This window comes from Rattus norvegicus, chromosome 1 (assembly GCF_021556685.1).
Source record: "Rattus norvegicus strain SHRSP/BbbUtx chromosome 1, alternate assembly SHRSP_T2T, whole genome shotgun sequence".
Taxonomy (NCBI): domain Eukaryota; kingdom Metazoa; phylum Chordata; class Mammalia; order Rodentia; family Muridae; genus Rattus; species Rattus norvegicus.
The window spans coordinates 125706532-125778620 of record NC_141534.1 but is presented as its reverse complement, the minus strand read 5'-3'; the positions used below and the strand labels follow the sequence as shown (position 1 = coordinate 125778620).

The following is a 72089-nucleotide window of genomic DNA, read 5'->3' as shown; positions in this document are numbered from 1 at the left end:
ATGGGTGTTCCCCTCCCAACCCTCCCCCCCATTGCCGCGCTCCCCCCATAGACTAGTTCACTGGGGGTTCAGTCTTAGCAGGACCCAGGGCTTCCCCTTCCACTGGTGCTCTTACTAGGATATTCCTTGCTACCTATGGGGTCAGAGTCCAGGGTCAGTCCATGTATAGTCTTTAGGTAGTGGCTTAGTCCCTGGAAGCTCTGGTTGCTTGGCATTGTTGTACTTTTGGGGTCTCGAGCCCCTTCAAGCTCTTCCAGTTCTTTCTCTGATTCTTTCAATAGGGGACCTATTCTCAGTTCAGTGGTTTGCTGCTGGCATTCGCATCTGTATTTGCTGTATTCTGGCTGTGTCTCTCAGGAGCGATCTACATCCGGCTCCTGTCGGTCTGCACTTCTTTGCTTCATCCATCTTGTCTAATTGGGTGGCTGTATATGTATGGGCCACATGTGGGGCAGGCTCTGAATGGGTGTTCCTTCAGTTTCTGTTTTAATCTTTGCCTCTCCCTTCCCTGCCAAGGGTATTCTTTTTCCTCATTTAAAGAAGGAGTGAAGAATTCACATTTTGATCATCCGTCTTGAGATTCGTTTGTTCTAGGGATCTAGGGTAATTCAAGCATTTGGGTTAATAGCCACTTATCAATGAGTGCATACCATGTATGTCTTTCTGTGATTGGGTTAGCTCACTCAGGATGATATTTTCCAGTTCCAACCATTTGCCTACGAATTTCATAAACTCGTTGTTTTTGATAGCTGAGTAATATTCCATTGTGTAGATGTACCACATTTTCTGTATCCATTCCTCTGTTGAAGGGCATCTGGGTTCTTACCATTTTCTGGCTATTATAAATAAGGCTGTGATGAACATAGTGGAGCACGTGTCTCTTTTATATGTTGAGGTATCATTTGGGTATATGCCCAAGAGGGGTATAGCTGGATCCTCAGTCAGTTCAATGTCCAATTTTCTGAGGAACCTCCAGACTGATTTCCAGAATGGTTTTACCAGTCTGCAATCCCCCCAACAATGGAGGAGTGTTCCTCTTTCTCCACATACTCGCCAGCATCTGCTGTCACCTGAGTTATTGATCTTAGCCATTCTCACTGGTGTGATGTGAAATCTCAGGGTTGTTTTGATTTGCATTTCCCTTATGACTAAAGATGTTGAACATTTCTTTAGGTGTTTCTCAGCCATTCGGCATTCCTCAGCTGTGAATTCTTTGTTTAGCTCTTAACCCCATTTTTTAATAGGGTTATTTGTTTCCCTGCGGTCTAACTTCTTGAGTTCTTTGTATATTTTGGATATAAGGCCTATATCTGTTGTAGGATTGGTAAAGATCTTTTCCCAATCTGTTGGTTGCCATTTTGTCCTAACCACAGTGTCCTTTGCCTTACAGAAGCTTTGCAGTTTTATGAGATCCCATTTGTCGATTCTTGATCTTAGAGCATAAGCCATTGGTGTTTTGTTCAGGAAATTTTTTCCAGTGCCCATGTGTTCCAGATGCTTCCCTAGTTTTTCTTCTATTAGTTTGAGTGTGTCTGGTTTGATGTGGAGGTCCTTGATCCACTTGGACTTAAGCTTTGTACAGGGTGATAAGCATGGATCGATCTGCATTCTTCTACATGTTGCCCTCCAGTTGAACCAGCACCATTTGCTGAAAATGCTATCTTTTTTCCATTGGATGGTTTTGGCTCCTTTGTCAAAAATCAAGTGACCATAGGTGTGTGGGTTCATTTCTGGGTCTTCAATTCTATTCCATTGGTCTATCTGTCTGTCTCTGTACCAATACCATGCAGTTTTTATCACTATTGCTCTGTAATACTGCTTGAGTTCAGGGATAGTGATTCCCCCTGAAGTCCTTTTATTGTTGAGGATAGCTTTAGCTATCCTGGGTTTTTTGTTATTCCAGATGAATTTGCAAATTGTTCTGTCTAACTCTTTGAAGAATTGGATTGGTATTTTGATGGGGATTGCATTGAATCTGTAGATTGCTTTTGGTAAAATGGCCATTTTTACTATATTAATCCTGCCAATCCATGAGCATGGGAGATCTTTCCATCTTCTGAGGTCTTCTTCAATTTCTTTCCTCAGTGTCTTGAAGTTCTTATTGTACAGATCTTTTACTTGCTTGGTTAAAGTCACACCGAGGTACTTTATATTATTTGGGTCTATTATGAAGGGTGTCGTTTCCCTAATTTCTTTCTCGGCTTGTTTCTCTTTTGTATAGAGGAAGGCAACTGATTTATTTGAGTTAATTTTATACCCAGCCACTTTGCTGAAGTTGTTTATCAGCTTTAGTAGTTCTCTGGTGGAACTTTTGGGATCACTTAAATATACTATCATGTCATCTGCAAATAGTGATATTTTGACCTCTTCTTTTCCGATCTGTATCCCTTTGATTTCCTTTTGTTGTCTGATTGCTCTGGCTAAAACTTCAAGAACTATATTGAATAAGTAGGGAGAGAGTGGGCAGCCTTGTCTAGTCCCTGATTTTAGTGGGATTGCTTCAAGTTTCTCTCCATTTAGTTTATTGTTAGCAACTGGTTTGCTGTATATGGCTTTTACTATGTTTAAGTATGGGCCTTGAATTCCTATTCTTTCCAGGACTTTTATCATGAAGGGGTGTTGAATTTTGTCAAATGCTTTCTCAGCATCTAATGAAATGATCATGTGGTTCTGTTCTTTCAGTTTGTTTATATAATGGATCACGTTGATGGTTTTCCGTATATTAAACCATCCCTGCATGCCTGGGATGAAGCCTACTTGATCATGGTGGATGACTGTTTTGATGTGCTCTTGAATTCGGTTTGCCAGAATTTTATTGAGTATTTTTGCATCGACAATCATAAGGGAAATTGGTCTGAAGTTCTCTTTCTTTGTTGTGGTCTTTGTGTGGTTTAGGTATAAGAGTAATTGTGGCTTCGTAGAAGGAATTCAGTAGGGCTCCATCTGTTTCAATTTTGTGGAATAATTTGGATAATATTGGTATGAGGTCTTCTATGAAGGTTTGATAGAATTCTGCACTAAACCCGTCTGGACCTGGGCTCTTTTTTGTTGGGAGACCTTTAATGACTGCTTCTATTTCCTTAGGAGTTATGGGGTTGTTTAACTGGTTTATCTGTTCCTGATTTAACTTCAATACCTGGTATCTGTCTAGGAAATTGTCCATTTCCTGAAGATTTTCAAATTTTGTTGAATATAGGTTTTTATAGTAATATCTGATGATTTTTTGAATTTCCTCTGAATCTGTAGTTATGTCTCCCTTTTCATTTCTAATTTTGTTAATTTGGATACACTCTCTGTGTCCTCTCGTTAGTATGGCTAAGCATTTATCTCTCTTGTTGATTTTCTCAAAGAACCAACTTTTGGTTCTGTTGATTCTTTCTATGGTCCTTTTTGTTTCTACTTGGTTGATTTCAGCTCTGAGTTTGATTATTTCCTGCCTTCTACTCCTCCTGGGTGTATTTGCTTCTTTTTGTTCTAGAGCTTTTAGGTGTGCTGTCAAGCTGCTGACATATGCTCTTTCCTGTTTCTTTCTGCAGGCACTCAGCGCTATGAGTTTTCCTCTTAGCACAGCTTTCATTGTGTCCCATAAGTTTGAGTATGTTGTATCTTCATTTTCATTAAATTCTAAAAAGTTTTTAATTTCTTTCTTTATTTCTTCCTTGACCAGGTTATCATTGAGTAGAGCATTGTTCAATTTCCATGTATATGTGGGCATTCTTACCTTATGGTTATTGAAGACCAGTTTTAGGCCGTGGTGGTCCGATAGCATGCATGGGATTATCTCTATCTTTCTGTACCTGTTGAGGCCCGTTTTTTGACCAATTATATGGTCAATTTTGGAGAAAGTACCATGAGGAGCTGAGAAGAAGGTATATCCTTTTGCTTTAGGATAGAATGTTCTATAAATATCCGTTAAGTCCATTTGGCTCATGACTTCTCTTAGTCTGTCTACATCTCTGTTTAATTTCTGTTTCCATGATCTGTCCATTGATGAGAGTGGGGTGTTGAAATCTCCCACTATTATTGTGTGAGGTGCAATGTGTGTTTTGAGCTTTAGTAAGGTTTCTTTTACGTATGTAGGTGCCCTTGTATTTGGGGCATAGATATTTAGGATTGAGAGTTCGTCTTGGTGGATTTTTCCTTTGATGAATATGAAGTGTCCTTCCTTATCTTTTTTGATGACTTTTAGTTGGAAATTGATTTTATTTGATATTAGAATGGCTACTCCAGCTTGCTTCTTCTGACCATTTGCTTGGAAAGTTGTTTTCCAGACTTTCACTCTGAGGTAGTGTCTGTCTTTGTCTCTGAGGTGTGTTTCCTGTAGGCAGCAGAATGCAGGGTCCTCGTTGCGTATCCAGTTTGTTAATCTATGTCTTTTTATTGGGGAGTTGAGGCCATTGATATTGAGAGATATTAAGAAATAGTGATTATTGTTTCCCTTTATATTCATATTTGGATGTGAGGTTATGTTTGTGTGCTTTCATTCTCTTTGTTTTGTTGCCAAGACAATTAGTTTCTTGCTTCGTCTAGGGTATAGCTTGCCTCCTTATGTTGGGCTTTACCATTTATTATACTTTGTAGTGCTGGATTTGTAGAAAGATATTGTGTAAATTTGGTTTTGTCATGGAATATCTTGGTTTCTTCATCAATGTTAATTGAGAGTTTTGCTGGATACAGTAACCTGGGCTGGCATTTGTGTTCTCTTAGGGTCTGTATGACATCAGTCCAGGATCTTCTGGCCTTCATAGTTTCTGGCGAGAAGTCTGGTGTGATTCTGATAGGTCTCCCTTTATATGTTACTTGACCTTTTTCCCTTACTGCTTTTAATATTCTTTCTTTATTTTGTGCGTTTGGTGTTTTGACAATTATGTGACGGGAGGTGTTTCTTTTCTGGTCCAATCTATTTGGAGTTCTGTAGGCTTCTTGTATGTCTATGGGTATCTCTTTTCTTAGGTTAGGGAAGTTTTCTTCTATGATTTTGTTGAAGATATTTACTGGTCCTTTGAGCTGGGAGTCTTCACTCTTTTCTATACCTATTATCCTTAGGTTTGATCTTCTCATTGAGTCCTGGATTTCCTGTATGTTTTGGACCAGTAGCTTTTTCCGCTTTACATTATCTTTGACAGTTGAGTCAATGATTTCTATGGAATCTTCTGCTCCTGAGATTCTCTCTTCCATCTCTTGTATTCTGTTGCTGAAGCTTGTATCTACAGCTCCTTGTCTCTTCTTTTGGTTTTCTATATCCAGGATTGTTTCCATGTGTTCTTTCTTGATTGCTTCTATTTCCATTTTTAATTCCTTCAACTGTTTGATTGTGTTTTCCTGGAATTCTTTCAGGGATTTTTGCGATTCCTCTCTGTAGGCTTCTACTTGTTTATTAATGTTTTCGTGTGTTTCCCTAAGTGTGTTCATGTCTTTCTTGAAGTCCTCCAGCATCATGATCAAATATGATTTTGAAACTAGATCTTGCTTTTCTGGTGTGTTTGGATATTCCATGTTTGTTTTGGTGGGAGAATTGGGCTCCGATGATGGCATGTAGTCTTGGTTTCTGTTGCTTGGGTTCCTGCGCTTGCCTCTCGCCATCAGATTATCTCTAGTGTTACTTTGTTCTGCTATTTCTGACAGTGGCTAGACTGTCCTATAAGCCTGTGTGTCAGGAGTGCTGTAGACCTGTTTTCCTCTCTTTCAGTCAGTTATGGGGACAGAGTGTTCTGCTTTCGGGCGTGTAGTTTTTCCTCTCTACAGGTCTTCAGCTGTTCCTGTGGGCCTGTGTCTTGAGTTCACCAGGCAGCTTTCTTGCAGCAGAAAGTTGGTCTTACCTGTGGTCCCGAGGCTCAAGTTCGCTCGTGGGGTGCTGCCCAGGGGCTCTCTGCAGCGGCAGCAACCAGGAAGACCTGTGCCGCCCCTTCCAGGAGCTTCAGTGCACCAGGGTTCCAGATGGTCTTTGGCTTTTTCCTCTGGCGTCCGAGATGTGTGTGCAGGGAGCAGTCTCTTCTGGTTTCCCAGGCTTGTCTGCCTCTCTGAAGGTTTAGCTCTCCCTCCCATGGGATTTGGGTGCAGAGAACTGTTTATCTGGTCTGTTTCTTTCAGGTTCCGGCGGTGTCTCAGGCAGGTGTCCTGCCGCTCCTGGGCCCTCCCCCACGGGAGCCCAGAGGCCTTATACAGTTTCCTCTTGGGCCAGGGATGTGGGCAGGGGTGAGCAGTGTTGGTGGTCTCTTCAGCTCTGCAGCCTCAGGAGTGCCCACCTGACCAGGCGGTTGGGTCTCTCTCTCACCGGGTCTGGGAGCAGAGAGCTGCTGTGGGCCGGGATCCGCGGGTGTGGGACTTCCGGTAAACACAGAACGTGCCTGGTCCTAGAGAAATTCTGCTTCCGTGTGTCCCAAGCTCACCAGGCAGCTTTCTTGCAGCAGAAAATTTGGTCTTACCTGTGGTCCCGAGGCTCAGGTTCGCTCGTGGGGTGCTGCCCAGGGGCTCTCTGCAGCGGCAGCAACCAGGAAGACCTGTGCCGCCCCTTCCGGGAGCTTCAGTGCACCAGGGTTCCAGATGGTCTTTGGCTTTTTCCTCTGGCGTCCGAGATGTGTGTGCAGGGAGCACTCTCTTCTGGTTTCCCAGGCTTGTCTGCCTCTCTGAAGGTTTAGCTCTCCCTCCTAATTAATCTTCTTTTATTCTGAAGGACTATCTCTGAGAGGGGGGTTAGGGATTCTTGAAGGTCAGCTAAAAAGTCTTTTTTTTACTCTTTCTATATCTAAGTCAATGGCAATTCTGAATTCTCCATAAGCCTTGTGTTGCAGGGCAACAGCAGATGCCCTTGTAGCTGCCCTTGAAGCACCTAGCTAGACTCTGCCTTAGGATAGCCCTAAGTAATTCTCAACTCTCTTGTGTCTTACTAAGTCTTTAGCATCACGATTCCAATCTGGACACTATCTGAAGCTATACACCAAGGTCATGACTGCCTTTTAGAACTTCTAAACTTATACAGGTTGTGATCCCTAAGGCACAGTCCCAAGAAGTGTTAGGAATACTAACATATGCAATGTTACATCATTTGCAGCAGAAATCAAGTCTATCCCCACACCTATCCCAATGGAACCCAGGGCAAACCTGAAATTCTTGTTTCTAAAGCACACTCAAGTGAGCATTATAGATTTCCTGTAATAGCAACTAACAAGCATCCCAAGTGGGATGGTGAGAAAACAAGAAGAGAGTCCAGAAAGTAGAGGTCCTCCGAAGAGGGGAAAAGCATTCAGTCACACAGAAAGACAATCAAAAGATTAACAGACAAACACACACACACACACACACACACACACACACAAGTGTGCACAAAAACAAAAAAACAAGTGGCCGCCACAAGATTGCCACAAAACTGGGCTGATTCAGATGGGGGCTTCCGTGAGCTCAGCAAAGACAGATGAACGGGAGCAGATTCCACATCACTCCTCCTTCCCAACCAGAATCTTCCCATTGTCAAAGTCATAAGTAACATAAAACAAAGACCTAAGACACACAGAAAAGGACCACTCTGGAAATACAGACGACCAGAAAGGCAGGTCTTTTCTCCAATCCATGAGAATCACTGAATCCTCACTGGCACCCAGACCGGAATCTCCCAGGCGTCCTTGGGGTCCCTTCTTACCTCCTGGGACATCTCCCAGGGCAGCGCAATCAGTGAGCCTCCCCCCCCCCCCCCGGCACATCTATCGCTCACATTCGCTTGTCTCCTGAGACACGATCCTCCCTCTCAGCCTGAGACAGGAGCAACTGCAAAACCAGAACTCCAGAACTTGCGAGCAAATACAGACCCAGAGTAGCAAATACAGACCCAGAGTTTATCGGGCACAAAACACAAAGACACAAAGACACAGATGCTACCTCCTGAATCGGAAACTCCTAGGATCCTTTTTCTTAAAATAAGACATTTAAATATTTTCCAACCTTATTCCAACTATAGGAATTAATTTCTGGTCCTTCAATAATAAACTAAGGACACGTTTCTGACACAAAGACAAAAAAAATTCGCTTAAAATTAACCAGGGACACGTTTCATCAATAAAACAAAAGAACTTGATTAAATTCTTTTTCTTAACTCTTAATCCTCTCTCCCTGAGTGAGCACTTGATTTCTCCTATGAAACAAGCTTCCTTAGACAATACCTCCCCCATGAAAATCGGATGACAATTATTTGGGGCCCTGTCTTACCTCCCTCTCCAGTGACACAGGAGCAATGCGGTCTGAAGAGTCCTCTGTCTCTTCGCGGATCTCCTTTACTCCGTCGTCCTGTAGTTAGCCATGCTTCGGGGGTCCCTGTTCAGGCACCACTTGACCCGTCCAGCGGGTCCAATTATTCAGAAGAGGCTTTCTACCTGTGGGTCAATGGGGGTGAAGAGAAGAAGGAGACCAAGCAAAGTTCTGTTGTCAAGGTCTCATTTATTGAGAGAAATGTACAGCATTTAAAGCTCTGAGGTGGGGTTGGGGATTTAGCTCAGTGGTAGAGCACTTGCCTAGCAAGCGCAATGCCCTGGGTTCGATCCTCAGCTCCGAAAAAAAAAAAAAGACAAAATAAAGCTCTGAGGCAGGAATAGAAGCGGGAACTGAAGCTTAGGGAGGGGGAGAATTGGGAAGTGACCAAGGATATAGGGTGAATCACTAAACTGCAAGATATGCTCCATAAGCAAAGAGGCAACTGTCTTCTGGGGACATGTTCTTTGAAAAGGTCGAACCCTTCTCAGAAATCTGCTCAGGGACATCCGGTGTTTTGCTCAGGCTGAAACATCCTGTGATTGCTCCCGGGGTCTTCCTAGGTGAGGCTTTTGTCCAACAATCTCATAATCTTACAGCAGCCACCTAGGGGTGAGCATCTGTGGCCATACAGCCCAGAGTCACGTAGCCATCTTGAGCTATGCAGTCACAAAGCGGCCAGGCCCAAATCCAATACGGCTCCCTACAGAATAGTTGTTGACTGATAATCTCTATAAATCCAGAATTATCAGTCCTTCAAAGCTTCTGCATTCCAAGAGTCTCTCAATTGATTTTGGGTCAGAAGCTGAAGACATATGCTTACATGTTGCTAACAGAGGACTGTGCTAGTGGATATTTGTCTCTACAACTTCTCAGTTCTCAGGTTTCACATGTTTATAGATAATTGGTCATTCTCAGATTTCTGACATGGTTGAAGACTGATTATAGTCTCATAGCCTATCAGGCTGTTTATCTCTGAAAATATATTTTTTATTAGATAGTTAACAGATAGTATGCAAGATAGCCAGGATATAACATAGATTTTAAGATCTTATTAAGCTGGAATGGATAACTAAATATTCTGTTTAACTGATAATATGTTGGGCTGGGTGTTAGATATATTTTATGTTTTTAATTACAAAATGCTCACTTTATATTAGATAAAAGTTTTCTTTTTATTAGACAGAAAGAATGAATTGTAGAATGATGTTACACAGGTGAAGGCAGGTACAAGATAGAAAGGGTCCTGTCATTGGACAAGAAGGAAGGATGGGCAGGAGAAAATTTTAGAGAGAGGAGGAGAGTAGAGCAAGTGAGAGAAAGCAGCAGAGAGAACATGGAGGCTGTTATTAAGATTCTTCTCTGCACATTTACAGGTTGTTATGAATATTCTTAAAGCATGTGTACAGGGCTTTGTGTGACTAGGTGGTCAGTTATATCTTATCAATTGAATCAGAGGTTATTGTGTTGTGTGTTCTTTCCCGTGGTGATTTAAGTTTAAGAGAGTTTGTGGTGGCTGGAAACTCTAGGCCACCAAGGGATCAGGATGTATGTTTCTAGCATGGTGGCAACCTGACTTGCGAACTAGATGGGTAGATAGATTGTTGTCAGGCTCAGGGAGAAGCTACCGTAATATAGGATAGAGCAAAGTGGATGAGAGGCTTTGCTGACTGAGATGAAGATTTCTACCAGATATGTTGTGGCACTGAGGTGCCAGAACAAGTTTGAGGTAAAAGACAGCATTTTTCATAGTTTTACAGCAACATTATTAATTTTAATAGCTGTAGAGTATTCCATTATGTAATTGAATCACATTATCTGTGTAAATTATTTGCTTGAAATATTTCTTAAACCAATTGATGGCTGTTTCCAGTTTCTCACTATTACAAATGAAACTGCTATGAACATAGGATCACATGTGCTCATGTAGTATGCTGGAGCATAGTTTGGATATATGCCCAGAAGCCTTATAGATTGACCTTTCGGTAGAACTATTTCAATTTTTTCAGAAACCAACAGATTAATTTCCAGAGTGGTTGTACAAGTTTTCAGTCTCAGAAGACACAGAGTTCTCCACAACCTTGACAGCATTTGATGTCACCGGAGTTTTTATCTTAGCCATAATGATTAGTGTGAGGTTTAATTGCAGAGTCATTTTGATTTGCATTTTCCTGGTGGCAAAAGATGTTGAGCATTTCTTAAGGAGATTCTCAACCATCTGAGATTCCTCTGTTGAGATTTTTTTCTTAATTTTTTTGCTTGTTTGTTGTTATTTTTATTGTCGTTTGTTTTGTATTATCTTAAATCCTTTTTTTTTTAAGTCCAGTCTTTATCCCCCTTCTGGTCCACCTTCTGAGTTTCTCAATCCATTCTTCTTCCCCCAGTTCTGAGAGGATGATCCCATACCCTACCCCACCACAGCAGACCTCCCTACTCCCTGGGGCCTGGGAGCCCAAGTCTCTCCTGTGTTTGACATGTCTTCTCCCACTGAGGTCAGACCAGGCAGTCCTCTGATGTATATGTTTTGGGGCCTCATACCAGCAAGTACATGATGTCTGGGTGGTTGGCCAATATCTGAGAGATATGAGGGGTCCAGATTAATCGAGACTGCTGGTCTTCCTATGAGGTCACCCTTCCACAACGACTTCTAGCTATTCCCTAATTCAACCACAGAGGTCCCTGATTTTTAGTCCATTGTTTGGCTATAAGTATCTGCATCTGTCTCTGTCAGATGCTTGTTGAGCCTCTCAGAGAATACATATGCTAGGCTCTGGTCTGTAAGCACACCATAGCATCAGTAATAGTTTCAGGCCTTGGAGGTCCCCCTAGGAATGGATCTCAATTTGTGCCAGTCACTGGTCCTCAGTCTCTTCTCCAATTTTGTCCCTGCAATTAATATAGACAGGAACAACTATGGCTCAGAGTTTTTGTCTGTGGGATGATAACTCCATCCCTCCACTTGATGCCCAGACTTCTACTAGAGATGGATTCTTAAAGTTACCTCTCTCCACTGTTGGGCATTTTTTCTAATATTGCTCCATTTGAGTCCTGAGTGTCTCTCCCCTTCCAAATCCCTGGTATATTTTAAAGGGTCCCACCACCACTACCTTCTACCTCCTAAGGTTGCCTGTTTCCATTCAATATGCTAGCCTTCAGGGTCTTCCTCCTATTCTCCCCCTTCCCAATACATGATCATGTTCCCCTTTGCCCCTCCCTGTCCATTTTCTCATCCATTTCTCTTCCTCCATCTGCCCTTGTGGTTGCTTTCTTCTCTGTCCCAAGTAGAATTGAAGCACCCTCAATTGGGATCTTCATCCTGTTAACTTGAGTTCTGTAGATTGTATCCTGGGTCAAAGGAATACAAATTGGAAAGGAAGAAGCCAAAGATATCATTATGATATGATAGTAAACAAAAAGAATACCAAAATTTCTACCAGCGAACTTCTACATTTGATAAACAGCATCAGCAAAGTGGTCAAATATAAAATTAACTCAAACAAATCAGTAGCCTTCGTTTATAACAATGATAAATGAGCTGAGAAAGAAAGTAGAGAAACAACATTCTTCACAATAAGTTCTTTTATTGTTCATATTTGTTTTTGCCTATTCTGGGATTTTGTTTTTCCACATCAAGGCAAGGATTGTTCTTTCAAAGTGTGTAAAAATTACATTGGTATTTTGATGCAGGTTGCAATGAATCTGTGGTTTGCTGTTGGTAAGATAGTTTCATTATGTGAATTCTACCTAGCCATGAGGATGGGAGATCTTTCCATCTTCTTTAAGAGGGTGTTTTATGGGCTTCTCCTCAATGCTGGTATTTATAATTCTGTGCAAGTTCTGCATAAGAAACAAATGACATCGTGAGTTCATTTGTGCAACAATAATGTCATGTCCAGAAGAAGTTATTACAAGGGATCCTCATAGCCACCAATTCTTACACCATCTATATTCTTTTTCTCATATATTTTTGTATTCCATCTTATGTAAGTTGATATAGTTGTCCACATATTTAAATGTGAGTACAGTTAGTGAAACTTCAGTGAACAAAGAAACCATCCATGAGTAGGTGACTTTGTGTACCTAGAAGACATTTTTAGGAGAAGTGAAAGGAAGGGACAGAAGAAAGTATCTGATCAGGACTAATACAACAGGGAGAAAAGAAAGACACAAAGTCCCTATCTAAAAACTGTGACCAAAGGCTAGTTAAGAGGATACAAGCCTTAGAGGGCCCTTCTTATTAAGAATTGATATTAGTGGTCTCTAATGCTAAGTCTTCTGTGCTCCAAGAGAATAAGCTCACTTTTCATCCAGATAACCGCAATCAACCAATACACATACACATTTCAAGGGGTCTTTATTCTATCCTTATCTGTATGACAGATTAAAAATCACAGAAATGTGAAAAGCTCACATGATATTATGATGTGTGTGTGTGTGTGTGTGTGTGTGTGTGTGTGTGTGTGTGTAAAGAGACAACCCATAAAAAGGCTATGAATTAGAAACAGAACAAGGTTATGCATATTGGAGCATTGAGAGAACAAAAATTAAATAAGAAAATTACGTCATTGAACCATAATCTAAAAGGATGATGATGATAAACCTTTGATATCTCAGAACACATTTAAACAAAATAATGCCAAAAATGGCAGAAATCAAATTGATGCCCCCACCTTCCTCCTTGTTAAGTCAAAAATGGAAAAGAAAAGAAAAGAAAACCAAAACGTGTTCCACTATATGTTAGCATGATAAGAAAAATATAAAAATTATAAAGTAAATAGAGGACCCCAGAGTCTTGGGATAGAAGTCATATGAGTCAGATCCAAAAGATTTCTTGAGGACACAGATTTTTTATAGCATTGTAAAGGCAAATTCATGGAAATATTTTAAAATTCCTATTGAGAAGTGTAAAAAGTGAATAAAATTAATCTGAATATAAACTATTCACTATAGTAGAATGCATGATACCCAGAAACAATCAAACAAAAATATTTGAAAACATATGGAATAAGTGCATGGAAGAAATTGGTGTAAACAATGAAATAAACTGAAGAAAATTAGTAAGTGAAGATTAGCAGAAAGAAGCTGTACGATAACAATGTTTTCATTTAGTAAAGTTTGAATGGGTGTTGCAGGTTTCAGTTGTTCTGGCCCCTGCAATTCTTCAAAATATGAGGCACATAGAAGAGTCATATAATATCAGAATAAGTGGATCTTCCTTCTCAGACTGGACAAGAAGAATGGAGCAATTTCTTCCAAATATAGATAAATCATAGTTCTCTCATAAAATCATTAGTGATCTCAAATCCTGAGCATTGGTATCAAAGGGAAAAGAGAATGCACTGTATAGGAAGCAGCAGGATGATCATTCAGAAGAAAAGTGGGAGCAGACCATCATATCTGCATTGGGAATGAAATTTCTGTCTATTGCGTGATCTGAAGTAATTCTTCTGTATATAGTGCCACACAATCTCTTCTCTAAAGCTGAAAAACAGCCAAAAGATAAACCACAGCAAGGAGTCTGACTGTAAAAATTATTCATGAATTGGAATCCACACATTCATACTTGGCTCTAATAGCTCCAAGTATGTACATATAAGTGAATAAAGAAAAAACCAATCAGGGAAAGAAATGGAAACCTGGGAAGAAAATCATATGTCTGCTTAACTTTGGTGTATTCTCCAAGAAAGCTGCTCTATCTTTTCTCCCATCTCCTTGTGTGTAGCAAAAAAGAAAAGTAAAAAAAGAAAGGCATGAAAATCAATACTTTTTTTTTAGTTAGAGGCACTTATTAACAAATGACACAAGAATCTCATGTTTCACAAAGAGTATGATGGGATTGTATCTGCCTCTAGTGGACTTCTTCATTGCTGCTTAATAGAAAAATGGGTGTCTATCTATGTTTGTTTCTGTTTATTGTCAATGTTAGAATGCTTATGTCTCTTTAAATATAAGGCTTTCAAACTTCCAAATCTGTGGTCTTTCCCAACCACATCACCACTAAAGATACACCTTTTTTATAAATATCATTAACTCAGTGGGGAAAAATAATCTTTTAAGGACACGAGATTCTGTAACATTGGTGGTATTTATCTGTTTGCTGGATACTCTTGTATCAACTTTACACAAGCTAAAGTCATTTCAGAGGAATGAACCTCAATTTTAAAAATGCTTCCATAAGATTGGCCTGTATACAAGCCTTTAAAGCATTTCATTAAATAGTGATTGATACGGGAGACATCTATGACTCATGAATGAGCAATGGCAGGTGGACACATCTTTCTTTCTCAAAAAGCACTAAAATAACATCTTCTAGGACTCTGAACAAGTGTTGTAATTAATCTGTGGAAAGTGATATAAAAATGAGCATGATGCTTTTCATATTTCTATAAATAAATGTAAGAGTTATTTATTTGGGTAAATCTAATCATGCATATTCTCATCATTTTCGCTAAGTTTAGCTGTGCTAGTAATTGGTCATATGGTTGAGGACTTATAAGACCAAGTTTTCAGTTCAAAGGAGATTTATTTGCCATAGAGATACAAAGGGACAGAGGAATATCAGACAAAGACAGGAGATAAAGGATGTGGGAGAAGGGGAAGGGAATGAAGGAAAATGGAAGGGGTATTTGTCCCAGAGAATATGTGCCTCTGCATAGGGAGGAGACAGACATACCATACAGGAAAATGGCAGACTATAAAGATTAAATGGAAAACACATATCAAGATGAGATATTTAGCACTATGTGCAACTTTCTGAGGAAATACCAGATTTTCAGAGTGGTTGTAACAACTTGCAATCCCACCAGCAGTGTTCCTCTTTCTCCACATCCTCACCAGCACCTGCTATCATCTAAATTTTTGATTTTAGCCATTCTACCTCATGTTAGGTGGAATCTCACAGTCATTTTGATTTGCATTTCCATGATCACTAAGGATATTGAACATTGTTGCGGTAAAATAATTATTTATTTTATCCCGTACTAGAGCCAGCATCATAGTGCCACATGAAATCTGCCAGATATTATCATTCAAGTCAGCAAAGCATCTCACCCACTTAGCTCCAACCCATATAATATTGCCGATGGCTACTCTCTAAGCCTAGCAACAATCTCTCTACCTATGTACTTTGCAAGGCAGGTTGCCACCATGTCTAACATACACATCCCGATTCTGTGGTGGCCCAGTGTTCCAGCCAACACACACGTTCTTGAACTAAATTAAATCACCACATGGAAGAACACCCAACAAAATAACTTCTGATCCAATTGATAAGATATAACTGCCCATCTTGATAAGATACAGTTAACTCATCTAGATACACAAAAACCTATAAACATCCATCCCTTAAAAATATTCATAACAACCTGTAAATGTGGAGACAGGAATCTTTTCATCTGTCTTCATGTTCTCTCAGCTGCTCCTCTTTCTCTCTCCTCCAGACTCCTCCTCTAAAACTTTTCTCCCACCCATTCTTCCTTCTCAACCAATGACAGGCCTTGGTCTATCTTGTACCTGCATTCACCTGCATAATGACATCATCCTACATTTTACACTGTCTATCTAAGTTAAAAAAAGAAAAAAAAAGACCTTTTCTCTCAAATATAAGCTGAGCACAACTATTATCATTGTTATTTAAAAGCATAAAATTTACCTAAATCCCACTCCAAAAATTTATCAGTTAAACAGAACATTTAGTTATCTGTTACAGCTTAAGAAATGTATAAAATCTAAGTTACATCCTGGCTAGCTTGCAAACAATCTGATAACTATCTAATGAAATATTTTCAAAGTTGAACAGCCGGATAGACTATGAGACTATAATCAGTCTTCAACCCCATCAGAAATCTGGGAATGACCAATTATTTATAAACATAGGAAGCTTAATACAGCTTCCAGAATTGATGGGTTGTAGAGACAAGTCCCCATTAACACAGTCCTCTGTTAGAAACCTGTGACCACATGTCTTCTGCCTTGTGGCCCAAACTCAACTGACAGACACTTGAAATGCAGAAACATTGAAGGGCTGATACTTTTGACTCAGCAAACATTATAAGTTGACTACTCTGCATGAGGTCTACCTTTGTGGACAGTATTAATCTGTAGGTGAAATAGCAAGTTTCTGCCCTGTGACTGCAGAATCACAAGGTATTACCTCACCTGGAGGTAGAAATGCTCAATTTCTTCATTAAATCCACCACAGGGGAACTATTAGGATCAGATGTGTCTCGACAAAAGATAAAAACTTTAAATGTTATTATTTTGTGGATTTTTGACATTTTGAAAACCATCTATCTGTATACGGTAATTGGGACTGATGTCTGTTAACTATCTTAATATATTATGTGGTAAGCACTCTAACAAACTTAGAGCCATGGATTTCCTATTTGACCCTTTTTTTCTGATCCAATTGACAAGATATAATTGCCCATATACATAAGATAAAATTGGTTCATCTAGTACACAGAACTCTGTACACATCCATACCTTAAGAATATTCATAACAACCTGTAGATGTGCAGAGAAGAATCGTGACATCTGCCTCCATGTTCTCTCAGCTGCTTCCCCCTTTCACTTTCCTCCAGTGTCCTCCTCCTCTAAAACTTTTCTCCAACCCATCCTTTCTTTTCATCCAATCACAGATGTTCTATCTTGTACCTGCATTCACCTGCATAATGACATCATCCTACAGAACATTTCTTTATGTGCTTCTCTGCTATTCGAGATTCCTCAATTAAGAAATATTTGCTTAGCTTTGTACCCCAGTTTTAATAGAGTTATTTGGTTTTCTGGAGTGTTTCATCTTGAGTCTTTTTATATATTGGATATTAGCCCTCTGTTGAATATAGGATTGGTAACCAAGCTTTTCCATTCCTGAACATATATAGACAAAAGATGGTCTAAAATACAACAAAGACACATGTCCATAGCAGTCATACTTATAATACCTAGAAGTTGAAAACAACACAGCTGTCCCTCAACAGAGGAATAGATACAGGCAATGTGGTACAATTACACAATGGAATACTACTCAGTTATTAAAAACAGTGAGTTCATCAAATTTGGCAAATGGGTGGAACTAGAAAATATTACCTGAGGTTCACAAACCAATCACAAAGAACACACGTGGTATGTACTCACTAATGAGTGATTATTAAGCAAAAAGCTCAGAATACCCAAGATACAAATAACAGACCATATGATGTTCAAGAAGAAGAATGTTTCAAGTTCAAGAAAGTGTGAATGTTTTAGTCCTACTTAGAAGGAAGAACAAAATGATCACAGGAGGTGGAGGGTACAATGGAGTTGGGAGGAAGAGAGGAGAGGGAGGAGAAAAGGGAGAGGATCAGGTGTGGGAAGAGACAGGGGAGTAGTGCAGAGGGTCAGGAAATTGAACAGAGGTGTGTAGCAATGGGCAATGGGAAACTGGGAATAGCCACCAGAATGTCCCAGGTGCTAGGAAAGCAAGAGGCACTCCGGACACAGAGGGAATGACATTAGCTGGAATACCCAACAAAGGGAGAGAGAACCTGTAGAGCCCATATCCAGAGGTTACACACAGTCCCTGGGTGATGAATAGGGCCACCCACTTATCTCAGAAAAGTTAACCCTGTTGCTCCTGTCTAAAGCAAATGCAGGGGCAAAAATGGGGCAGAAACTGAAGGAAAGGTAATTTAAAGGCTGACCCACCTGGAGATACATCCCATATGCATCCCCCAAGCCCAGATAATATTGCTGATGCCAAGAAGCATTTGCTTACAGGTACCTGATATAGCTGTCTCCTGAGAGGCTCCACTAGTCGTGACGAATACAGATTTGGATGCCTGCAGTCAACCATCAGACTGAGCACAGGGATACAAATGAAGGAGTTAGAGGAAGGACTGAAGGGGCTGAAGAGTTTTACAACCCCATAGGAAGAATAAAAATATCAACCAACCAGACTCCCCCCAACCCCAAGCTCCCAGTGACTAAACCACCAACCAAAGAGGACACATAGAGGGACCCAGGCTTCCAGCTGCAAATGTAGCATAGGATGGCCTTATATGGCATAAATGTGAGGTAATGTCCTTGGTCCTGTGAAGGCTCAATGTTCCAGTGTAAAGGAATGCTAGGGCAGTGAGGAAGAGTGGGCAGGTGGGTAGGTGAGCAACCCCCCATGAGCAGGGGTGAAGGTTATGGAATAGAGAGCTTGAAGTGGGGAAAGCTGGAAGGGGATAACATTTGAAATGTAAATAAATAAAATAAATACATTAAAATAAACAAATTTTAAAAAGAAGTGATGTTTAATTTAAATTAGACATGTTAATTAGGTGTCCAAAGGAGCATTTGCTTTCTAGACTTCAATAATTTACTCAAGACGCTCAAGATGGCCAGAGTTTCTTCAGACTAGTTATGTGGAGGGGGGTCTTTCAAATATATGTGTATGTCTTTGAACACCAGAAGAGGCTTTGGGTATCATTCTTTGAGTGCCATTCACCTGCTTTTTCTTTTCTGAGATAGTGTTTTTCATCTGCCTATAATTAAACAATAAATCTAGGCTAGGTGTCCAACAAGACCTCTGCTGTCTCTGAATCCCCATTTCTTGAAATCCTAGTACATCAGCACTGGGCATTTTTACCTCAGTATTCTCTAGCTCTTTTAAGATTTCATAGTTTATTATGATTTTTAACAAATCTTCAACAAAATCTTTTCCAGAAGGACTATACATTTCCTGAGCATTATATTCTCTTAATATTTTGTTTAATCCCTCACCTATTTAACTAAAGAGCTATCAGAAATTAATAGATACTTGGATATGGAGAATATGTTTTTTTTGAGGTTGTGACCCTAGGAGATTGACATTATTTGATGAAAAGGACATGCTTTCAAGTGTATATTAGCAGCACACCTTTTATGTGATGATATTCATTTTTGTAAAGAGTATGCAGTATAACCTCATAAATTATGAGTCTCCCATTTCCTTTCATTGTGGGATATTAGTTTTGAAACTATAGACATATTAATTTCATTTGAAATACAGATAAAGGTCAGAAAAGTATTCGTGGGACATTGAAATGGAAGGTTTCAGGGGTAAGAAAACAAATACAGTGGAATAAAGGGAAAGGGGAAATAATGATAGATTAATAGTGGCCCAGTTAGAGTTTTATATCTGTGAGGAGACACCATGATCAATGCATTACTTAAAAAATGTTTAATTGGGAAAAAACTTAATGGGAGAAACATTTACAGTTTAATTCATTATCATCCTGGTGGCAACTATGGCAACATTCAGGCATACATTTTGCTAGACAAGGAGCTAAGAGTTCTGCATCATAATCTGAAGGCAGAAGAAAGGAACTGTGTGCCACAATGGGCATAGTTTGAGCACAGCCTAAAAACCTGATGCTATAGTAATATACTTCCTCCAACAAGGCCACAGATACTAATAGTTCCACTGCCTGTGGGCTACAAATCCAAGCACATGAGTCTATGGGAGCCATATCTATTTAAACCACCAGACATGGTTACAACAAATAAGAGTCCATACAGATGAAGGAATATGGAGAAAGATAATAAACATTAAAGAATATTCAATCCCTGGGTTCGATCCCCAGCTCCGAAAAAAAGAACCAAAAAAAAAAAAGAATATTCAAAATGTCAAAGGGAAATCTACTACTATATAGGCTTCATAAAACATATCCAAGCACAAGCAATTATAATAGAATTTCATACGAAGTTATACTATAATAAGATGATAGAAGCTACTATATGTCATAGGCTAACCATGTTTCCCAGTTATGGATTATGATACACAATGTGCAAAAAAGGAATTAGTATATAACAGAGTGTCACATATTTCTACAAATTGCAAACCAACAGATATCTCTTTAAAAGGAATATGCTACTTTTTTGGTGGTTTGGGAATTTGAAATCCTATAAAGCCCACATATTATATAGGGTATTGCCAATGTTCAGGGTTATCTTCCAGTACTTGAAGGTAAGACCCCGCAATACTTACCCAAATCTTCCAAAAGAATCTCTGAGTTCCATTTAATGTTTATCTATGTGCTTCTGAATCTGTTTCACTCTCAGCTGCTGAGTGAAGCCTGTCAGAGGATGGTTATGCTAGGTTCCTATAGGTGAGTAGAACAAATTAAAATTGATAGTGCCAGAAATTGATTCTTGCCCATGAATCAGTCTCAAGTTGTGCCTGTAACTGCGTGGCAATCCCCTCAGACTCTGCTCCATATTTGTCCTGCCTTTCTTATAGGCAGGGCAGGTAATGGGTCTGATGTTTTGAACGTGGACTGTTCTTCTTATCCTGTCATTAGACATCATGCCTGACTGTAATTGATGACCATTTTAAGCTCCATATCAACTGTTAGAGATATCAGCTAGAATCATTCACTTCATATTTTCATACAGAAAAGCAAACATTCTATGATAGCTGATATTATAGAACACAATAAGAGATCTTCTGGAAGTGCTACCACACCAATTTCAAGCGGTGCTTCAGAACAATAGGTATAAAAACTGTATGGTGTTCATATAGAAACAGAGGGTTTGTTCAAAGTGGTTGAATCAAAGACCTAGAAGTAAAACAAGATAGGAACTGTCACTTTAATTTTGATAAAGGAGACAAAACTAGACAATGGAAAAAGAAATCTTAAACAAATGTTTCTGTTCTAACTGATGTCTCGATGTAGAAGAATCCAAATAGATTCCTATTTATCACCCTGAATAAAACTCATTCTAAGAGGATCAAACACCTCCCCATATAACAGGATACACTAAATCTAGCAGAAGAGAAAGTGTGGAATAACTTTCCACAGTTGAATACATTGGTAAAAATGGTAACTTCCTGAACAGAACACCAATGACTCAGGCACCAAGAACAACAAATCATAAATGAGACCTCATGAAACTGAAAAAGTTTCTCTAAAGCAAAATTTCTCTAAAAGGAAACTGCCAATATGACAAAATAGTAGCCTACAAAATGGGGAAAAATTCTTAACAGACTTTTCCTATATGTCCCAGGATTTTGGATCACAAAAGGGTTCATTATCATAAATAAATGTATATATTCTTTCCTATGTATTCTATGAACTTTAGGGAAAAATAAGTTAATACCTCATTTCATTCTGTGTTTTACCCAAATTCCCCAGTAAATGAGAGGTGATTATGTAGAGAACATTGGCTTCACATGCTTATTGCAATTGTTCTTGAAACAAATAAGTTTATACTGAAAAGACAATTTGGCAGCTGGCGTGTTTCTTACTACATCACACTGCGCAGATTTTCTGCATGAACTTGCCAATTCTCTAACCCTCTAATGTTTCTGAATATTGAAAATTTTCTCTAAACTCTCAACAATTTTCAGGGCATTCCTTAACTTACAAAGTAGGCTTCAATTTTTCAAGCATGCCTGCCACACCAAACTGTAAAAGAAGACAGACTCAAGGATAAATTCCCTCATGAATTCCTGGTAGAGATGTTTGAGGCAAAGGAAGCTTGGAAAAATTTGGGGGTCCATGAACCCTGCTTTATATTACAGAAACCTTATATAATAACTGGTTTGGGGGAGCCACTTCCACTTCAGGAGAACTACCTATAATTTGGGCAGATATCTCTAATCCCCTTTAATTCGTGTTTCATAAATTGTAACTTATTTTACAATGGGTAGTTTGGTGAACAGTTGCAATTGTGATTAATAGCAACAAATGCATTGATGTGAAATACAGACATTGAGTTGATCAGATTCTTTCAGAATATGTCTCTCTCTCTCAGAGAGTCATTTAAGTCTGTAAATGCAAAATAATAATTAACATAAAAATATTTCACCCATGATATTTTCATTAACAATTTATTCTCTAACACAGCCTATTTGACCCTTTGACTCAGAATTCCTGTTGTCTTGATAAAATACCATGACCAAAAATAACTTGGAGAGGAAATCATGTATTTCATCTTTCAGCTAATATTTAATCCTACTGATAAGTGAAGGGAGGACCTGAAACCAGAAACTGATGCAGAGAACAGTGATGGATGTTGCCCACTGTCTTGTTCTTCTTAGCCTGATCATCATGAAATCTTGTACAATCCAGTGCCACCAGTTCAGGAATAGTGATGATCACAGTGTGTATGGCACTTCCACACCAACTACTCATCAAAATACTCTATAGACTCGTTTATAGGCCAATGTTATAAACACATTAAGTTTCCTTTCTAGATATATTTATTAAGTTGACAAAAATCAAAAAAGCACACCTCTCATTTGCATTCTTGGTAAGTTTCATTCCTTAGAAATATATATTCCAGTCAAAGTGTCTTTATTTAAAAAGTCATACCTAGAGCCGAGGCTCTTCATCACTGTGCAAATTGGAAATAAAGTTGATGAGATAAAAATACAGAGTTGTATTCACCTTAGTATTTTAAACTGTATCCTGAGGCACATGATAATCTATACCTTTATTTAAGACATTGTCGTTGCTACTTAAGAAATCGGGCTGTACCTGGGTCCTGCTAAGACTGAACCCCCAGTGAACTAGACTGTTGGGGGGAGGGCGGCAATGGGGGGAGGGTTGGGAGGGGAACACCCATAAGGAAGGGGAGGGGGGAGGGGGATGTTTGCCCGGAAACCGAAGAATTATTATTAAGTATTAAATAAATTTAAAAAAAAGAAATGTAAATAAGAAATACTCAAGTTAATAAAGATAAAAAAAGAAAAAAAAGAAATCGGGCTGTATTTCTTACGTATTAACATATGTCATGTTTTTCAAAAATATTTTTCTCACTGTATTAAGATTGATTGCATACCTCATCTTTACCATACTTCCTTCTCAGAAATATCTGATAGTATAAAATTTTGTGGGCCTAACAAAGTGGCACCGATAAACACAAGGGACTTAGCAATCACACTTCTCTGGTTCTACATGGTAAATGCTGCTTGCTGTGTCTTATAGTACCTCTCGGGGGAAACACAACATGGACTTCAGAAAAAGGTGTTTATATATGAAAATGGACTTACTAAATGAACACACTTTTTGTTGAACAGAAGTACATATGTTATGACATATAATGTTGTGAGGGCTTACCTTTGGTGAGTAAAGCCAAGGTGCACCCCTGTGAAATTAAGTAATGTAACAGATCTGGTATAAAAGGGATTTATTAGGGAGGGTAGAGAAGTGAGAACATAAGCAAGGGGTAGATGCAAACAAGTGCACATGCAGACAAGCAGACAAAGAGGAGCTGATCAAGGAGGGTGGATATAAAGGGTAGTAAAGATGAAGTATATGCCAGGAAGAGAGAGGGGGGGGGTAGAGACAGAGACAGAGTCAGAAACAGAGGAGAACAATGAGAAATTTTGGATAGTGAGGGAACCTTTTGCTACACACCTGGCATACCTGGAGTACCTGGCAGCAGCTCAGGAAGCTAATGATTAAGGCATCTGCTAGGTACCTGAGGGCAGGGCAGGGAATTCACCTGGATGTAAACCATTTGAGCATATCAGGGCTGTTCTTCCAGTAGATGTATCTTTTCTAATTTTCAATTCTAATGAGAATGTTTAAACTTCAAAAGAATTTCAATAGATGCAATTTTTGTATTTTAAATTAATTTATTAATACTACTTTCAAATGAATAGTTCAGTATTTTTATCAAGTATCCTCATTCCAGGTTGAAATTTGTTGTCAATTGACTTAGACATTGGTTATTAAAACTGTTATTTACTACACCATTTTAAAACATTTTTGAATCTTCACTTCAAATATCTCTGACTGAATATGAGAAGAGGTTTTAGTACTCATGATGAAACATTTCCCTTAATATGGTAGGAATATTTACATATTTTCACAGCATAGTTGTTTATTGTGAAACACTTAGGTAAACATTAGTGCTCACTGCTTATGTAAATTTTAACTATAGTCTCTTCCTATACTTACATAGACTTATCACATATATGTTTCTTTTTGCCCTAAATATTACGGGCATTACCTAGAAAATTTGATACTTTTTCTGGCACTATTTTCATTTTTTTTTGGTGTATATGTGTTCATGATTAAAAAATTGGCCCTTGTACATAGTAGCATATAAAAGAGATGTTTTTAAATAAAAGTCACATTTTTATAAGGAATATGTCTTTTTTATTGGATTTTTTTATTTTACATTTGAAATGTTATTCCCTTTCCCAGGCACAAGAGCCCAATAGCATCCCCCTTCCCTTCTTCTATAAGGGTGTTCCCTCCTCATTCAACCCCCCTACCCACTTCCCAACATTCACTTAAACTGGGGGTCCAATCCTTGCAGGACCAAGTGCTTCTGTTTTCATTGGTACCCAACAAGGCCTTCCTCTCCCAAATATGCAGTTGGAACCATGGGTCAGTCTATGTATAGTCTTTAGATAGTGGGAGATCTGGTTGGTTGGCATTGTTGTTTTTAAGTGGTTGCAAGCCCCTTCAGCTCTTTTATTCCTTTCCAGCATGCCTTTCTTAGCTTCATCAATCTTATATAATCTTGGTGGCTATATAAATATTGTGCACAGGTGGAGCAGGATCTGAATGGCCATTTATTCAGTCTCTCTTTCAAACTTTGCCTCGATATCCATACTATAAATATTTTTGTTCCCCCTTTTAAGAAGGAGTAAGCATTCTCAACATTGGTCACCCTTCTTGAGCTTCATGTGGTCTGTGGATTGTATCCTGGGTAATTTGAGCTTTGGGACTAATATCCATTTATCATTGAGTGCATACCATGTGTCTTTTTCTGTGATTGGGTTACCTCACTCAGGATGACTGATTTTCAGAGGGGTTGTACCAATTTGCAATCCCACCAACAATGGAGGAGTGTTCCTCTTTCTTCACATCCTTGCCACATCTGTTCTCATGTGAATTTTTTATCTTAGCTCTTCTGACTGGTGTGAGGTGGAATCTTAGGGTTGTTTTTATTTGCATTTCTCTGATGACTAAGTATATTGTGCATTTCTTTAGGTTCTTCTCACTCCATTTGATATTCCTCAGCTGAGAAATCATTGTTTAGCTCAGTACTCCATTTGTAATATGGTTATTTGGATCAATTTGCATTCTTTTATATGCTGACCTCTAGTTGAAATAGCACCATTTATTGAAAATGCTATCTTTTTTTCCATTGGATGGTTTTAGCTCCTTTGTCAAAGATCTAGTGACCATAGGTGTGTGGGTTCATTTCTGGGTCTTCAATTCTATTCCACTGATCTACCTGCCTGTCTCTGTGTCAATACCAGACAGTTTTTATCACTATTGCTCTTTAATGCTGCGTGAGGTCAGGGATGGTGATTTCCTCAGAAATTCTTTCATGGTGAGGATAGGTTTCACCATCCTGGGTTTTTGGTATTCTAAATGAATTGACAAGTTGCTTTTTGCTGTAAAACAATAGACATTATCATTAAGATAAAATGACAGTCAACAGTTTGGGTAAAGATCTTTACCAATCCTACATCCGAAAGAGGTCTAATATACTATATGTACAAAGATCTCAAGATGTTAGTCTCCACGGAGGTAAATAACCATATTACAAATGGGTTACAGAGCTAAACAAAGAATTCTCAGCTGAGGAATATCTAATGACTGAGAACTACCTAAAGAAATGTTCAACATTCCGAGTCACATCAGAGAAATGCAAAACAAAAAACACTAAGACTTTACCTCATACAAGTCAGAATGGGTAAAGTAAAAACACAGGTGACAACAGATCCTGGCCAGGATGTGGAGAAAGAGGAACACTCCTCCATTGTTTGTGGGACTACAATCTGGTACAAGCACTCTGAAAATCAATCTTGAAGTTCCTCAAAAAAACAGGCATCGTACTACCTGAGGACCCAGCTGTACCTCTCCTGGGCATATACCCAAAAGATGCTCCAAAATATAACAAGGACACATTCTCCCCTATGTTCATAGCAGCGTTATTTATAATAGCCAGAGGTTTGAAAGAAGTCAGATGCCCTTGAACAAAGGAATGAATAGAGAAAATGGAGCACACCTATACAATGTAGTACTATTCAGCTATCCAAACAATGATTTCGTGAAAATCATAGGCAAATGGATTGAAGTAGAAAATATGATCCTGTGTGAGGTAACCCAATAACAAAAAACCACATATAGTATACATTCACTGATAAGTGGATATGAGCCCAAACGCTCAAATTATCCAAGATACAATCCACAAACCATATTCAGCTCTAGATGAAGGATGACCAAAGTGTGGATGCTTCAGCTCTTCTTTAAAATGGGAATAACATATTTATAGGAGGAGATATGGCAGCAAACTTGGAGCAGAGACTGAAGGAATGGCCATTCAGAGCCAACTCCATCAGGGGATCCACTATACACACACACACACACATATATATATATATATATATATATATATATATATATATATATATATGTATATATATATATATTGCCACCAAAATTAGACAATTTTGATGGAGCCAAGAAATCTGTGCTGACAGGAGCCTGATATTGCTTTCTGCTGAAATATTCGGCCAGAGCTTGACAAATACAAAAGCAAATGCTAGTAGCAAACCATTGAACAGAGAATGGGCTCTCCATTGGAGGAGTTAGGGAAAAGATTCAAGGAGCTAACAGGGCTTGCAACCCCATAAAAACAACAATACGAACCAAACAGAGCACCCAGGAACTAAACCATGACCCAACGAGTACACATGGATGGACCCCTGGCTTCTGATGCATATGTGGTAGAGGATGGCCTTGTTGGGAACCAATGAGAAGAGAAGCCCTTAGTCTTGTCAACTCTGGACTTCCCAGTGTAGGGGAATGTCAGGGCAGGGAGGATGGAAGGGAAGTTGTTGCAGAGGAGGAATAAGCTTTTTAAAAAGGTGGATGGGGACGGTATAGGGAGTTTATGGACAAGAAACCAGGAAATATTTGAAATGTTAATAAAAAACATTCAAAAAATGAAAAAAATTGAATGTCCATGAATGTATATGCTTTACTGTGTGTTTGTTGTTGTTGAAGTCCAGATTTAATACATGGTGTTCTGATAACAAAGTTTATTTCTATTTTATTTTATCTGTTGAGGCTTGCTTTGATACTAACTATATAGTCAATTTTGGAGAAGGATCCATGAAGTGCAAGAAGGTATATTCTTTTGTGTTTTGATGAAATAGTCTATAGACGTAAGGACCATTTGATTCAAAAAGTCTATTAGTTTCTTTATTTCTCTGCTTAGTTTTGACTGTTCTGTCGGTTTAAAGTCTTTTGCTATTAATGTGAGGGGTTTGGTGTGCAATTTAGGATGTAACAATGTTTCTTTTAGACATATTGGTGCCCTTGTGTTTGAGGCATATAAGTTCAGAATTGAGATATCATTTTGGTAGATTTTTTTTTCTTTTTTAAGTATGTAGTGTCCTTACCCGTGTTTTTGTTGTTTTTTGTTTGTTTGTTTGTTTTTGGTTTTGTTTTTTTTTTGTTTTTTTTTTTTACTTATTTTGTTTGACCGTCTATTTTATTAGTTATTAGGTTGGCCATTTGAGCTTGCGGCTTCATTACATTTGCTTGAAATCTTTTTTTTCGAGCCTTTTTTCCTGAGGTAATGTCTTATGGCTGAGGTTTGTTTCTTTTATGCAAAACAATGATGGGTCCTGTTTTTCCATGCATCTTTTAGCCTGTATCTTTTTTTTTATTTTAAGAAAATCAAGCCCATTGGGGATGAAAGATATTAATGAGCAATGATTGTTATTTCCTGCTATTTGCATGTTGGTGGTAGAGTGAGTATGTTTGTCTATGTGTGTTTGTGTGTTTGTGTGTGTCTGTGTGTATGTTAGAGCGAATGTGAAAGAGAGCAAGAGCGAGAGCAAGAGCGAGTGAGAGAGAGAGAGAGAGAGAGAGAGAGAGAGAGAGAGAGAGAGAGAGAAATTGAATGATTTCCTTGTTTTCTCTGATATATAATTGCATATGTAATATATTTTCTGTACACAGTATCCTTATTGGGTTGGAATTTTCATTCTAGTATTTTCTGGAGGGAAGGATTTGTGGATAGATAACTTGTGAATTTTGATTTGTCTTGAAGTTTCTTGTTTTCTCTCTCCATGGTGATTGAGAGTTTTGCTGTCTATGGTACTCTATGTTGGCACTTGTGCTTTTCTTCAGAGGTTGCAGGGTATTTGTCCAGGCACTTTTAGCTTTCAGAGTCTCCATTGAGAATCTGGGTGTAATTCTAATAGATCTGCCTTTGTATGTTTCCTGACCTTTTTTCCTTTACTGCTTTTAATATTTTTTTTTTACTCTGTAGATTTTATGTCTTGATTTTTACAAGCCAGGTGTGTTTTCTTTCAGGGTACAGTCTAGATGTATTTTATAAGCTTCTTGTATGTTTATTTGCATCTCTTCCTTTGGTTGGGGAAGTTTGCTTCTATGATTTTGTTGAGAATATTTTCTGGGCCTTGGATCTTGGATTCTTCACCTTTTTTTAAATTACTTTTAGGTCTTTTCATGGTATCCCAAATTTCCTGGATGTTTTGTGTCAGGAAATTTGAGCATTAACCTTTTTTGACTGATGTATCAATTACCTCTATTGCGTCCTTTACTCCTGAGAGGCTCTTCCATCTCCTGTATTCTGTGGTGATGCTTACATCTGTTCCTATTCCCTTCCCTAATATTTCAATCTCCAGAATTTACTCAGGTTTTGTTTTCATTATTGCTTCTATTTCAATTTTCAGGTCTTGAACAGTTCTATTTATTTCCTTCAACTATTTCATTGTATTTTCCTGTATGTACTTCAAGGGATTTATTTGTTTCTTCTATTAAGATCTCTATGTTTCATTGTATTTTCCTGTATTTCTTTAAGGGATTTATACATTTTCTCTTTAAAAGCCTCTATTTTTTATTATGAGATTGGGTTAATTTCTGGTTCTCCAATTCTATTCTCTTGATTTACATACCTGTCTGTGAACCAATACCATACAGCTTTTTCTTGGTTGCTCTATAATATAGCTAGAAGTCAGGGATGGTGATTGTCCTTGAAGTTCTCTTATTGTTAAGAATATTTTTTTGCTATTCTGGGTTTTTTTGTTCTTCCACCTGAATTTTTACATTTTTCTTTCTAACTCTATGAATAATTGCGGTGGAATTCTGATGGGGATAGCATTGAATCTGTAGATTTAATCAGGAAAATGGCCATTTTTACTATATTAATCCTGACAATCCATGAGCGTAGGAGATATTCCCATTTTCAGGGATTTGGATTTAAAGTTATTTTCTTGACTTTTGGGTAAGATATCCAGGGATTGCTGATGAGCACTAACTGAGGTTTGGAGGTAGCATAATGCCCTGGCTCTTGTTGTGTTCTTTTGAGGGGCTTTAACCATCTGAATGGCTTTTGTCCCTGGATATTCTTGTTATAGTAGTAAGTATTGAGAGGGAGGTGAACTTTTATGGCCCCGGTGGGGCAGGCCTCTGATGAATATCCTCAGAATGTATGGTTGTGGACCTGCAATTCTGTGTGGTTCATGAGCCTCAGGTCTGGTGAAGGTCTACAGAGTGCTGACAGGAGACTGGAGGTTCCTCTGAGATGGCAGGTTGCTCAGGGCAAATTTGGCTTGTCCCAGAGAGCTCAGAGAGCAAAGAAGTTGGGTGGGAGAATGGAAACTTACCAGTATGGTTAAGTAGTGATGGAGGTGGAGAAGTAGCAGGAGAATGGAGTTCCCGTGGGATGGCAGGATGCTCACTGCAGTTTCCCTTGTCCCAGAGACTCAGAGAGCAGGTCAGGGGGCTCAAGTAGCAGGAGAAAGGAGTTCCTTGTGGGGTAGCAGGTTTTCACATATTTTAGCAGTGTCAGTAGCCCACTATGAAATACTACTTTTTACATTTTTAAACATGTTGTTTGAACTAAGTGCTACAAGTTTATTCATATATGTCTTGAACTGAAAACTCATAGGCAAAGTCTGAACCTGAAAATTTGGTATTTTGTTACAAAATTGTTTTTCTAATGGGGTTCTAAAAAGATCTCCATCCTTCATATGAAAATCTTCCACCATAGGAATCACCTCAAAATATAACCCTCCCCAATTCAATTTTCCTCTATATACAGAGAATATAAATGTTTACCAACATAGAGATCATTTGAATTGAATGGAGTTGATGGGCCTTAAACCTGACTATTGACCAAGTCTTGTAGCACAGTCCAAATATAGTCCTGTGAACCATTATTTATAAATGCAAATGCAGAGCAGTTAGTTCCAAAGATCACAGCCTTGTAAGTGTTTCACTCATAATAGATGAAACTGGAGTGTGTGTATCCCCTGCGTTTAAATATATCTTCTTTTAATATTATTAAAGATTTTGATCTTACCTATATTTCATATTGTATATAAATACAGAAGGAATTAGGAGAAAGAATTGTCAGTGCCACATAGAGAAATGTAAGAAGGTGAAATAGATGAATGCTAATACAATTTGATTTTCTATATAATTCGATGCAATTTATTAATTTCATCATGCAGATGGTAAAAGAAGGTTAAAAAAAGATAAACAAAAGATTCAGATTATAAACTGATGCTAGCAACAGGAAATAACAGTACAATTATCCATATTGTCATTGCCATTCTCCTTTCCTCACATAGGCTCATAAATGGTTTTAATATGCATTACGATGTCTCTTTTTTCACTATTAAAATAACAAAGTGTTTATAAATTCATGGTAATATAGGCACCATAGTTTTGTGAATCCTATTCTGTGTATATTACTCTGCTACATTTTTACAAATAAAACCATACGCAGCATTATGAACAAAATTTACATATATTAATTTATATAATATACATTATTTCTATTCCCATTAGACAAAAATAATGCCTAGACATTTGATGTATTTTTCCTCTCTAGTTGATTCAGAAGACTGAAGGATATAACAATCTCTGAACACTAAGCTATTAGAAATTAATTAAATACTATGATCACAGTAATAACAGTAGTAGGTACTTCCCAAGGGTATTGTGTCTAATTACCCACAGGTTCCTGGCCCAATAACAATAAAAGTTATGGGTTTTATCTTTTGGAATGGGCCTTATACCCTATTTGAAAACTATTATTTATAGCCAAGAAATTCATGTAACTATTGTATCAGTTGGCATATTTTTGGACAGGACAATCATTATAAGCACTGGGATTCAAAGCCTGGTGTGATTGATTTTTTTTTCTCCTCTTGTGGCAGAGAACTGCTTCTAATGCCATGGAAGCTATCCATTAGGTACCAAACTTACAGGGAAATTTTATATTGATTTCCCACTGTTCTATAACTAAAGAATGTAGTGTCTTAAGCTAAAGACGCTTACTTTCAAATTCGGGAGAGTAACCAAAATATTTTCAGTAGCACTGCAATGAATAGTATCTCCCTGGAAAACAATTTCAGAGGTAACACATTTCTGGTATTAGATTTTATATTTGTTAGCTTGTAGTGTCCGGTAGAGAAGTTGTTACTCTGTTATCTGTTAACCCTATTGTTAAAATATTGACATATACATTTACATACTAGTTGCTCTCCATGAAACTTATTCAAAATTCCTCAAGTATCATTTATCCTTTTCTGTATTCACTCCTTTATCCTGCTTTTCTATCCACCTCAACATTTAAGGATTCACGGAATATTTTTACTTGATCCCTTTATAGTACTGGTTTATGAAGCACTCCCTTTCCTTAAATTCATTCCCACACTCCCTTACTAGTTTCCTAATCTATATAGTTATTCCAATTACAACATACATATCTGAGAAATGATATGTTTTACTTCTGAATCATGTTCTTCTGTGATAGAGTTTCAATACCTTTAGGGGAATATAATTTTAAAGTTGTTCTGAAGTCCACACAAGTCTAGTAACTGCAATCTAATGCCCTCACCTTTCCAAATACATGAGATTATAATGCTTGAGATTATAATATAAATTGTATGCAATCATTTCAGAATAGTAAATAGTTGGGATTTTAAGAAACTTTAAAGTTAAGGAAGAACAGAGAAATCATAAAGCCCCTTATCTTCCTAAGGCATGTAGCCAACAGGTAAACAAACTAGGCAAGTATATGTGATGTCCTAGTTTAGTATCTGGAATCAAGAACTAAAAATTAAAAACTTTTGCAAATTTTATATATGGTCTAATAATTACATTCTGATTTACACACATTCATTCAAACCAGTAAATATACGCAATGTGTTTATGTATTGAATTGGAATACATAGGTAGCTTCACCATGAAAAATAATTATAAATTTGTAACACTATCCAATGCTTCTCAATTCTTTTAGTTACTACTTAGCAAAATATAACATCCGGGCTCTCTCCAAATCTAAACTCTAAAAACTACATGTCTGTGTAAAAATATAGTTCAAAGATTGATTATTGTTTATCTTGAAGACAGACATCATTCTACTTATAACAAGCTCCAGGTGTTCATGTTTCTTTTTCTTTATAATTTTCGATTTGTTTTCTATACTACTATGAAATCTACAACTGTTATATGATCTAACTATGCAACAGTATTTGTTAAAAGGTCAAGTGTGTGCTAACTTTGTTGTATATTTAAAGAAATTTTAACGTCTTAAATGTACATTAAAATACCAAAGGAGGTTCATTAGAAATTGTAGTATTATAATTTATGCACAATAATTTTCACCATTTATGATTTCATTGCTTCTGCCTGAACTAATTCTCAAAGGGGTGATGCTCAGGGAATTCACAAAGAAAACTTCGGTCCCTGTGGTTTAGTCATTTTTTTTTTTTCCTCTGCAGCCTCATGAAGTCCGCAGGGCCCGATAGTGACATTTCTTTTGGCGACGTTTCCTGCGATATTTACATTTTTTCTTAATATTATACTCCTAGACTGTTCTCATGCTTTCTAGAGAATATCGACAATACCGACTGAAAAACCACTAATCAACTTTAAAACTGCTTTCTTTCCCTTTCACTACCCTCCAACTCTTTTTTTTTTTTTTTTTTTTTTCGGTTTTACTCGCCGGTTGGCATAGCAACTGCAGGAAATGAGTCACAACCGCGCACGTAAGATGGGAGGAGCCTGCGGAGGAAAGATTTAGAAACCACAGGGACCAAAGTGTCTCTTCTTTGAGGATTTCCCCGAGCCACAAAGAGAGATGCACTGTCACGATGACTTAACTTCCTGTTGTCTCAGGAACCCGGAGCGGTTCGCGGTTTTTCGTTTTTCACGTTTAGAAGTAATCCTAAATCTATTAATTAATGACCTTGCAATCATACGGATTTTAAGAGACGCGGCTCTTTCTGTTGAGCTCCTATTCTGTAGTTGTAGTTTTACAAATGAATACTAAAGACAGAAATTGCTTTTATAAAACTAAGGAAAATACTCTGGCGTTAAACCCGGGAAGCAGGGGAATGGAGTGGATTAATCCGCCTTTTATTTTTAAAGTAAAATTTTTGTATCGAAATTTCAGGGTTAAAGTCTTTAAAAAAAAAAAAAAACCTTCAATGGGATTTTCTTAAATACAGTGTGAATGTTTTACACACGATTTGCTTTTCTCTCTGACATCCAGTAATTTTTCTACCAATATATCTAAACAAGAATGTTTCACTCATCGATATGTCTGTGTGTGTGTGTGTGTGTGTGTGTGTGTGTGTGTGTGTGTGTGTGTTTTATCTATTCAGTACTTGAACTGGCCATAGTTAAGCTGACCATTATGACAGGAAAAGAAACTTCCACATAGTTTTTTGATTGGGAGATTAAGATTATATCAGAGTACATCAGATGTTCTGGAGTATTTATCAATAGCCAAGGACTATGTGAAGCATCATTGGACAGACAATTATTAAGAAAAGAGACTGGCTGAGATAGGATCGAAGTGATAAGACGTCAACGGAGAATAAGCACATTCATTTGTGCAGGGTACTGATTTCTCCAACCTTTAAAAATGGTTCTTTTTAAAATACAGTTTTATGTAAAAGAGTACAGACATCCTGAAAAAGACTTCTAGATCTTAAATTAAACTCTACTAAAGACAGTCAATTTTCAGATGATTAAATTTTTTTATTTTATTGAAAATAGACTTATACAAAGCATCTTGGTTACAGTTTCCCCTCCTTCTACCTCTCCCACTTTCTCCCTATCTCTCCTCCCCTCTGTATCAACTCCCATTCAGTCTCTCATTAGAAAAGGAAGGGCTTCTATGAGATAGTAACAAAGTATGACAAAATTTGGTAAGAACATCTCAGTTGCGAAATGTAACTTAATTTCTTTCCTAGAAATTGAAAATTGTGTTTAGCTTAGTTTGACAGTCATTAAGGTGTTCATTATGGGTAAGTATGATGCTGAGCTTAAATAAGTGGTGAGATTTGAGAATCAATGATACTAAATACCCAGGGAAAACAAATGTAACCCAGTCCTGATAACTTAAGCTGACAGCACTTTTACTCTATTTGTATGCCATAACTTATTTTATGTTTTATATAAATTATTTTATTTATTTATATATTATAAATATGATTTATTTATATTTTATATAAATTATAACACTGATTGTGAACAAGTTTTAGAATTTCCTTCCATGTGTGTGAAAGTTTTTATGTAAGTTGGTTTTGACATTGATGTCTGTATTTTATGTTATTATTTCTATACAAAATCAAGAATAGGGGCCTACACCCAATTTATATGATATAGCTCATATAACATTCTACCATTGTTTTCTGTCACTGCTATAAGATGAAGAAATTACTAACTTCTGGAAGTCAGTATATATTGGATATTAGCCCTCTATCGTAGTGTAGGATTGGTAAAGATCTGTTCAAAAATCTATTAGTTGCCATTTTGTCCGAAAGACAGTGAGTGCCCTTTGCCTTACAGAAGTTTGTAATTTTATGAGGTCCATTTGAGGATCCTTGATCTTAGATCGTAAGTGTCTGTTGTTTTGTTCAAGAAATTTTCCCCAGTGCCCATATGTTCAAGGTTCTTCCACACTTTTTCATTATTACTTTGAATGTACCTGGTTTTATGTGGAGGCCATTGAGCTTTGTACAGGAAGCTAAGAATAAATTGCTTTTCACTCTTCTACATCCTGACTTCCAGTTGAACCGGCATTATTTGATGAAAATGCTATCGTTTTATCCATTGGATATTTTTAGCTCCTTTTTTTCAAAGATCAAGTAACCATAGGTATGTGATTGTCATTTCTGGGTATTCAATTCTATTCCATTGATCTACCTTCCTGTCTGTGTAGCACGACCACACAGTTTCTACCACTATTGCTCTGTAATATCACTTGAGGTCAAGAATGATGATTCCCCCAGAAGTGCTTTTACTGTTGAGGACAGTTTTAGCTCCCTTGATTTTTTGTTGTTACGTATGAATTTGCAAATTGTTCTTTCTAACTCTATGAATAATTGAGTTGAAATTTTGATTGGGATTGCATTGAATCTGTAGCTTGCTTTTAGCAAAATCACCATTTTTAGTATTTTTTTCTTTTATTCGAATTTTTTATTTACATTTCGAATGTTATTCCCATTCCTGTTTTCCCGGACATAAGCCCACTATCCCATCCCCCTCCTTTGTTGTATGTTGGAGCATATCTGGGGATATGACCAGAAGAGGTATAGCTGTATCCTCAGGTAGTACAATGTGCAATTTTCTGAGGATCCTCTAGACTGATTTCCAGAGTGGTTTTAAAAGCTTGCTATCCCATCAACAGTGGAGAAGAATTCCTCTTTCTCCACATCTGCACAGCATCTGCTGTCCCAGAGATTTTGATCTTATTCATTCTGACAGGTGTGTGGTGGAATCTCAGGATTGTTTTGATTTGCACTTCCCTGATGACTAAGCATGTTGAGCATTTCTTTAAGTACTTCTCAGCTATCCAATATTCCTCAGCTGAAAATTCCTTGTTTAGATCTGTACCCCACTTTTTAATATGGTTATTTGGTTCCCAGGAATCTAACTTCTTGAGTTCTTTATATACTTTGGATATTAGTCATGTATCAGTTGTAGAATTGGTAAAGATCTCATAGGAGAAGAGGGAGGGGGAAGGAATAGGTGGTTATTCATGGGAAACCAGGAAAGGAGATAACATTTGAAATATAAATAAAAAATATCCAATTTTAAGCTCAGAAAGAGAGAGAGAGACAGGGAGAGACAGAGACAGAGACAGAGACAGAGAGACAGACCGACAGAGACAGACAGACAGAGAGAGAGACAGGCAGAGAGAGAGAGAGAGAGAGAGAGAGAGAGAGAGAGAGAGAGAGAGGGAGAGGGAGAGGGAGAGGGAGAGGAAGAGTCTTGAATACGAAGGCATAAGGGGATTTTTTTTCTGAACAGAATACCAATGAGTTATGTTCTAAGATCAAGAACTGACAAATGGTACCTCATAAAATAGCAAAGCTTCTGGAAGGCAAAGGACACTGTCATTGGGACAAAATTACTACCAACAGATTGGTAAAAGATGTTTACCAATTCCACATCAGATAGAGGACTAATATCCAATATATACAAAGAACTCATTAAGTTAGACTCAAAAGAGTCAAATAACCCTATTAGAGAAAGGGGAACAGAGCTAAACAAAGAATTCTCATTTTTGGTGGGATTGCAAGATGATACAACCACTCTGGAAATCAGTATAGAGGTTCCTTAGAAAATGGGACACATTACTACCTGAGGACCCAGTTATCCCACTCTTGGGCATACACCCTAAATTTGCTCTAACATATAACAAGGGCACCTTCTACACTATGTTCATAGCCATCTTATTTATAGTAGCCAAACACTGGAAATAACCCAGATACCCATCAACAGAACATTGGATACAGAAAATGTTATACAGCTACACAATGGAGTACTGCTCAGCTATTAAAAATCAATGATTTTATGAAACTCATTTGCAAATTGATGGAGAGGAAATGTGAGGTAACCCAGTAACAAAAGAAGACACATGTTATGTACTCACTGATATGTGGATATTAGCCAAAAGGAAGCAAGAATACCCATGATAAGCTTCACAGAGCATATGAAACTCAAGAAGAAAAATATCACACCACAGTTTGGATGCTAAAGTACTACTCAGTAGTGGCAAGAGAATAATCTCTGAGAAGTATAAAGAGAAAGATATCTAGAGAGAGAGAAGAGGAGGTACAGGAAAGAGGGGCCAATTCAGTTATGGGAGGAAATGGTAAAGAAGGACAGAAGGTCAGTAATTTGAAAGTAGGTGTGTAGCAGTGGGGGAGGGGTAGCTGGTGGTAGCCACTAGAAAGTCACAGATGACAGTGACATAAGAGTTTCTCAATACCCAATAGGGAGGATTTTGGCCAAAATACCCAAACAACAAAGGGGAGATAGATCCTCTAGAAACCATATCCAGTGGATAGGCATGGCCCCAGTTGAGTGAGGGGGGCACCCACCCACCTCAAAATCATTAATCCAAAATTCCTCCTGTCAAAAGAAATGCAGGGAAAAAGAGTGGAGTAAAAACTGAAGGAAAGACCAGAGACTGCCCTCCAAAGGGATCCTTTTTATCTACTGACACCAAACCCAGACAGTATTGTTGATGCCAATAAATGCTGACTGACCGGAGCCCAGTATAGCTGTCACCTTAGAGGCTCTTTCAGAGCCTGATCAATACAAATTCTCACATACACAAACAAATATTAAACTAAGTGCAGGAACAACAATAAGTAAGTTAGGGCAAGTGGTGTAGGAGCTGAAGGGGGTTGCAACCTCATAGGAAGAACAATAATATCAACCAATCAGAACTCCCAATTCTCTCAGGGACTAAACTACAAACCAACTAGTCCACAAGGTATACCTATGGCTCTAGCTGGATGTGTAGCACAGGACTGCCTTATCAGGCATCACTGGGAAAACCCTTTTGTCCCCTGGAGACTTGATGACCCAGATAAATGCTAAGCTGCTGAGGCAGAAGATGGTAGGCATGTGGGGGAGACATCCATAGAGACAGGAGGGATGGAGGATGGCATAAGAAACTTTGGAGTGAATGGGGGTAACATTTGAAATGTAAATAAATAAAATAACCATTTTTAAAAGAAAAGAAAATGGCCTCCCATACTCTCATAATGAGTAACACTATTAGATAATAGGGCCTTAGTGTGATATTAGTGGTCTTTTTGAGGGAAGTTGGCATAGGACTTGACCTTTTAGGTTTCAGAAGCTCTACCTAGACCTAGTGTGACCTTAGTTCTCTTCGTGGTGCTTGGAAATTTTCCATGATCCTTCTACAGAAACATGTCTTTCTGTATCCTGCCATGCTTTCAGCAATGATATTAATGCACTAAACTTTGAAGATATAAGCCAGCACCCATGATATATTTAGATTGTAAGAGTTTCCTTGATCATCTCTGTGCTTTTTCTGGTGTTATTGAGGTCTCTAGATCCTATAACCCTTCCTATCCCTCTCCCACAGTATTTTCTGAGCTCTGCCGCATGTTTGCCTGTGAGTCTCTACATCAGCTACCATCAGTTTCTGCATGAAACCTCTTTAATGATGATTATGCTAGGCTCCATTACACAAAGTGTAGTAGGGCATCCGTAGGTATGATTTTATTGACTTTTTTGCCTATGATGTTTGCTTTTATCCTAGAACTCAAAGCTACCAAGCTCCTAGCTCTTATCCCTCTAGGCATTGCTAGGGTTACGATCCCTCTTCTGGCTTGCATTTCTAGCTGGAACAGTATGTGGATGTCCCCTTCTAAGGTTTTGGTACCACTTTTACCAATGCACAACATGCTATCAGGACCAATTGTAGATTGAAGGTTTTGTGGCCATGTTGGTGTCTAAATCTCTCTACTGGAAGTGTGTCTGGTTACGCAAGATGTTTGGTTCAGACCTCTTATACCCTGTTACTAGGTGGGTGTCGTAGGCACAGTCACACACATAGTTTCCTGGAAATTTTCATTGAACTAGCTATCTACCTTACCCCACAAAGGCCCTCAATTCTAATTGACTCTTCTAGTACCATTTCCCTTCATGCTCCCTGCTGTTGTTCCACCCCCATGCTCACACACGCCAAGTCCACCTGTTAACTTTATTTTATTTCCCAGAGAGATTCATGTACCTCCTCAAGCCCTACTTGTTACTTAGGTACACAGGTCCTGTGTATTGTAGCATGAGTATCCTTTATACCTAATGTCTGCTTAGATGTATATACCATATCTGTTTTTATGTGTCTAGAATACCTTACTGAGCATAACATTTTTTCTACTCCCACCTATTTGCCTGAAAATTTCAGTATATCTGTTTTTAAAAGCTAAGTAAATTGTTCATTGTATATATGTGTCATTATTTTATCCATTCTTCAGTTGGGGAATGTCTAAGTTGTGTCCAGTTTGGGACTATTATGGATAAGACTGCTATAAACACAGTTAAACAATTGTTCTTGTGGTAAAATGGAGCAACCTTTGAATATATGCCCAAAAGTGGTGTAGCTAGTTCTTATAGTGAATTTAGTCCCAAGTTTCTGAAAAAATGACATGTTGATTTCCAAAGTGGCTATACAAGTAGGCTTTTCTACTACCAATGGAGAAATGTTCCCTGTTCCCTTTTTTCCACACTTTTACTAGCATGAGCTGTCATTTTTGTGTTTGTTTTTTGGTTGTTTGTGAGGTTGTGTTGGGGTATTTTTGGTTTGTTTCTACTTTATTTGTTTGTTTTAATAGTCATTCAGACACATGTAAATTGGAATCATGAAATTTTGTTGATTTGCATTTTCCTGCTGAGGATGTTGAACATTCTTGTATGTAAAAAACTATGCCTTATATTTTCAGGTTTCTTCATTAAACAACTGTCAATCTCAATATATGCACAGTAAACTTAAAAGAAAAATTATCAACGAATGAATTTGAAATTGCAATATATTCTTATTTGTCTCTTCTTTAATTCAACTATCTACATGTCTGGTTCTGTTTCTTCTCTCAGAAGGACTATTGTGCACCATGCTGAACTTGAAGGAATGAAGTTTAGCTGGCTCAGGTGGTTCAGACAGGAACTTGGCTAGTGTAAGTAGAGTAGAAATGGCCTCCTCCAAAGATATTTTCGGCAAAACCACTCTTCTTTAAATGGGGAACAAGGACTGTAAATGCCTTGGGGAATTCATAGGAAATTTCAGGGAAAGTATACATCATTGGCTCAGGCTGAAATGCTGGAAATGCTTCACTTACCTAAAAGGAATTTCTAGGTGCTTACTGGACAGAGCAAGACAGGACATCTGTATTTTGTCTACCAGCTTCCTGATTACCTCAAGGATGTTTGATGTAGGAGCCATAAGGCCTATATGAAGTGGTACCTGCAGGCCCAGAGCAAGAAGAAATACAGACCTATTATTTCTGGTCTCAGGAGGAGGTTTTCAAGGTTTGGACAAGTACCAATCTCACTCTTGCTCCTGACTAGCTCCTGAAGTGCAATGCTTTCCTGCCCCATAATTTTCCTCTAACATCTACATACTGAAACCCACTAAAACAAAGTAATGGGACAAATTAAATTACTAGTTAAAAATAACAGTTCAAAATTATTTTTAATTAAGACAGATCTTTTGGAAATTGTGTAAATAAAATTAACTACCCAAATGAAAAATACTAAATTTATAACATTGATAAAAGATTTTGCAAGTCCTAAATATTCAATATTTCTTAAAATATAAAAAACTGCATAGAGAATGGAAATAACATAATCAATATTGATAAGAAATACAATGGCACAAGCAGAGGAATGTGTGGTTAGACAGGACATTTCTTTCACTTGCTATTGTTACTTCTGTTAATCATACTATGTTCAGTAGAGTTACAACATCCTGTAAAATAGTCCTGTTCTACATTAAATATAAATATAATGCCAAATACAGGAGAAGAGAGTTATATTCACACATTGATGAGGAGAGTAATTATCTTAATATAATATTGGAATTTCCTATTTAAAGAATTTACCAACTGTTTTTGTATTCTGAAATCTATCTCAGTTTGGTAGCTTCTAAGAAAGCATTCCTAAAGCTTTAAACTTTAACCTGAAACTCATAGGATTAGAAAAGACTTCAACCAAATGTTGAGACGTTTGGATGACTCATTAGAACATTGGAATTATGGATATTTGGAATACTAAAGATCCAGAAAGAAAATATCTTGGGTGTTAAGCACCTTAATGAGCACCTTATCACCCTACTAGTCCTCAATTAACATCCTTTCAACAAGCTGGTATGATTTTATAATTAATTAACAAATCACTACCTAAAGAACCCATGTGCAAAATATAAGAACACTATCATCAAATATTGTGTAAAACCTGTGATAGGTATTTTTTCATTTTCCATACCCATTCAGTTGATTTTCCTGATAAAATACTTATAAATTACCCTAGTTTATGAATTTTGTCTGCAATGATGATATTCCAGTCTATGTAAACACTTCCAGGCAGGAGCATAGTATCGAAGGCATCTTAAATCTCGGTACCCAGGTGTTAACATTCATATTTGGCTGAAAATAAGTGATACTTTATTCCATTCTATTAAATATATATTTACAGAAATAAATATTTGGTTAAATACTTCTAAAGTTTTATACTCATTTGTATTCAATTAAACATAAATTCTCTTTTTTTCACTGACAGAGGTTTTATTTCACGGAGAAAAATTATTAGAGTTGGCAACAAGAAGAGAGAAGACCTAAAATAATGTATACATACACATTTTTCTGGCCTTCAGCATCAGCCTGTGACATACACAGAAGGCACATGAGGGAGTATTTTGATCTCCCTAGGAGCACTTGTTTGAATTTAGCCTTTCTTTCTTTTTTTTTTTCATCCTTATTACCTTGGGTGTTTCTTATTTACATTTTGATTGTCATTCCCTTTCATGGTTTCTGGACCAACATCCCCCAAACCCTCCCCCTTCCCTTCTTTATGTGTGTTCCCTCCCATTCCTCCCTCCATTACCGCCATCCCCCAACAATCATGAGCACTGGGTGGTTCAGTCTTGGCAGGACCAAGGACTTCCCCTTCCACTGGTGCTCTTACTAGGCTATCCATTGCTACCTAGAGGTTGGAGTCCAAGGTCACACCATGTATAGTCTTTGGGTAGTGGCTTAGTCCCTGGAAGCTCTGGTTGGTTGGCATTGTTGTTCATATAAGAACTCATCAGTTTACTATTTAGAATTGGCCTCTATCCAAGTTTCCATTATACGAGCGAGAAAATCACTATTGTTTAATTTATGGTTAGAGATCACAACAGATTTAAATTTGTTTTAAATTTGTCATTTTCTATGTGGAAAATGCTTTCAATAAGTGAAATGAAATCATTTTGTGCAAAAAATTATTTAATTTGTAATATATAATTATATAATTTTCCATGATTTCTGAATAATTTCTTTCATTACCTCTCCCTACTAGATTGAATAATATCTTCATAACTTTTCATAAATTCTACCTTCTTTCATTCTCCTAAACTTGCATCCCAGTTCCAGTAAGTACACTTTTATGGTTTGCTCATATGTTTTGTTTCTGTGATAGGAGTGGTTACTTGTTATTTTGTCTTTCTTTTATTAGTTACACACTATGTAGCTCAAAGTGGACATCATATAAAGTCAGTCTGCATTAGTGGAACAAATATTAGCATTTCAACCATATACAAAAATCTCCACACATTTACATTCATAACAAGAACAAAAGAAACACGGATATTAAAATTATTTGGGTTAAAGGGACTTACTGTTTGAAGTGTTTATTGAAAAATAGATTTTTTCTCTTAATAATATATTTTGATTATAGTTATTCTGCCTCTACTATTGCCTATTCATGCCCACATGCATTTCTACCATTACAAAACAATCTTCTAAGGGCTAAAAATAAATTAGAATAAAATAAATTTATGTTGATATCAACAGTAAATTAAACAATGATAATTTTCTCCCTAATTGAGTGGAAAGATAAATTGCAACATATTGAAAATCAAAAACAACAAAGAAAAGAGTCCAAGAGAAAGCCTAGAATCAGAAACACGGTCATTCACATATTCAGGACTTGAAGCTATATTATATAAGAAGAAGAAAAAGTGGAGAACCATGCAGGACCAGTGAGAGCTATCTCAATCTCTCAGAGTTCATGTGAGCTCTGATTATGTTCTTTTACAAAGTCTTGGTTTCTTGATATGTTCTGACACTTAAACCTCTTTTGCTACCACTAGCACTTCTTTATGGTTCTCTTAACACTGAAGCAATAGATGTGATGGAAATATTAAGTTTAGGGCTGAGTATTCCAAGAATTCCCACTCTCTGTACAATGTCTAACTGTGAGTCCCTGTATTTGTTGCCACCTTATGGAGGGGCCCTTAAGTCAAAGAAGGTATTAGTAGGTGACTCCCACAAGCACCATTTTAGTTATCTTGCAGGCAGGATTCTTTGTAGGGAAAAGTGTTTTTGGCATTCCTTGGTGTGTACACTCGACTTTCAGTAGTGCACATACTACATTGCAAGGGGAAAAATGCTAGAATATGGGTGGAAGGCATGGGGTCTCTAACTAGCCACCAGCACAACGTCTCTCTGTTCAAGGATTTCTGTAGGTGTCATCAGTTATTCTTTGTTTTTTTTGTTTTTTTTTTTTTTTACTAACTTGAGTATTTCTTATATACATTTCGAGTGTTATTCCCTTTCCTGGTTTCCGGGCAAACATCCCCCTCCCCCCTCCCCTTCCTTATGGGTGTTCCCCTCCCAACCCTGCCCACATTGCTGCCCTCCCCCGAACAGTCTAGTTCACTGGGAGTTCAGTCTTAGCAGGACCCAGGGCTTCCCCTTCCACTGGTGCTCTTACTAGGATATTCATTGCTACCTATGAGGTCAGAGTCCAGGGTCAGTCCATGTATAGTCTTTAGGTAGCGGCTTAGTCCCTGGAAGCTCTGGTTGCTTGGCATTGTTGTACATATGGGGTCTCAAGCCCCTTCAAGCTCTTCCAGTTCTTTCTCTGATTCCTTCAACGGGGGTTCTATTCTCAGTTCAGTGGTTTGCTGCTGGCATTCGCCTCTGTATTTGCTGTATTCTGACTGTGTCTCTCAGGAGCGATCTACATCCGGCTCCTGTCTGTCTGCACTTCTTTGCTTCATCCATCTTGTCTAATTGGGTGGCTGTATATGTATGGGCCACATGTGGGGCAGGCTCTGAATGGGTGTTACTTCAGTCTCTGTTTTAATCTTTGCCTCTCTCTTCCCTGCCAAGGGTATTCTTGTTCCCCTTTTAAAGAAGGCGTGAAACATTCATATTTTGATCATCCGTCTTGAGTTGCATTTGTTCTAGGCATCTAGGGTAATTCAAGCATTTGGGCTAATAGCCACTTATCAATGAGTACATACCATGTATGTCTTTCTGTGATTGGGTTAGCTCACTCAGGATGATATTTTCCATTTCCAACCAATTGCCTACGAATTTCATAAACTCGTTGTTTTTGATAGCTGAGTAATATTCCATTGTGTAGATGTACCACATTTTCTGTATCCATTCCTCTGTTGAAGGGCATCTGGGTTCTTTGCAGCTTCTGGCTATTATAAATAAGGCTGCGATGAACATAGTGGAGCACGTGTCTTTTTTATATGTTGGGGCATCTTGTGGGTATATGCCCAAGAGAGGTATAGCTAGATCCTCAGGCAGTTCAATGTCCAATTTTCTGAGGAACCTCCAGACTGATTTCCAGAATGGTTTTACCAGTCTGCAATCCCACCAACAATGGAGGAGTGTTCCTCTTTCTCCCCATCCTCGCCAGCATCTGCTGTCACCTGAGTTTTTGATCTTAGCCATTCTCACTGGTGTGAGGTGAAATCTCAGGGTTGTTTTGATTTGCACTTCCCTTATGACTAAGGATGTTGAACATTTCTTTAGGTGTTTCTCAGCCATTCGGCATTCCTCAGCTGTGAATTCTTTGTTTAGCTCTGAACCCCATTTTTTAATAGGGTTATTTGTCTCCCTGCGGTCTAACTTCTTGAGTTCTTTGTATATTTTGGAAATAAGGCCTCTATCTGTTGTAGGATTGGTAAAGATCTTTTCCCTATCTGTTGGTTGCCATTTTGTCCTAACCACAGTGTCCTTTGCCTTACAGAAGCTTTGCAGTTTTATGAGATCCCATTTGTCGATTCTTGATCTTAGAGCATAAGCCATTGGTGTTTTGTTCAGGAATTTTTTTTCCAGTGCCCATGTGTTCCAGATGCTTCCCTAGTTTTTCTTCTATTAGTTTGAGTGTGTCTGGTTTGATGTGGAGGTCCTTGATCCACTTGGACTTAAGCTTTGTACAGGGTGATAAGCATGGATTGATCTGCATTCTTCTACATATTGACCTCCAGTTGAACCAGCACCATTTGCTGAAAGTGCTATATTTTTTTCCATTGGTTGGTTTTGGCTACTTTGTCAAAAATCAAGTGACCATAGGTGTGTGGGTTCATTTCCGGGTCTTCAATTCTATTCCATTGGTCTATCTGTCTGTCTCTGTACCAATACCATGCAGTTTTTTTCACTATTGCTCTGTAATACTGCTTGAGTTCAGGGACAGTGATTCCCCCTGAAGTCCTTTTATTGTTGAGGATAGTTTTAGCTATCCTGGGTTTTTTGTTATTCCAGATGAATTTGCAAATTGTTCTGTCTAACTCTTTGAAGAATTGGACTGGTATTTTGATGGCGATTGCATTGAATAGGTAGATCGCTTTTGGTAAAATGGCCATTTTTACTATATTAATCCTGCCAATCCATGAGCATGGGAGATCTTCCATTATCTGAGGTCTTCTTCAATTTCATTCTTCAGTGTCTTGAAGTTCTTATTGTACAGATCTTTTACTTGCTTAGTTAAACTCACACTGAGGTACTTTATATTATTTGGGTCTATTATGAAGGGTGTCGTTTCCCTAATTTCTTTCTCGGCTTGTTTTTCTTTTGTGTAGAGGAAGGCTACTGAGTTATTTGAGTTAATTTTATACCCAGCCACTTTGCTGAAGTTGTTTATCAGCTTTAGTAGTTCTCTAGTGGAACTTTTGAGATCACTCAAATATACTATCATATCATCTGCAAATAGTGATATTTTGACTTCTTCTTTTCCGATCTGTATCCCCTTGACCTCCTTTTGTTGTCTGATTGCTCTGGCTAGAACTTCAAGAACCATATTGAGTAAGTAGGGAGAGACTGGGCAGCCTTCTCTAGTCCCTGATTTTAGTGGGATTGCTTCAAGTTTCTCTCTATTTAGTTTAATGTTAGCAACTGGTTTGCTGTATATGGCTTTTAATATGTTTAGGTATGGGCCTTGAATTCCTATTCTTTCCAGGACTTTTATCATGAAGGGCTGTTGAATTTTGTCAAATGCTTTCTCAGCATCTAATGAAATGATCATGTGGTTTTGTTCTTTCAGTTTGTTCATATAATGGATCACGTTGATGGTTTTCCGTATATTAAACCATCCCTGCATGCCTGGGATGAAGCCTACTTGATCATGTTGGATGATTGTTTTGATGTGCTCTTGAATTCGGTTTGCCAGAATTTTATTGAGTATTTTTGCATCGATATTCATAAGAGAAATTGGTTTGAAGTTCTCTTTCTTTGTTGTGTCTTTGTGTGGTTTAGGTATAAGAGTAATTGTGGCTTCATAGAAGGAATTCGGTAGTGATCCATCTGTTTCAATTTTGTGGAATAGTTTGGATAATATTGGTATGAGGTCTTCTATGAAGGTCTGATAGAATTCTGCACTAAACCCGTCTGGTCCTGGGCTCTTTTTGGTTGGGAGACCTTTAATGACTGCTTCTATTTCCTTAGGAGTTATGGGGTTGTTTAACTGGTTTATCTGTTCCTGATTTAACTTCGATACCTGGTATCTGTCTAGGAAATTGTCCATTTCCTGAAGATTTTCAAGTTTTGTTGAATATAGGCTTTTATAGTAAGATCTGATGATTTTTTTGAGTGTCCTCTGAATCTGTAGTTATGTCTCCCTTTTCATTTCTGATTTTGTTAATTTGGATACACTCTCTGTGTCCTCTCATTAGTCTGGCTAAGGGTTTATCTATCTTGTTGATTTTCTCAAAGAACCAACTTTTGGTTCTGTTGATTCTTTCTATGGTCCTTTTTGTTTCTACTTGGTTGATTTCAGCTCTGAGTTTGATTATTTCCTGCCTTCTACTCCTCCTGGGTGTATTTGCTTCTTTTTGTTCTAGAGCTTTTAGGTGTGCTGTCAAGCTGCTGACATATGCTCTTTCCTGTTTCTTTCTGCAGGCACTCAGCGCTATGAATTTTCCTTTTAGCACAGCTTTCATTGTGTCCCATAAGTTTGGGTATGTTGTACCTTCATTTTCATTAAATTCTAAAAAGTCTTTAATTTCTTTATTTCTTCCTTGACCAGGTTATCATTGAGTAGAGCATTGTTCAATTTCCACGTATATGTGGGCATTCTACCCTTATTGTTATTGAAGACCAGTTTTAGGCCGTGGTGGTCTGATAGCACGCATGGGATTATTTCTATCTTTCTGTACCTGTTGAGGCCCATTTTTTGACCAATTATATGGTCAATTTTGGAGAAAGTACCATGAGGAGCTGAGAAGAAGGTATATCCTTTTGCTTTAGGATAGAATGTTCTATAAATATCTATTAAGTCCATTTGGCTCATGACTTCTCTTAGTCTGTCTACGTCTCTGTTTAATTTCTGTTTCCATGATCTGTCCATTGATGAGAGTGAGGTGTTGAAATCTCCTACTATTATTGTGTGAGGTGCAATGTGTGTTTTGAGCTTTAGTAATGTTTTTTTACGTATGTAGGTGCCCTTGTATTTGGGGCATAGATATTTAGGATTGAGAGTTCATCTGGATGGGTTTTTCCTTTGATGAATATGAAGTGTCCTTCCTTATCTTTTTTGATGACTTTTAGTTGAAAATTGATTTTATCTGATATTAGAATGGCTTCTCCAGCTTGCTTCTTCCGACCATTTGCTTGGAAAGTTGTTTTTCAGCCTTTCACTCTGAGGTAGTGTCTGTCTTTGTCTCTGAAGTGTGTTTCCTGTAGGCAGCAGAATGCAGGGTCCTCGTTGTGTATCCAGTTTGTTAATCTATGTCTTTTTATTGGGGAGTTGAGGCCATTGATGTTGAGAGATATTAAGGAATAGTGACTATTGTTTCCTGTTATATTCATATTTGGATATGAGGTTATGTTTGTGTGCTTTTCTTCTCTTTGTTTTGTTGCCAAGACAATTAGTTTCTTGCTTCTTCTAGGGTATAACTTGCCTCCTTATGTTGGGCTTTACCATTTATTATCCTTTGTAGTGCTGGATTTGTAGAAAGATATTGTGTAAATTTGGTTTTGTCGTGGAATATCTTGGTTTCTCCATCTATGTTAATTGAGAGTTTCGCAGTATACAGTACCCTGGGCTGGCATTTGTGTTCTCTTAGGGTCTGTATGACATCAGTCCAGGGTCTTCTGGCCCTCATAGTTTCTGGCGTAAAGTCTGGTGTGATTCTGATAGGTCTGCCTTTATATGTTACCTGACCTTTTTCCCTTACTGCTTTTAATATTCTTTCTTTATTTTGTGCGTTTGGTGTTTTGACTATTATGTGACGGGAGGTGTTTCTTTTCTGGTCCAATCTATTTGGAGTTCTGTAGGCTTCTTGTATGCCTATGGGTATCTCTTTCTTTAGGTTAGGGAAGTTTTCTTCTATGATTTTGTTGAAGATATTTACTGGTCCTTTGAGCTGGGAGTCTTTGCTCTCTTCTATACCTATTATCCTTAGGTTTGATCTTCTCATTGAGTCCTGGATTTCCTGTATGTTTTGGACCAGTAGCTTTTTCCGCTTTACATTTTCTTTGACAGTTGAGTCAATGATTTCTATGGAATCTTCTGCTCCTGAGATTCTCTCTTCCATCTCTTGTATTCTGTTGAAGCTTGTATCTACAGCTCCTTGTCTCTTCTTTTGGTTTTCTATATCCAGGGTTGTTTTCATGTGTTCTTTCTTGATTGCTTCTATTTCTATTTTTAATTCCTTCAACTGTTTATTTATGTTTTCCTGGAATTCTTTCAGGCATTTTTCGATTCTTCTCTGTAGGCTTCTACTTGTTTCTTAATGTTTTCCTGTTTTTCTCTAAGGGAGTTCTTCACGTCTTTCTTGAAGTCCTCCAGCATCATGATCAAATATGATTTTGAAACTAGATCTTGCTTTTCTGGTGTGTTTGGATATTCCATGTTTGTTTTGATGGGAGAATTGGGGTCCGATGATGCCATGTAGTCTTGGTTTCTGTTGCTTGGGTTCCTGCGCTTGCCTGTCGCCATCAGATTATCTCTAGTGTTACTTTGTTCTGCTATTTCTGACAATGGCTAGACTACCCTATAAGCCTGTGTGTCAGCAGTGCTGTAGACCTTTTTTACTGTTTTCTTTCAGCCTGTTATGGCGACAGAGTGTTCTGCTTTCGGGCGTGTAGTTTTTCCTCTCTACAGGTCTTCAGCTGTTCCTGTGGGCCTGTGTCTTGAGTTCACCAAGCAGGTCTCTTGCAGCAGAAAAGTTGGTCTTACCTGTGGTCCCGAGGCTCAAGTTCGCTCGGGGTGTGCTGCCCACTAGCTCTCTGCGGCAGCAGCAACCAGGAAGATCTGTGCTGTCGTTTCCGGGAGCTTCAGTGCACCAGGGTTCCAGATGGCGTTTGGTGTTTTCCTCTGGCGTCCGAGATGTGTGTGCAGAGTGCAGTCTCTTCTGGTTTCCCAGGCGTGTCTGCCTCTCTGAAGGTTTAGCTCTCCCTCCCACGGGATTTGGGTGCAGAGAACGGTTTATCAGGTCTGTTTCCTTCAGGTTCCGGCGGTGTCGCAGAAGCAGTGGTCCTGCCGCTCCTGGACCATCAATTATTATTAATAGAAACAAAACTAGGTAATATAGATATACCGTTGGGCCTCTGTCTACCATATTATTTAGCAATTTCATTTAAAATGCATTCATATGCTAATATTCATAAACGATTTGCTGTTTGTTACCTATGTATTCATTAAATGGCTCTTAATTTTTGTTATCTCCATATTCCATACTCTATTCACTTCTTAATTAGGGTCACTACTTGTTCCCTCCCTTTCCAGCCCCCATAACATGCATATAAATCTATTCTAGTTCCCATTCCTAAGGAGACCTATCTATTACTCCTATTCCATTACTCTAAACCCAGTTTCTCTGGTTCTACATAATGTACATTGTTTTTCATTGACTTTCCAGCTAATGTCCACATATAAGCAAATAGATAACATATTTGTCCTGGTTGTCTGAGCTACTTCATTCAGTATGATGTTTCCTAGTTCCATTCATTTACCTGTGATTTTCATTATTTCATTTCTTTTAAGGGCTGAATTTTTCAAATGAGAAAAAGTAGATGCATGTTATCATGCTGTGCCCTGGAACTGTACATTGGGAGAGATGAACTGGGAGTTAATGTCTGAGGACACTTTGGATTACACTGGTTAGAAGGAATCCTAGACTGCAGTTTGGGGGGTGTGTACCACAACATCAGCAAAAGAAGTGAGTTTCAATGATTAGATTAACAAATAAATTATGTAAGACATAAGTAGTGCAAAATATATTGTAGTAAATTTACATTATGTGCTTGAACAAAAGAACAGTACACAGTAAATCATTTTTACTCTTTTCAAAACCATTGACACATAGGGTGTTGCTCAAAATAGGATGTATGTCCAGTGTGTCACAGTTCCTGAGTAGAAACACCACTGTTTCAGCAAAAAAATAATTTGACTGACCAGTGACTTGACAGGATATGTAAAATGAAGTCCAGAAAAAACAGAGTTCCAACAAGGAAAGCCTCAGAGCAGATGTAGAGAATTGACTTCCACAAATTTTCTTCTGATAAATAGAATATATATCTTCTGAAGACTAGTTTAATTATATTTTAATACTCTAAAGATGAATGAATATGGAATTTATTAACTTTGAATTACAAATATTTGAAAATTGATTTTTGAGACAATATATTCTAATCCCTCCTTCTTTTGTCTTCGCTGATTCTTTCTACTTCCATAATGTCATTTTTCCTCATGTTCACCCCCAACACATTATAAAACATGAAAGGAAAAATAACCAGAATGAAATAGAACAGACAACCAAAGGAATCAGAAAATATAAGAAAAAACACAAGAATCACAAAGAGATACATGCTCACAGAGAAATACCCATGAAGGTATTAAATTGGGAGTCATATTATATGAGAAAATTACTATCATGGTTAAAAATACAGCATGTTATCTATCAAAAATAATTCAAAATTATCATTGATTTATATAAGTTAGAGCGAAGCCTGTACTTGACTGTGGATTCTACTCCCAAGACACAGTACAGGACCAAAGCAGTTTTTGATATTGGAAAATTTTTCAAATGGGAAGCTTCTTAGTGAGGTAGATCATATTCAGTTCCCACTGTTTATGGTTGGACTCCTAATAATCTTTACCTGCAAAACCTTTGCAGAACCTGTGCATGATTTCCTTATATACATGAGCCCATATGTGTATCAATTCTTCTATATCTGGACATTGTTGCTGACATGATTGCATTCCTCCTAGCCTCATGTGCCTTACAATAATTCTACCATGTCTTCTACAAGTCTTTTCTGAGCCATGATCGAAGAGATTGGGCGGCAGTGACTCATTTAGAGAGGGTGATCGAGTTCTTTCACTCTGTATATTGTCCAGATATGGGTCTCTGTATCTGGCCCCTTCTATTGTATATGAGAGCTTCTATGATAACAGTAGAGCAGTATAATTATGTTTATAAAAGAATGTTATTAGGAATCATTTTGTTGCTATATTTCTATATCAGACAATAATAGCTGCTTTAAGTCTTAAACTCTGGTATTTTGCCATGAGAACAATGGTAGAAATGTGTTCTGTCTCATTTTTGATGTCTCACGTCAAGTCAGATAGTCATTGCTTACTCCCTTGAAGGCACCACTATTGCAGCAGTGTATCTTGTAGGCAGCTGACTATGATAGATCAAATAGTATGGAGGTGGGTAAGTTCCCCGTCACTAACCATGCAGAGTGCCTTTCAGTACGGCAACACTATTCAAAAGGTAAAAGTTTTAGTTAGGCACCTGTTTGTCTTTTCTATGTTCAAAAGAAATTTAGGTGTCGTCTTCAACAATAGAGCCATCATCAGTTGTATGGAGCAATCAATAGTTTTGCCAATAGTTCAATTTGACTGGAGTAATGCAATGAGGACACATTGGTCAAGAAATATATTAGGAATAGCCTATACGTGGGGTTGGAGATTTCATTTGGTGGGAAGATATGTCTAGTTTAGTCATTCATTCCCATTGTTTTTCTTATTTTCTTAAGATTTTTTATTTATGTTATATGTTAGGAACTGATCTGAACCATACATAGCTTTAGGTGTTCTCCACAGTATTCCACTCTATCGTCCTCACTCTCCCATCTCCATTTAATTGCTGCACTCCAATGTCACCCCAAATATTCCCATAATCATTTATATTATTTCTCAATCCTCACAAAATCCTTCCCTCAATCCTAATTTCTGTATGTCTTTGTCAAGGCTTAAAACATCCAAATATAATCTGATACATACTGTATTTGTCTTTGGGGTTATGGAAAACACACAATGAGCATATTTTGGTTTGTTTGTTTATTTCTTTGTTTGTTTTTGACGTTTGTAGTTTCATCCATTTTACTATGAGTTCCATTATTTTGATTTTAACAGCTGAATAACATTCTATTTTGTAATATACCATATTTTTATTATCAATTTCTCCACTATGGAAAGGTAGGCTGTTTCCTAATTTTAACTAATGGGAATATAGCAGCAATGATAGGCACTCTAGATATCTCTATTGTATGATATGGATTCCAATGGATTTATGCCCAAAAATGGTCCACCTGGAACTTGAGATAAAACATTCCCAGAAAACCAAACTGATTTCCAAAGTGGCAGTACAAGTGTGTTTTTTCCACAAGCAGTGGATGAGATTTCTTATTACTTATCATCTTAATTTGCATGTGTGATCTTGGCCACAATGATTACTGAAAAATAAAATTTCAAAATGGTTATAATGTGCACATTTGTGCTTACTAAGGATGTTGAACTTTTCTTTAAGCAAAACCAGCATTTGAATGGGCAATTATGGGTAATTAGAGGAAGGGATTTGTCTTTGAATACCAAAAGGACAAGTAAGTAAAAGACATGGAAATTGGGGTAGAGAAGACAATGGAAAGATTAGTATTCAGAGACAAACCACAGTAAATAGAGTGCCCTAGCCTACTGAAACATACTCTAGATGGGGACACTAAACAATTTCAACACACAGACACAAATACTTCTTTTTTCATCTTTATATAAGAAGCCAGACACATTATAAGGACAAATTTGTTAATAAATTTAAGAAACATGCAGTTCATGTCTGGGGATGAGAAACTGTTAAGCTCTAAGCTTCACGACAGATATTTAATAGGGAAAATAAAATAAAAATGTAATATTTTGAAAATCAGGCTGCTTCAAATGAAATTATCATCAAAAATATATTCTCATGGAAGAAAGTCCCTTTGGTACTTATAGATTTTAGACACAAAATTCATTCTTGCCTTAAAACCTCAATCCAAGGTATTCCTGAAAGAGTGGTAACCTCTGTGGTCACAGCGCCATCTAGCTTTCAAAAGAACAAGAAGATTGATGGAAAACTATTTTTTTTTTTAACACTCGAGATTACATTCCCCTCTCAGTTCACAGCACCCTACGAAGTTTCCATATCCAAGACATCCTCTCCAACTTACTTCGTCAGAATGAGGTTTCCCAAACACCACCCACACACCAGACCTCTAAACATCTTCTTTTTGGCACTTATTCATTTTATTGGATTACAAATGTTAATTCATTTCCCAGTATCCCCTCTGCAAATACTTATCCCATTCCCCATACCCCTGCTTCTATGAGGGTGTGCATTCCCTTACAATGAGGCATCTAGCCTTCACAGGATGAAGAGTCTCTCCTCCCATTGATGCCAGAAAGGCCATTCTCTGAGTCATATTCAGCTGGAGCCATGGGTCTCTTCATATAGAGACTACCCATAAGTTCTGTGATTCTAGAGAACCATGACTTATGCAATGGGGCAACCTACAAACGGCCACCAGACCAAAAGCCTCAGCTCCCACTGATGATGAATAAAGCTGTCTTCTGCTACACATATAGCAGGAGCCATGGACCAACTCATCTATACTTTCTTTGGTGGATTAATCTCTGGGAGCTCTGATGTGCCTGGTCAGTTGATGTAGCTGATGTAGTTCTTCCTATATAATTGCAGTCCCTTTCAGCTCCTTCTGTCTTTTCCTGACACTTTCATTGGGATACCCGGGCTAAGTCTAATAGTTGGCTGTATCTGCATCTATCTTAGTCAGGTGGAGACAAAGCCTCTCAGAGGACAGCTATACCAGGCTCCTATCTCCCAGCACTGCTTGGCATCAGCAACCAAGATGTCCCTCAAGGGAAGAATGGATATAGAAAAATGTGGTACATTTACACTATAGAATACTACTCAGCCATTAAAAGCTATGATTATGTATTTTATAGGCCAGTTGATGGAACTAGAAAATATTATCTTGAGAGATGTAACCCAGACGAAAAACAGCATACATATTTTAAACCTACTCACTGGCTAGTGAATATTAGCCCAAAACCTCAGAACGCCCGAGATAAAACTCACAGACCAAGATTACCAAGAAGGAAAGGCCAGAGTGTATATGCTTCCATCCCAAAGGGAGAATAGAATCTTATTGTATCTGTTATGATTTTTAACTTTGTACTTTTAGACCCCTCAATTGCTAGATGTTTGTACCTTTTTGCCAGAGACTCTTCTGAAGTTTAAGAGTCATTTCAATAATTCTAGTTTATTTTTCAAATAAAATATTCCCTTTTTAAATATGTCTGACATTTCTAATGAACAACCACAATACTTCTCAAATTGTTACATCAAATGTGAGCATTACCAAAATTGATGTTTTCCTCTGCCTCTCAATATCAGCATAGGAAAATTAAAATTAAAAGTGAAGTTCCTTGAGCTTTCCCTTTCACTGGCATTTCTGGTACAGGTGAGGAGGTATGCTGAGACGTGTCTCTATTGTAAGAGCCAGGAGGGTTGTGGATTTAGGGAAAGAACATGTCACACTCCTCATAACAGAGTGACACAACTTCTGTGAAAATGGTCGGCAATTCATTCTGATATTTCTGTCTTCCCCATAGAGCCAGCAGTGCTAGGATAGGACTCATATTATCATTGTTCATACTTTTAATCAGTGTCACTAGACCGGAAAAGTACTTTGTCTGTTCTATTAGAAATATTACATCTCTATGCTTTGCAGTCAATCCTCACCTTGTGGATGAAATCATTTATACTCTAGCATTCTCTGAAGGTGATACAGGTTTTTCAAACCATTGATACTTTGATTTTAAGGAGTGTTAATACTAGTAAAGTGCTATTTAAAAAACTGCCTTTTCCTTAAGGGATTTTTCAGCAGTTGGAGTACTGACTTCACTTCTAGAGAAACTTGGGAATTTTCAACACTTACTATTCTGCTAACCATGATCAGTTTTGCCAGTCACAAGTGAACTGAGGCTTTCTTCTGGCCTTTTCAGGACTTTCTGGAATATGCTCCAGAGACATGTACTGAAACAGTAATACAAAACAATAACCAATAGAGTAGGATTTTTAGAAACTCACTTTATGCAATTGTACTTTTTCAGAACGTTGAGTCTGTATCAGCAAAACTGGTGCATTTTTCAAATTCTATTGATTTTGAGGATTTACTGTCATTTAAAGTATACTAACATCATGAATTACCACAAAACGTCTGTTAATGATTTTAATCGTATTCTTATGACACAGAAGAATCCGGACTATACATCATCTCCCTGCTACATGGGTCTCTCTAGCTGTGCTGGAGGAAATTGATCCTTCTCTAAATTTGTATTTTCTTAAGAAGATGTTTAGTCATACAGAGAATATGCTCATAGTGGTATTTCCTGACAAAACATCTTTGTTTATATACTAATAAAAATTCAATTCAGTGTAACCTCATATACAAGAGGTTTACAGGTTTTAATCATGAGGAATTGTATTATGCTCTGTATGAACGTCACGTTTTTCTCAATTCCTGCAGACATGACTGGGGATACAAGTATAATGCAGGATTTTAGGAAACTAAAACACTTATGAGAAGGATAATAAACTAGAACCTACAATGAACAGATAATCTAGATTTCATATTGCTCATTGCAAGTTCTCCAAAAGAAAGCTTTATAGGTTGGCTAAGGAAAGAAATCAAAGATAGTCTATTGGAAGGAAATCAGCTAGATTTGATGTTCTTTGACTTCAAGGTCAGCCTGCTGAAGAGCATTTGGCAACCATTCACTGTCCAGTAGGATATCACTAAGAATTTACAACTGTGTCTGTGTGAATTGCGCACCTGGTTAGAGCATTGGTGGAAATTTGATTTTTTTTTAAACTGAATGAGGTTTTGATTGAACATGCTACCAAATACCTATGTGGTATAAAACAAAAACAAAAACTGTGTTGCAGTCAGAATTATAAGATATCTCCTTTTTATAAAAATTTTTATTAGATATATTTCTTTACATACATTTCAAATGTTATTTCCTTTCCAGGTTTGCTGTTCATAATCCTGCATCCCCTTTCTTCCCCCACCCCATATGGGTATTCCCCACATATATCCCCCTTACTCCCTCCCGCCATATTTCCCTGCACTGGCATTTCAACCTTGGCAGCTCCAAGGGCTTACCCTTCCTCTGGTGCCCATACAAAGCTATTCTCTGCTATATATGCAGTTGGAGCCCTGGGTCAGTACATGTACAGTCTTTGGGTAATGGTTTAGTCCCTGGTAGCTCTGGTTGGTTGGCATTGCTTTTCATATGGGGTTGCAAGCTCCTTCAACACTTTAAATACTTCCTCTAATTCCTCCCAAGGGGGTCCTGTTGTCAGATCAGTGGTTTGATGCCAGCATTGACCTCGGTATTGGAAGTACTCTGGATGTGTCGCTCAGGAGATATATATATATCCGGTCCCTTTCAGCATCCATTTTCTAGCTTCATCAATCTTATCTAGTTGTGGTGGCTGTATATATATATATATATATATATATATATATATATATATATATATATATATATATATGTGTGTGTGTGTGTGTGTGTGTGTGTGTGTGTGTGTGTGTGTGTGTGTACCACAGGTAGGGCAGGCACTGAATGGCTGTTCCTTGAGTTGCTACTCTAAATTTTGCTACCACATCCCCTCCTATGGAATTGTTTTCCCCCTTTTAAGAAGGAGTAGGAACATTCAAATTTTTGTCATCCTTCTTTGTCAGCTTCTTGTGGTCTCTGGATTACATCTTTGATAATTCGAACTTTTTAGTTAATATCCACTTATTAATGAGTGCATACCCCTTGTGTTTTCCTATGATTGAGTTATGTCATTCGGGATGATATTTTCTAGTTCATTCCACTTACCTATGAATTTCATGAAGTCATTGTTTTGGATAACTGAGTAGTACTCCATTGGGTAAATGTACCATATTTTTGAAATTCATTCCTCTGTTGAAGGGTATCTGGGTTCTTTCCAACTTCTGACTATTATAAATAAGGCTGCTAGGAACATAGTCGAACATGTATCTTTGTTGAATGTTGGACATCTTTTGAGTATGTGTCCAGGAGAGGTATAGCTGGGTCCTCAGGTAGTGAAATGTCCAATTTACTGATTTAACTCCAGACTGATTTTGAGAGTGACTGTCCCAGTTTGCAATTGCACCAACAATGGAGGAGTGTTCCTCTTTCCCCATGTCCTTGCGAGCATCTACTGTCATTGAGTTTTTTTTTCCTTTTTTCCTATTTTATATATTTTAATACATGTCAAATGCTATGCCTTTTTCCTGGTTTTCTGGACATAAACCCCCTATCCCATTCTTATCCCCTTCTTCTACAGGTGTGTTCCCCTCCCCATTAACCTCCCCTTCCCACCTCCCAACATTCACTTACACTGGAGGTCCAACCTTGGTAGGACCAAAGGCTTCTGTTTCCATTGGTACCCAACAAGGCCTTCCTCTGCTAAATAGGCAGTTGGAACCATGGGTCTGACTATGTAGAGTCTTTACATAGTCCTTTAGTCCCTGGGAGCTCTGGTTGGTTGGCATTGTTGTTTTTAAGTGGTTGCAAGCCCTTTCAGCTCTTTCATTCATTTACGGCATGCCTTTCTTAGCTTCATCAATCTCATATAACATTCGTGGCTATATAAATATTGTGCACAGGTGGAGCAGGCTCTGAATGGCCATTTCTTCAGTCTCTCCTCCAAACTTTGCCTCCATATCCATACTATAAATATTTTTGTTCCCACTTTTAAGAAGGAGTGAAGCGTTCTCAAATTTGGTCACCCTTCTTTTTGAACTTCCTGTGGTCTATGGAATGTATCCTGGGTAATTCGAGCTTTGGGGTTAATATCCACTTATCAGTGAGTCCATACCATCTGTGTTTTTCTGTGATTGGGTTACCTCACTCAGGATGACTGATTTCCAGAGGGGTTGTACCAGTTTGCAATCCCACCAACAATGGAGGAGTGTTCCTCTTTCTCCACATCCTTGCCGCATCTGTTCTCATGTGAATTTTTTTATCTTAGCTCTTCAGACTGGTGTGAGGTGGAATCTTAGGGTTGTTTTTATTTGCATTTCCCTGATGACTAAGTATATTGAGCATTTCTTTAGGTACTTCTCACCCATTCGATATTCCTCAGCTGAGAAATCTTTGTTTAGCTCTGTACTCCATTTGTAATATAGTTATTTGGATCAATTTGCATTATTTTACATACTGACCTGTTGAAATAGCACCATTTATGGAAAATGCTATCTTTTTATGCCTTGGATGGTTTTAGCTCCTTTTTCAAAGATCACTTGAACATAGGTGTGTGAGTTCACTTCTGGGTCTTCAATTCTATTCCAGTTACCTACCTGCCTGTCTCTGTGCCAATAACAGACAGTTTTTAACTCTACTGCTCTGTAATACTGCTTGAGGTCAGGGATGGTGAGTTCCTCAGAAATTCTTTTGTGGTTCTGGATAGTTTTTGCTATCCTGGATTTTTTGGTATTCTAAATGAACTGAAAAGTTGCTGTTTGCTGTAAGACAAAAGACATTGTCATTAAGATAAAATGGCAGTCAACAGTTTGGGAAAACATCGTTACCAATACTACATCTGATCCATGTCTAATACCCGATATATACAAAGATCTCAAGTAGTTAGTTTCCACAGAGGTAGATAATCCTATTACAAATGGGTTACAGAGATAAACAAAGAATTCTCAGCTGAGGAATATCGAATGGCTGAGAAGTATGTGAAGAAATGTTCAACGTTCCTATTCACATCACAGAAAGGTAAAACAGAAAACCTTGAGACACTGCTTCACGCAAGTCAGAATGGCTAAGGTCAAAACACAGGTGACAACAGATGCTGGCCAGGATGTGGAGAAAGAGGAACACTCCTCCCTTGTTTGTGGGATTGCAATCTGGTACAGCCACTCTGAAAATCAATCTTGAGGTTCCTCCAAAAATCTGGCATCGTACTACCTGAGTACCCAGCTCTACCTATCCTGGGCATATACCCAAAAGATGCTCCAACATATAACAAGGACACATTCTCTCCTATGTTCATAGCAGCCTTATTTATAATAGCCAGAGGCTTTAAAGAACTCAGATGCCCTTCAACAAAGGAATGGATACAGAAAAAGGTGCACACCTACACAATGGAGGACTATTCAGCTATCGAAACAATGACGTCATGAAAATCATAGTCAAATGGATTGAAGTAGAAAATATCACCCTGTGTGAGGAAACCCAATCACAAAAAAACACATATGGTATATATTCACTGATAAGTGGATATGAGCCCAAAAGCTCAAATTATCCAAGATACAATCCACAGATCACATGCAGCTCTAGATGAAGGATGACCAAAGTGTGGATGCTTCAGCCCTTCTTTAAAATGGGAATAACATATTTATAGGAGGAGATATGGCAACAAAGTTTTAGCAGAGACTGAAGGAATGGCCATTCAGAGACTAGTCCACCTGGGGATCCAGCCCATATACATACTGCCACCAATTAGACACTACTGATGAAGCCAAAAAATCTGTGGTGACAGAAGCCTGATATTGCTATCTGCTGAAATATTCAGCCAGAGCTTGACAAATACAAAGGCAAATGATAATAGCAAACCATTGAACAGAGAATGGACTCTCCATTGGAGGAGTTAGGGAAAAGATTCAAGGAGCTGAAGGGGCTTGCGACCCCCAAAAAACAACAATACCAACAAACCAGAAATTCCATGGACTAAACCACAAACCAACGCGTACACATGGATGGACCCCTGGATCCAGCTGCATATGTGCTAGAGGATGGCCTTGATGGGAACCAATGAGAGGAGAAGACCTTTGTCCTACCAAGGCTAGACTTCCCAGTGTAGGGGAATATCAGGGCAGGGAGGATGGAAGGGAAGTTGTGGCAGAGGAGGAACAACCTTTTAGAAAAAGGTGGATGGGGACGTTATAGGCAGTTTATGGACAAGAAACCAGGAAATATTTGAAATGTTAATAGAAAACATACAAAAATCAAAATGAAAAAATTGAATTTCCATGAATGTATATGTTTTACTCTGTGTCTGTTGTTGTTGAAGTCCAGATTCAATATATGGTGTTCTGATAACAAAGTTTATTTATATTTTATTATATCTGTTGAGGCTAGCTTTGGGACTAACTATATAGTCAATTCTGGAGAAGGATCCATGAGGTGCAAGAAGGTATATTCTTTTATGTTTGGATGAAATATTCTATAGACGTTAGGACCATTTGATTAAAAAAGTCTATTAGTTTCATTATTTCTCTGCTTAGTTTTTGACTGGATGTTCTGTCAGTTAAAAGTCTTTTGCTATTAATGTGAGGGGTTTGATGTGCAATTTAGGCTGTAACAATGTTTCTTTTAGAAATATTGGTGCCCTTGTCTTTGAGGCATATAAGTTCAGAATTGAGATATCAGTTTTGTAGATTTTTTCTTTGATAAGTATGCAATGGCCTGACCAGTTTTTTTTTTTTTTACTTATTTTGTTTGAACGTCTATTTTGTTAGTTATTAGGTTGGCTATTTCAGCTTGCTGCTTTGCTCCATTTGCTTGAAAAAGTTTTTTTTTTTTTTACCTTTTTCCTGAGGTAATGTGTTATGGCTGAGTTTGTTTCTTTTATGCAAAATAAAGATTGGTCCTGTTTTTGCATGCATTCTTTTAGCCTATATCTTTTTTTATTATTTTAAGAAAATAGAGTCCATTGGGGATGAAAGATATTAATGACCAATTATTGTTATTACCTGCTATTTGCATGTTGGTGGTAGAGTGTGTTTGTGTGTGTGTGTGTTTGTGTGTTTGTGTGTGTTTGTGTTAGAGAGAGCTAGAGTAAAAGAGAGAGAGAGAGTTTGTATGATTTCCTTTTTTTCTCTGATATATAATTGCATATCTGATATGTTTTCTTGTACACAGTATCCTTATTGGGTTGGGATTTTCTTCCTAGTATTTTCTGTAGGGAAGAATTTGTGGATAGATAACTTCTGAACTTGGATATGTCTTGAAGTTTCTTGTTTTCTCTCTATATATGGTGATTGAGAGTTTGGCTGTCTATAGTAATATATGTTGGCACCTGTGTTTTTTTAAGAGGTTGCAAGATATTTGTCCAGGCCCTTTTAGCTTTCAGAATCCCCATTGAGAATCTGGGTGTAATTCTAATAGATTTGCCTTTGTATGTTTCCTGACCATTTTCCTTAAATGCTTTCAATATTTTTTTTACTCTGTAGATTTTATGTTTTGATTTTTACAAGCCAGGTGAATTTTCCTTCAGGGTACAGTCTAGATGGTATTTTATAAGCTTCTTATACGTTTATTTGCATCTCTTCCTTTGGTTGGGGAAATTTGCTTCTATGATTTTGTTGAGAATATTTTCTGGGCCTAGGATCTTGAACTCTTCACCTTTTTTTCTTATTACTTTTAGGTCTTTTCATTGTATCCCAAATTTCCTGGATGTTTTGTGTCAGGAATTTTGAGCATTAACCTTTTTTGACTGATCTATCAATTAGTTCTATTGCATCCTTTACTCCTGGGAGGCTCTTCCATCTCCTGTATTCTGTGGTGATGCTTACATCTGTTCCTATTCCCTTCCCTAATATTTCGATCTCCAGGATTTACTCAGGTTTTGTTTTCTTTAATGCTTCCATTTCAATTTTCAGGTCATGAACACTTCTATTTATTTTGCTGTATTTCTTTAAGGGATTTATTCATTTTCTCTTTATAGGCCTCTATTTTTTATTATGAGATTGGGTTAATTTCTGGTTCTCCAATTGTATGCCCATGATTTACATACCTGTCTCTGAACCAATACCATACAGCTTTATAGTGTTTTCTCTATAATATAGCTTGAGGTCAGGGATGGTGATTGCCCCTGAAGTTCTCTTATTGTTAAGAATATTTTTTTTCTATTCTGGGTTTTTTGTTCTTCCACCTGAATTTTCAAATAGCTCTTTCTAACTCTATGAATAGTTGAGGTGGAATTCTGAAGGGGATAGCATTGAATCTGTAGATTTCATCAGCAAAATGTCCATTTTTACTGCATTAATCCTGCCAATCCATGAGCAGCAGAGATCTTCCCATTTTCAGAGATTTGGATTTAAGGTCACTTTCTTATGTTTTGGGTAAGATATCCAGGGCTTGCTGTAGAGCACTAACTGAGGTGTGGAGGTAGCATAATGCCCTGGCTCTTGTTGTGTTCTTTTGAGGGACTTTAACCATCTGAATGGCTTTAGTCCCTGGATATTCTTGTTGAAGTAGGTATTGAGAGAAAGATGAACCTTTATGGTCCTGGTGGGGCAGGCCTCTGATGAATATCCTCAGAATGTATGGTTATGGACCTGCAATTCTGTGTGGTTCATGAGCCTCAGGTCTGCTGAAGGTCTTCAGAGGACTGACAGGTGACTGGAGGTTCCTCTGAGATGGCAGGTTGCTCAGGGCAAATTTGGCTTGTCCCAGAGAGCTCAGAGAGCAAAGAAGTTGGGTGGGAGAATGGAAACTTACCAGTATGAATAAGTAGTGATGGAGGTGGAGGAGTAGCAGGAGAATGGAGTTGGGATGGCAGGATGCTCACTGCAGTTTCCCTTGTCCCAGAGACTCAGAGAGCAGGTCAGGGGGCTCAAGTAGCAGGAGAAAGGAATTCCCTGTGGGGTAGCAAGGTGTCACAAATTTTTAGCAGTGTCAGTAGCACACTATAAAATACTACTTGTTAAGTTTTTAAACGTGTACTTTTAACTAAGTGCTACAAGTTTATTCACATATGCCTTGAACTGAAAACTCATAGGCAAACTCTGAACATTAAAATTTGTTATTTTGTTACAAAATTGTTTTTCTAATCTGTTCTAAAAAGATCTCCAGCATGCATATGAAAATTTTCCACCATAGGAAACACCCCAAAATAGAACCCTGCCCAATGTAATTTTTCCTCTATATAAAGACAATATAAAGTTTACCAACATAGGGATTATTTGAATTGAATGGAGTTGATGGGCTTTTAAACTTGACTATTGACCCAGTCTTGTACCACAAGTCAAATATAGTCCTGTGTACCATTATTTATAAATGCAAATCGAGAGCAATTAGTTCCAAAGACCACAGCTTAGTAAGTCTTTCACTCATAATAGATGAAACTGGAGTGTGTGGATCCCCTGAATTTAAATATATCTTCTTTTAACGTTATTGAAGATTTTGACATTACCTATATTTCATATATTATATAGGTAGAAGAGGAATTAAGACAAAGATTTATCAGTGCCACATAGAGAAATGTAAGAAGGTGAAATAGATTAATGCTAATACAATTTGATTTTCTATATAATTCGATGCAATTTATTAATTTCATCATGCAGATGGGAAAAGAAGGTAAAAAAGAAAGAAAAACAAATGATTCAGATTGTAAACTAATGCTAGCAACAGGAAATAACAGTACATTATCCATATTGTCATTGCCATTTTCCTTTCCTCACATAGGCTCATAAATGGTGTTAATACACATTACTATGTCTCTTTTTTCACTATTTAAATAACAAAGTATTTATAAATTCATAGAAATATATTCACCATAGTTATGTGAATCCTATTCTGTGTATATTACTGTGCTACATTTTTACAAATACATCCATAAGTAGCTTTATCAACAAAATTTACATATATTAATTTATATAATATATACTATTGCTTTTCTGATTCGACAAATAAATGCCTAGACATTTGATGTATTTTTTCCTCTCTAGTTGATTCAGAAGACTGAAGGATATAACAATCTATGAACACTAAGCTATTAGAAATTATATACTATGATCACAGTAATAACAGTAGTAGGTACTTTCTAAGGGTATTGTGTCTAATTACCCACAGGTTCCTGGCCCTAATAACAATAAAAGTTATGGGTTTTATCTTTTGGAATGGGACTTATACCCTATTTGAAAACTATTATTTATAGCCAAGGAATTCATGTAACTATTGAATCAGTTGGCATTTTTTTTTGGACAGGACAATCATGATAATCACTGGGATTTAAAGCCTGGTGTGATTGATTTCTTTTCTCCTCTTGTGGCAGAGAACTGCTTCCAATGCGATGAAAGCTATCCATTATGTATCAAACTTACAGGGAAATTTTATATTGATTTCCCACTTTTCTATAACTAAAGAATGTAGTGTCTTAAGCTAAAGAAACTTACTTTCAAATTCCAGAGAGTAACCAAATATGTTTTCAAAACCACTGCAATGAATAGGATCTCCCTGGAAAACAAATCCAGAGGTAACCCATTTCTGGTATTAGATTTTATATTTGTTAGCTTGTAGTGTCCGGTAGAGAAGTTGTTACTCTGTTGTCTGTTAACCCTATTGTTAAAATATTGACATATAAATTTACATGTTAGTTGATCTCCATATGACTTATTCAAAATTCCTCAAGTATCATTTATCCTTTTCTGTATTCCCTCTGTTATCATGCTTTTCTATCCACCTCAACATTTAAGGATTCACGGAATATTTTTACTTGATCCCTTTATAGTACTGGTTTATGAAGCACTCCCTTTCCTTAAATTCATTCCCACACTCCCTTACTAGTTTCCTAATCTATATAGTTATTCCAATTACAATATACATATCTGAAAAATAATATCAGTTTTACTTCTGAATCATATCCTTCTGTGATAGAGTTTCAATACCTTTAAGGGAATATAATTTTAAAGTTGTTCTGAAGTGCACACAAGTCTAGTAACTTCAATCTAATGCCCTTATCTTTCCAAATACATGAGATTATAATCATTTACATTATAATCAAAATTGTATGCAATCATTTCAGAATAATAAATAGTTGGAATTTTAAGAAACTTTAAAGTTAAGGAAGAACAGAGAAAATCATAAAGCCCCTTATCTTTCTAAGGCATGTAGCCAAGAGTTAAACAAACTAGGCAAGTATATGTGATATCCTAGTTTAGTATCTGGAATCAAGAACTAAATATTAAAAACTCCTACAAATTTTATAAATGGTCTAATAATTCGATTGTGATTTACACAGATTCATTCAAATCAGCAAATATATGCAATGTGTTTATGTATTGAATTGGAATACATAGGTAGCTTCACCATAAAAATAATAATAAATTTGTAACACTATCCAATGCTTCCCAAATATTTCAGTTACTACTTGGCAAAATATAACATTCGGGCTCTCTCCAAATCTAAACTCTAAGAACTACATGTGTGTGTGTGAAAATATAGTTCAAAGATTGATTTTTGTTTATCTTGAAGACAATATTCTATTTATAACAGGCTCAAGGGGTTCGTGTTTATTTTTCTTTATAAGTTTCAAATTGTTTTCTATACTACTATGAAATATACAACTGTTATATGATCTAACCATGAAACAGTATTTGTTAAAAGGTTAAGTTGCGCTAAATTCGTTGTATATTTAAAGAAATTTTCACGTCGTAAATGTACATTAAAATACCAAAGAAAGTTCACTAGAAATTGTAGTATAATTTATGCACAATAATTTTCCCCATTGACGATTTCATTGCTTCTGCCTGAACTAATTCTCAAAGGGGTGATTCGCAGGGAATTCACAAAGAAACTTCGGTCCCTGTGGTTTAGTCATTTTTTTTTTCCTCTGCAGCCTCATGAAGTCCGCGGTGAAGTTTCTTTTGGCGATGTTCCCTGCGATTTTTACAATTTTTCTTAACATTATACTCCTAGACTGTTCTCATGCTTTCTGGAGAATATCGACAATATCGACTGTAAAAAAAACCCACTAACCAACTTTAAAACGGCTTCCTTTAACTTTCACTACCCTCCAGCTCTAATTTTTCCGGTTCTACTCGCTGGTTGGCATAGCAACTGCAGGAAATGCGTCACAATCCCGCGCGCAGGATGAAGGAGCCTGCGGAGGAAAGATTTAGAAACCACAGGGACCAAAGTGTCTCTTCTTTGAGGATTTCCCCGAGCCATAAAGAGAGATGCACTGTCAGGATGATTTAACTTCCTGTTGTCTCAGGAACCGGGAGCGTTTCGCGGTTTTTCGTTTTTCAGGTTTAGAAGTAATCCTAAATCTATTAATTAATGACCTTGCAATCATACGGATTTTAAGAGACGCGGCTCTTTCTGTTGAGCTCCTATTCTGTAGTTGTAGCTTTATAAATGAATACTAAAGACAGTAATTGCTTTTATAAAGCTAAGGAAAATACTCTGGCGTTAAACCCGGGAAGCGGCGGAATGGAGTGGATTAATCCGCCTTTAGTTTTAAAGTAAAACTTTTGCATTGAAATTTCAGGTTTAAAGTCTTAATAATAAAACCGTCAATGGGCTTTTCTTAAATACAGTGTGAATGTTTTACACACGTTTTGTTTTTCACTCTGACATCCAGTAATTTTTCTACCAATATATCTAAACAAGAACAAGAATGTTGCACTCATCTATATATCTGTCTGTGTGTGTGTGTGTGTGTGTGTGTTTGTGTGTGTGTGTGTGTTAACTATTCTGTACTTGAACTGGCCATAATTAAGCTGACCATTATGACAGGAAAAGAAAGTTCCACATAGTATTTTGATTGGGAGATTGAGATTATATCAGAGTACACCAGATGATCTGGAGGATTTATTTATAGCCAAGGACTATGTGAAGCATCATTGGACAGACAATTATTAAGAACAGAGACTGGCTGAGGTAGGATCGTAGTGATAAGACATCATCTAGAAAATGGCAAGGGAGAATAATCACACTCATTTATGCAGGGCGGTGATAACTCAGTCCTTTAAAAACGGTTCTTTTTTTTTCGGAGCTGGGGACCGAACCCAGGGCCTTGCGCTTCCTAGGTAAGCGCTCTACCACTGAGCTAAATCCCCAGCCCCAAAAACGGTTCTTTTTAAAATACAATTTTATGTAAAAGAGTACAGATATACTGAAAAAGAGTTCTTGATCTTAAATGAAACTTTATTAAAGACAGTCAATTTTCAGATGATTAAATTTTGTTTTACTTTATTGAAAATAGATTAATCATACAAACATCTTGGTTACAGTTTCTCCTCCTTCTTCCTCTCCCAGTTTCTCCCTATCTCTCTTCCCCTCTGTATAAACTCCCTTTCAGTCTCTCATTAGAAAAGGAAGGGCTTCTATGAGATAGTAACAAAGTATTACAAAATTTGGTAAGAACATCTCAGTGGACAAATATAACTAAATTTCTTTTCTAGAAACTGAAAATGGTGTATAGCTTAGTTTGACAGTCATGAAGGTGTTCATTATGGGGAAGTATCATGATAAGCTTAAATAAGTGGCTAGATTTGAGAATCAGTGGTACTAAATACCTAGGGAAAACAAATGTAACCCAGTACTGATAACTTAAGCTGACAGCACTTTTACTATATTTGTATGCCATAACTTATTTTATATTTTATATACATCATTTTATTTATTTATATATTTATTATAAATATAATTTATTTATATTTTATATAAATAACACTGATTCTGAACAAGATTTAGAATTTCCTACCATGTGTGTGAAAGTTTTTATTTAAGTTCATTTTGACATTTTTTTTTATTAACTTGAGTATTTCTTATATACATTAAGAGTGTTATTCCCTTTCCCGGTTTCCGGGCAAACATCCCCCTCCCCCCTCCCCTTCCTGATGGGTGTTCCCCTCCCCATCCTCCCCACATTGTCGCCCTCCCCCCAACAATCTAGTTCATTGTGGGTTCAATCTTAGCAGGACTCAGGGCTTCCCCTTCCACTGGTGCTCTTACTAGGATATTCATTGCTACCTATGAGGTCAGAGTCCAGGGTCAGTCCATGTATAGTCTTTAGGTAGTGGCTTAGTCCCTGGAAGCTCTGGTTGCTTGGCATTGTTGTACATATGGGGTCTTGGGCCCCTTCAAGCTCTTCCAGTTCTTTCTCTGATTCCTTCAACAGGGGTCGTACTCTCAGTTCAGTGGTTTGCTGCTGGCATTCGCCTCTGTGTTTGCTGTATTCTGGCTGTGTCTCTCAGGAACGATCTACATCTGGCTCCTGTCAGCCTGCCTTTCTTTGCTTCATTCATCTTGTCTAATTGGGTGGCTGTATATGTATGGGCCACCTGTGGGGCAGGCTCTGAATGGGTGTTCCCTCAGTCTCTGTTTTAATCTTTCCCTCTCTATTCCCTGTCAAGGGTATTCTTGTTCCCCTTTTAAAGAAGGAGTGAAGCATTCACATTTTGATCATCCGTCTTGAGTTTCATTTGTTCTAGGCATCTAGGGTAATTCAAGCATTTGGGCTACTGGCCACTAATCAATGAGTGCATACCATGTGTGTTTTTCTGTAATTGGGTTACCTCACTCAGGATGATATTTTCCAGTTCCAGCCATTTCCCTATGAATTTCATAAAATCATTGTTTTTGATAGCTGAGTAATATTCCATTGTGTAGATGTACCACATTTTCTGTATCCATTCCTCTGTTGAAGGTCATCTGGGTTCTTTGCAGCTTCTGGCTATTATAAATAAGGCTGCAATGAACATAGTGGAGCACGTGTCTTTTTTATATGTTGGGGCATCTTGTGGGTATATGCCCAAGAGAGGTATAGATGGATCCAATTTTCTGAGGAACCTCCAGACTGATTTCCAGAATGGTTGTACCAGTCTGCAACCCCACCAACAATGGAAGAGTGTTCCTCTTTCTCCACATCTTCTCCAGCATCTGCTGTCACCTGAGTTTTTGATCTTAGCCATTCTCACTGGTGTGAGGTGAAACATCAGGGTTGTTTTGATTTTCATTTCCCTTATGACTAAAGATGTTGAACATTTCTTTAGGTGTTTCTCAGCCATTCGGCATTCCTCAGCTGTGAATTCTTTGTTTAGCTCTGAACCCCATTTTTTAATAGGGTTATTTGTCTCCCTGCGGTCTAACTTCTTGAGTTCTTTGTATATTTTGGATATAAGGCCTCTATCTGTTGTAGGATTGGTAAAGATCTTTTCCAAATCTGTTGGTTGCCGTTTTGTCCTAACCACAGTGTCCTTTCCTTACAGAAGCTTTGCAGTTTTATGAGATCCCATTTGTCGATTCTTGATCTTAGAGCATAAGCCATTGGTGTTTTGTTCAGGAAATTTTTTCCAGTGCCCATGTGTTCGAGATGCTTCCCTAGTTTTTCTTCTATTAGTTTGAGTGTATCTGGTTTGATGTGGAGGTCCTTGATCCACTTGGACTTAAGCTTTGTACAGGATGATAAGCATGGATCTATCTACATTCTTCTACATGTTGATGTCCAGTTGAACCAGCACCATTTGCTGAAAATGCTATCTTTTTTCCATTGGATGGTTTTGGCTCCTTTGTCAAAAATCAAGTGACCATAGGTGTGTGGGTTCATTTCTGGGTCTTCAATTCTATTCCATTGGTCTATCTGTCTGTCTCTGTACCAATACCATGCAGTTTTTATCACTATTACTCTGTAATACTGCTTGAGTTAAGGGATAGTGATTCCCCCTGAAGTCCTTTTATTGTTGAGGATACTTTTAGCTATCCTGGGTTTTTTTATTATTCCAGATGAATTTGCAAATTGTTCTGTCTAACTCTTTGAAGAATTGGATTGGTATTTTGATGGGGATTGCATTGAATCTGTAGATTGCTTTTGGTAAAATGGCCATTTTTACTATATTAATCCTGCCAATCCATGAGCATGGGAAATCTTTCCATCTTCTGAGGTCTTCTTTAATTTCTTTCTTCAGAGTCTTGAAGTGCTTATTGTACAAATCTTTCACTTGCTTGGTTAAAGTCACACCGAGGTACTTTATATTATTTGGGTCTATTATGAAGGGTGTCATTTCCCTAATTTCTTTCTTGGCTTGTTTTTCTTTTGTGTAGAGGAAGGCTACTCATTTATTTGAGTTAATTTTATACCCAGCCACTTTGCTGAAGTTGTTTATCAGCATTAGTACTTCTCTGGTGGAACTTTTGGGATCACTTAAATATACTATCATATCATCTGCAAATAGTGATATTTTGACTTCTTCTTTTCGGATCTGTATCCCCTTCACCTCCTTTTGTTGCTTCTATTTCCTTAGGAGTTATGGGATTGTTTAACCGGTTTATCTGTTCCTGATTTAACTTCGGTACCTGGTATCTGTCTAGGAAATTGTCCATTTACTGCAGATTTTCAAGTTTTGTTGAACAAAGGCTTTTATAGTAAGATCTGATGATTTTTTTGAATTTCCTCTGAATCTGTAGTTATGTCTCCCTTTTCATTTCTGGTTTTGTTAATTTGGATACACTCTCTGTGTCCTCTCGTTAGTCTGGCTAAGCGTTTATCTATCTTGTTGATTTTCTCAAAGAACCAACTTTTGGTTCTGTTGATTCTTTCTATGGTCCTTTTTGTTTCTACTTGGTTGATTTCAGCTCTGAATTTGATTATTTCCTGCCTTCTAGTCCTCCTGGGTGTATTTGCTTCTTTTTGTTCTAGAACTTTTAGGTGTGCTGTCAAGCTGGTGACATATGCTCTTTCCTGTTTCTTTCTGCAGGCACTCAGTGCTATGAGTTTTCCTCTTAGCACAGCTTTCATTGTGTCCCATAAGTTTGGGTATGTTGTACCTTCATTTTCATTAAATTCTAAAAAGTCTTTAATTTCTTTCTTTCTTTATTCCTTGACCAGGTTATCATTGAGTAGAGCATTGTTCAATTTCCACGTATATATGGACATTCTTCCCTTATTGTTATTGAAGACCAGTTTTAGGCCGTGGTGGTCGGACAGCACACATGGGATTATTTCTTTCTTTCTGTACCTGTTGAGGCCCGTTTTTTGACCAATTATATGGCCAATTTTGGAGAAAGTACCATGAGTAGCTGAGAAGAAGGTATATCCTTTTGCTTTAGGGTAGAATGTTCTATAAATATCTGTTAAGTCCATTTGGCTCATGACTTCTCTTAGTCTGTCTACGTCTCTGTTTAATTTCTGTTTCCATCATCTGTCCATTGATGAGAGTGGGGTGTTGAAGTCTCCTACTATTATTGTGTGAGGTGCAATGTGTGTTTTGAGCTTTAGTAAGGTTTCTTTTATGTATGTAGGTGCCCTTGTATTTGGGGCATAGATATTTAGGATTGAGAGTTCATCTGGGTGGATTTTTCCTTTGATGAATATGAAGTGTCCTTCCTTATCATTTTTGATGAATTTTAGTTGAAAATTGATTTTATCTGATATTAGAATGGCTACTCCAGCTTGCTTCTTCCGACCATTTGCTTGGATATTTGTTTTCCAGCCTTTCACTCTGAGGTAGTGTCTGT

The 72089-nt window shown here is 37.6% G+C and overlaps 1 long non-coding RNA gene across 1 annotated transcript; it reads right to left on the bottom strand.

The window, feature by feature from the left end:
• Positions 1–40081: 40081 nt before the first annotated feature.
• LOC148007691 (uncharacterized) lies at positions 40082–66669 on the bottom strand. Its single transcript, XR_015646770.1, has 5 exons — positions 66606–66669; positions 65024–65186; positions 63348–63487; positions 40382–40506; positions 40082–40303 (listed from the first exon to the last, which is right to left on the bottom strand). It is a non-coding gene; the product is annotated as an uncharacterized LOC148007691 (long non-coding RNA).
• Between the last annotated feature and the right edge of the window lie 5420 nt (positions 66670–72089).